The following is a 72,089-nucleotide window of genomic DNA, read 5'->3' as shown; positions in this document are numbered from 1 at the left end:
ACCTTAACTGAAATATTAGGTTAGAGTAAAAGTCTATTCTATAACGTAAGGTTAAAATTAATATTTGTAACCAGTTTACAGGAGTTCGCTAAACTGAATAGTTTAATTATACGACACACCAGAAATCTTGTGTCTGAAGGTTAATAATTACGTGGAGTGAATAATTTCTGTTTACTTCTTTCCAGAAAATCGCCGCCCCAAAACCGCGATCGCGAATAGATGTCACCATTTGTAAGTTCCCTATTACCTTGCTTTCCTTTCAAGAAAGAAGAAAGAGGGAACGAGCCCAGCAGCCACCTGCCCAGCAGTCACCTGCCCAGCAGTCACTGACAGCACAGAAGAACGAAGAAACCTGCACTTTCCCCCGTTCAGCCCTTCGGGGCCTCGGGAATTTCAAGGTTAATGGTATGTAACTTCGGTTACTACCAATTCTTGGAAAGTGCAGGCCAAAGAAGAACGAAGAGGTCTTCGGAAGAAGAAGAGGGAGAAGAAGAAGGAAGACCAACCACTCGCCTCAACATCACGGACTGGAGTCCGGAACAGAGCCCAGCAGAGATGCGTCCTGAAGGGCAGCCATACCAGAAGCGGATGAAGAGCTTCTACACAACCTCTCCTATTTCAAAACTTACAGTAAGATAAAATAACCCAGCAATTGCGACTCCTCCGGAAAAGGGGACGCATTGCTCCCTCCTTACAGGTATCCCGTTGTGGCGTATTCCTGCTAGCCTATTAAAGAGTTAGCACCGAAAGGACTTCAGTCGACGGTCTGAAGGGGAATTACGTTGGGAGGACAGGCTTTATAAGCCTAGCCTTCCGCGGTCGGCCCATAAAATGGGTTCGATAACGCTGGTTTAGCAACGGATTGGAATGCAATTAAATCCGTCCTTAAAATACTAAATAATAATAAACAAAACTTGAGAAAATTAGAACCGAGATTTAAAATAATTCTTTTAAAAACCAAGCCCGATTAGAATGATCCAGCAGCAAGGGACTCTGTCCAGGTTCTGCGATGGAGTAGGGAGTAATAAACTCCTGCCAACTTTTCATTCCATTCCATGTAATGGAATGGAATGAAAATTACATGGAATTGCATTCCATTCCATGTAATGGAATGGAATGCAATGTTCAAAAATCACTTTAAACAACAGTGCTAAATCTAAAATTTCAACATCCTACGGCCGGCCAATCGTTTTTGAGTAATGCGAGGTACATACGTACGTAAGTTGATTGTTAAAAATATAACTTTTAGTTTTTTATTTCCTTGTACGAAGTAAAGGAAGTGGAGTGATCGTGAAAAATTTCAGTTTCCAGATTTCAACGGAAATATCCTTTTTAAGCATCCCTGAATCCATTTTGACTAGTTTCGGCGTGACGTCTGTATCTCGCATAACTCAAAAACGATTAGCCTTAGGATGTTGAAATTTTGGATTTAGGACTGTTTTAACATCTAGTTGTGCACCTCCCCCTTTGATTGCAATCGACTGAACCAAAAGTGTCCAAAAAAGCCCAAAATTCAAACATATTTGGATTTTGTACTTTTTCTTAAGTGCAATAATAAGTTCTCATTGATTGTTCAACAATATATCGTAAGTGGTACTTATTTTCATTGGAACCCAGAGTTATACCCACCGGGTTGGTCTAGAAGTGAAAATCTTCCCAAATCAGCTGATTTGGAAGTCGAGAGTTCCAGCGAACAAGTCCTAGTACAGTCAGTTATTTTTACACGGATCGTTAAATACTAAAGATATTTTAAACATAATCCTTCGAAGATTATAAATCAATATCCGATTTTATCGACACTCGTAAATCAACTTATAAATGTGACAGTTTACAATGGCAGTTTTCATTTTATAGAACGCTCAGAGAGCGTCATGTAATGTAAATCTCAGACAAGAATTGTCGTAAATACGCTGTATATGTAAGTTTAAATAACAACCAAACAAAAAATTAAATTTATAATAAAAATATTTAATGAAGATCATCTATTTTTTTTAATCGTTTAGTTAAGTTACTTACTAATTATTATATTAATATTGCATAAAGATTATTGAAATAAAATAATTAAATGAACGTTGAACGACTTTCCCTGTTCTTCTCTCTATTTAAATTGCATAAAATCATAACGCTAAATGTGTATACTACTTATATTGATAGTTTATTCGTGGTTTAAATTAAACATTTTCTTTAAATAAAAAAAATGTATTTTATTGCATTAAAATTACACAAAAAAAACGTTTCCTCTATACTAAATTCTATACTAAATCGCAGTCGGTCGATTTGGAAAAAACAATTTAAAAAGAATTTAATGACAAAAGGTCGACACGCTTACGTGTTTCAAAGGTTTGTTAGTTTCAATTTTTTTACGTTATTTTTAATTTTCTTTTTTTATAACCATTGTTTAGGATTGAATTTTTGTAATGTAATAGTTTTACACAGTCAACGATTATGATATTCAAATTTTTTCACGCGGAAATTCAAGAAAATTAGTTGCAAAACTATTTGTATACATCTGCTACAATTACTATCTACCTACTTTAAATAAGCTTTATTACCGCATTACAGAGAACTATAAGTCATGCTCGTTAGGTCAATAAAAATGTTTGTTTCATCAATAAAAATGTTTATGTTTATATTTATATTACCCTATTGATTTGTTTTTATCAAGAACCATATTTTCTAAACATATAGGTTCTTGCGACTGCCTTTTTTTATAGGGGTAGCGGTTTTTGTTTTTTGTATTAAGCCTAACCATATATTAAATAAAATTATCAATAAAAATACAATAAGTTTTTTTTTTAATAAAATAAACTTCAGGGATACCCGCAATTAAAAATTAAAAAAATATCCTTCCAATTCTTTAAATTTCGACTTTTGAAGTTGGCGCCACCAAATTAAGGATTAGTAAACTGTTACTAGTTTTTTGTTTTAATTTACCGCAATTTTTAAAGTTAATAAATTGAAAAAGGTATATTTTTTTATTTTTGGGGAGTGTTTTTTTATTCATTTTTATAGATTTACTGCAATACTTTACAGGCGTATTCCGCTAATTAAAACAATGGAAAAAGTTCCTTAGCGAATACGGCTAGCGAAAGATTTCACCTGGATCTCAGCTTTTCCAGGAAAATGAGGTCGTACTGAAATTTTTTGGACATTAATCTGGAGGTAAAATTAATGGTTTTCTATGGTTTATGATCTGAAAAATGCAATAAAACAGGTCCCACAACTGTAGTATCTTCTTTAGTTTTTAAGATATATTTATACACAGAGTGTTCCACGAAGAAACGGAGAAAATGTTCTACTGGTAGAAGTAATGAAAAAATGTTCGTGTGGGTCAAAAAAGTTCAAAGTAAAGTTCATTGATCTGGAAACGCTTTGTTTTCGAGTTACGGCTAGCGAAACATTTCGCCCGGATTTCTCTTCCAATAAAAAGAAGCCCTAAAGTAATTTTTGGGACCCAAATTAATGTGTAAATTTGGTGGTAATTTGAGCTGGGAAATAGGATAAAATAGGTCCCAGAACTGTAACTTAAGTATTTTTTTAAGATCCGACGTAAAACACTAAATTCTGTGTCGAAAAACAAGGTTTTTTTTTTAGGTTTGTATTACAATATCTTTGTTAAATGACTAATGAATGCAAAAGATTTAGTAAAAAAATTGTAAATAATTTAATTCTGAGAAAATTTTGTAAAAATCACCAATAAAAAGTAAATTAAAGCTTTAAAAATCGGTTTTTTATTGAAGCAAAACAACAGAAAATCGTATTATTTTTTCTGTACCTAACAAACATTAATTTTAAACAATGTTCGGTGTATCAGCAATTACGAACGAAAGGGTCATTTCCAACGTGTTCGTTTTCTGTTGAACACCAAGTAAATTATCGTGTTAATGATGAACATCGTATGATTCAGCATATTCAGCGTAGCCCAAACACTAGCACAAGGCGAATTTCACGTTGCTATTGATGAAGCCACTTTTACGAGAAAGGGAGTCTTCAATTCTAAAAATAGTCATTTAGACAATCCACATCCTACTGTAGAAACTAGTTTCCAACGTAGATTTTACATTAATGTTTGGTATGGCATTGTGGCATTATTTTATGACAAAATTCTGGGAGCATTTGTTTTCAATGAAAATCACATGGTTGATACGATAGTATACGGACTAAAGAAGAGTTACTCATTAAAATACGAAATGCTATTGAATTTATACGAAACGATACGGAAAGCCACTGGAAATATTTTACCTCGGGTAAAGTAGAACCTGTCCTGAAGGTTTTTCAGTTTCCTTTGACATCTTGTATATATTTTATGTTTATTAAATATTATTTTCCTTTTTATTAAATATTTTTAAATTTAATTATCTCTAATAAAAAAATATGCATTATTTTATATTAGCTATATTCAGAGTGATACACGAAAAATGTAATAAACTTTCAGGACAAGTGAAAATATATAAGAAAATTCATCAACATGGTAACTCGGAAACGCTTCGTTAGCAAGTAATTTCGCCTTGATTTCTGCCCCGAAGAGGCAGAAATCAATACATCGTCAATAAAACAGTTAAAATTTTTTTAAAGCTAATTAAAAATTAGTATCTATTTATTTCATAAGTTGTTACCAACAATTAAATTTTTTGTTTTGCATTTTAACAGCAATGGTGAAAAGCTCATAAAAACCACTAAATTTACTCCAAGAATTACATTCCGGCTTTATTTTACCGAAGGTGCAGAATTTAAGACGAAATCTTTCGCCAGCCGACACTCCCTTACGAAGCGTTTCCGATGTATGTTTAATAAAATTTCTTCTTTATTTTTACCAGTAGAATATATCCTGAAAGTTTGTTACGTTCTTCGTGAATCACTCTGAATATATGTTAATTTATTTATTAATTTCATAGCAACGATGAAAAAGTAGCACATTTATGTTTTTTGGTGATAAGAAATGTATTCCCGTAACATGTAAAAAAAGCAAAGCCTGAACTGGATTCGAACTCTGAACTCTTTTAATTAAAATTCAATACAATACTAAGTAATACGTAATGTAATAAATAAAGCTGTAGCAATATCTTGAAATGTGATGATGCATTTTTATACAAATATTCATTTACAGCTGGTTTCAACTTATAAAGGTGAACAGAAGGAGGTGGGTGATAAATACATAGATATTAAAATAAAACATAACCATAAAATTCTTTGGGATGAAAAAATATTCTTTGATTTATTTAAAAAAATCTAAAATATAAATTTTATTGCTTTAATTTTATTAAATTCTATTATAAACGGCACTGATAAAAAGGAACCTTTTTAACCAGAAATCTCAAGTTGCCTGGGAAACGAAAAAATTTCCTTAAACGCAATCTTTATTTTACAAGGAGACTCATATATATAAAACAATTCTATACAAGCAGAACTCAATTTTCAATTATTTTTACATGTAGACTATTCTGTTCGTGTTTACACTTCCTTAGTCCTTTTTTGTCTCAAGAGACATGATTTTGTATTTTTTGTGTAATAAATATGATAATAATTACAAGAATGGAATCTTTAAATAAATCTGTTTTATTCTATTATTCTGTATACTAATCCAGTAAATGCTAAAAAAAAAAAATGTAATTGTAGCCTTAGTCCTGCTCTTTAACGAACATTGATTTATTATAGATAATACCAATTCTTTGAAAAGAATGAATTCATAAATACATTTTCAACAAAATTATTAACTAATTCACGCATGAGTTCGCAATTAAAATTTTACAGTAATGTCATATATTAATACCACGTACTTTTCTTTAAAAAAAAATGGTTTAGATTTATTTATCATAAAATAAATTGTTATAAAATAGCATAATACTTACACGATGTTCAGCGTCATCCATCCCCATAATTTTAAAATTAATTTCTTCAATATTTAGATTGTCTAATATTAAAGAATTTCGACCGGCGTTACCACGCGGAGTTTTAAAATACAAGTTGAACTGGCAACACCAATTTCACGTACCTACACCGCTTTGCTGGCAGCGCTGTTGCCGCCTCACTGGAAGCTAAAAGAGAATACTGTGCCGAAAGCCTTCTTCCTACCTGCTTTTAATCCCCACTATTTATGATGTCACAGTCATCTTACACATAGACATGACACAGTAAAACACACTCACACATACATTTTCACTAATGTGGTATTATAATAATTAGCAAGAAATAGGTTTTTTTTTACGATCAATATTAAGTACGTCATTAATATTTTTAATTACCTAAGTTTGTTAACCTGATATAAATATTGAGAGATTAATTTATTATATGACGTATCTAGTGTTTTATTTTGATTCCGGTAATCATTACTACAACGAAACTACTTGCATTTATTGACTTATTAAAATTGTTTTATTAAACGCCTTTTATAGGCTATTTAAAAATTATATAATCTATATATATGAAAGAGTTAATTAAAATAAGTCTGAAATATTATAGGGAATTATTTATTCAATTATATGGTTCCGGTGTAATTATATATATATATATATATATATATATATATATATATATATATATATATATACATTATTCGTGACAAAACGAACAATAAATATATCGATTAATTTAATTACAAAAATTGTATTTTTTGGTTTTGTTTTTACATATAGGATATGGGTATATCTTTCAAAATTACTGAGTGGTTTATTTTTTTGGACTTACACTCTTCCAAAGGATGATTTTTTTACTATCCTGATCATTCTCAATTTTGTCTGTTCGAGATAGCAAATGGCAGGAAATCCATCAACAGATACAATCCTTGATCTTGAGAAGGCAATAGGTTGGTAAATGTCTCATTATAGCAAGGGAACTGCGAGAGAATAATTCCTAATGTATTTATATCCAAGTTTTGCAAGAGACTTGCACAATTTGGTAACCTAATAATACTCTTATTGGTTCTTGATTGTGCTCTGATACTACCTAATAAACTATCCTGATCAGAGGCAGCTCCTCTGTGATTTAATTATCTTCTTCCGAGAGCCTCCCCTTTCCGTATCCATTTGGCCTTCCTTACAAAAGTACCATGAAACTTGTGACCTTAATAAATAAATATTTAAAAAAATTACATATATAATCTTAGGATTCTAAACATCAGTATTTAGGAAAATTTAGGAATTGGTTCGTTTAAGTTAATTGTTTAAGGCTTAAAAGCTCACATTACCGCATCTAAGAATATTCTATCGCTGTTTGGTCCCCGCTGTTAATGGCATTATAGTATTGTTATTAGCATTACTATAACCAGAATTTCTAAAATTAACGTTAATTTTAATAACATTATTGATATAGATCAATGTACGTATTTAGTATTATTAGATCAAGATGGTTACACACCAGATTGGTCTAATGGTGAACTCATTATATTCTGAAGTCAAGAAGTTCTAAGTTCAAATCCCAGTAAAGGCAGTTACTTTTATATGGATTTGAATATTAGATTATGGATACCAGTATTCTTTGGTATTTGAGTTTCAATTAACAACAAATCTCAGGAATGGTACTAGACTTACATTCAAACATATCCTTAACCTACATTCATACATATCCTGTGACGTAGTAGCTTATGATGGCTCCATAGGCTAAACAGAAAAAAGAAAAGAAGGTTACTTGGAGTAACAGAAAAAAATACTAATAACTCTAGTAAAAACAACTGTTTCAACCTATTTCCATTAGACAAATTATATATTTTGAAGAATGAAACTGATACCCAATATTTTAGAAAATAAATTTTTTTAAATTATCTGGGTGAGCTGTGCGTTTTCAAGTTTAAATTTGTTGGGCGCATCACCTTTATTGTATGAAATAGTTTTTTGAAGGATCATTCACTTTAATTATATGAATTCTAACTCATTGTTATAAAAATCTCTTGAGCAAAATCATCTTGAATATATTTGTCTAATTTAGAACCATGACAAAGCTTATTCAACTTGTAGGAATGATAGTTTATAAATATTCATCTGTTGGATAGACAAGAAGTTCATTAATCAGTTTTTAAAACTAAACTTTCATAAGAACTTTTTTTAGTAATTAGTTTTCTGTTTGTCCAGTTATAAAAATCGGTTTATTCGTGTTTACATTTAGATTATTTGTAGAATTTTCTTGTATATTTTTATTTTTTTATATTTTATGTAACTATGTAACTTGGTCAATATATCAATATTTTTCATTGTTCTGTTGTCTCATTCCTCTTTACATTGGATAGCAGTCTTCTTCCCACCACTATGAAAGCACTGGGCAGCTGGAAAGGGTTGATGGGAGGTAGTAAAAAAAAAATCTATTACTATTTCAGAATTGCACAATTTAATGTAAATCTATTGTTTACCTGTTATGAATTATGTCCTTGCTGACCAAAATTCAATGTCACACTTTCTCTAAAAAAATTATATTTTAACAATGTATTTGAAGTTTGCTTTTAATAATAATAATAATAATTTATTTCAATCTAAGTTAAAAAATATACTTCAATCTTAAAACAAAGTAATGTGTTTAGATAATTGTAATGATATAAGAAGGATTGATTTGAGGTAATCTAAGAGGCACTTATAAATTTTAAATAGCACTTGTAATTTTAAATAAATAAGTAAATAACAATTTATATATCATATGTTCATATTAAATTTTTAATATTTAAGAAATAAAAAAAGAGAGTAGAAGAAACCGATTAATATTTCTTTATTAAGGATAAAGAAATAAGTACAACGTAAAAAAATTCCATCTGTTTGACAGATGCAAATTTTTACGAATCAAAGATCAGAGACATTACTGGCTGGTAATTTTAATTATTAGTTGTCAAATATTTAAAAGTAGTTTCTAATAAATGTTGTGTACGTAATATTTTGTAATGTTGCAACTGTTTAAGTTTATTTCTTTGTTCCTTTCTATTTATATTTAGTATGACTGGCCAAATTACATTAGTGATTATCATATATGTTGTAATTACAACAATATAAATTAAAGACAGGGGTAAGATAATAAACTCCATTCTCTCTAACCTGATAGTTTCATAACACCTGAAATGTGTTAAAGAATAGCAGCCTGTCATTATTAGAGCAGTAAATTAGGGAAAATGATTCATCAGATTGTGTTTCAATTAGCACAGATATTGACCATAAAGTAAGAATTTATGGCTAATATCTGGAAAGAATTAGAATAAATTATTTTATAATTATTTTTGAAAAGAAATATCGTAGAACTTTTTTACCAGTACCAGCAATATACGTTTTATCAGAAAGATGAGAAGAGCATCCAGCTTCTTTTAACAACTCTGGCTAAGGAAAGGAAATTTCTGACAGAAAATCTCTTATCCTCCAGACTGCGGTTGGGTATAGACTAATGCCCGACCTTATAAAAATACAGATGTTACAGAAACTCTATGTATCACTAGATGATCAAAAGGAGGTTTAGTGGATTAAATAACCAGAAACATTAAAAAATACTGGAAAACTGGATACTACTAATATAATATAGAATGTAAGGATGATGTCTGTAAAACATACTCAAAACTTGTAAAACCAACACCAATACCAAAGAGTTATAGTCATCTACATGAGATACAAATTAGTCTCAAAAATGGCATAGCTATTTTCTGAAATAACTACTAGCTCGTGCAGGGTTTACTAGAAAAAATAAGGATTAAAGTGATTTAGGTAAGCTATTCTATTGATAAAAGAAGGAAATGCTCTAACACTGATCAAACATTTTTTCATGATTTTAGAAAATCATGAAAAAACCTTGATTAGAGTAGGTGTACTACGTACAAAATGAATAATTAAAAAAATAATAACTATTTAAAGTCTGTACAAACAAATAAGTAACAGTGATGCAATAAATAATATAGGCATAAAAATAACAAAATAATTTTGAAAATAATATTACTTATGTATATATTATAATATGCAGAAAATCCTAATCAGTATTCTTTAAAGACTTATAGTGTAATATTGTTTTTGTGAAATTTAACTTAACTTAAGAATTTTTAATTTAATTAAACTTACACACTTATTTCTCATAAACCCTTTCTATTTCATAAAATAATTATATCGCCTGATTTACAAATGAATATTGTTATTGTTTTTGGTAATAAATGGCTACTCTGTCTTTTACATTTTTAGAGATCATTAATTTTTAATTCATTATCATATTTAGTTGCCAATTTATCGTGGCATACGTATAAAGACTGAGATAAACTATTGACTAAACAATATTGATAGGGCAGTTTATTAACTGAAAATGGAATACAACTGATAAAATATGATTTAATAATTAATAAAAATCTGATGTGAACACCAGATGACTACCTTTTATGCCTATTATATTACATATACACATGTTTTTAAAAATGAAAATACATTATTTTTTACCATCAATTTTACATTTTTTTTTTCTTTTTTGCGTGATGATATTGCCACATAAGCTTGAAGCTTGAGAGTGGGATATGGAATTAATATTTCATTTATAACTTCTGATATGTTTTCATATTTTTTTTATTCTCATTATCGAATAATTATTTATTATAAAACATTTTTACAATCAGAGGTTAACAATTATTAATAAATCAATATATTTAAATTAAAAAAAAAGGAGATAAAGTCTGATTCAAACCAATGTGCCATCCCCTTGTAAGATCCAAATATTTCATCAGTCGATTGCAATCAAAAGGTGAGGTGCACAACTAGATTATATAACAGTCCTAAATCCAAAATTTCAACATCCTACGGTTAATTGTTTTTGAGTTATGCAAGATACATATGTATGTTCAGACATCACTCTGAAACTACTCAAAATGGATTCAGGAATGGTCAAAATAGATATTTCCATTGAAATCTGAAATTTTTCATGATCACAATACTCGCTTTACTTCATACAAGGAAGTAAAAAGGAAGAAGTTAATAATAATTAGTAAATATTTTTTATAGCATGTAATATATAGTTTACATTGTATGTATATAATAAATGCATCATAAAATGAAAATCATTATGAAGATATCTTTAATAAGTATAGAAAACATGTGTTAATTACTTGCAGTAATGTAGAGATTAAAACAACTACTTATCATTTTTAATGATTTGTCTGTCATAGGAGGGAGGGAATAAACAAGACTCAATTACCTTTTGTTATACCCTTTCTCTGAAAAATTACTTTAATTACTTTAATAAGTCAAGTATGTTGGTGTGACATTAGATAGTGAGCTTTGTATGGAGACAATAAGTAGCCTACATTTAAGCCCATAAACTGTTCAGCCTTTTTTTATGTAGTAATTAATGTCAAATGTAACTTCATGCATATCAATAAGTGGCAAGACCCTTCTATAGTGTAATACCACTTTTTGCCTGCTGCTTTATAAATGCTTAGCTTTAGTCATCTTTCTTTCTTTTTCCTGTTTAGCCTCCGGTAACTACCGTTTAGATAATACTTCAGAGGATAAATGAGGATGATGTGTATGAGTGTGAATGAAGTCTTGTACATTCTCAGTTCGACCATATCTGAGATGTGTGGTTAATTGAAACCCAACCACCAAAGAACACCGGTATCCACGATCTAGTATTCAAATCCGTGTAAAAATAGCTGGCTTTACTAGGACTTGAATGCTGGAACTCTCGACTTCCAAATCTGCTGATTTGGAAAGACGCATTCACCACTAGACCAACCCGGTGGCTCTAGCTTTAGTAATCTGGAATATTACAATGTCACCTGGAATAGAATATTCATAGGGTGCATGTACGGGTGTTTCAAAAAGGACGCAACCCTAAGATTAAGAAGGTAGAAGTCACGCATAGGTAAATTTTATTTCTCCCTCCATGTCAGTTACTTTTATACAGATTTGAATACTAGATTGTGGATACCGGTGTTCTTTGGTAGTTGGATTTCAATTAACTATACATCTCAGAAATAGTTGACCTGAAACTGTACAAGACTACACTTCACTTACACTCGTACATATCATCCTCATTCATCCTCTGATGTAATACATGACTATTTCGCGGAGGCTTATCAGGAAAAAGTAAGAAGGTTAGCAGCTTGTAACAGTTGAAATGTTCTTCTTATGCACTCGTGCTATACCAGTATAATCCAAAGACGTGTGTTTATTATTGAGACTTAGTTTGTGTATAAATTTTACAAATGAGTGAAAGACGAGTTTCAGATAAAATTTCCCATTCTTCAGTTCCTAATAAGTCAACAATATCACGTTTGATTAATAAATTTCATGAGCCGGTGTGTACATGTTCGGAAAACACAGGTCGGCCATCACTATTAACAGTAGTAGTTCTGGAGGATGTGAAAGAACATTTGATTAGCTCACCTGGAAAATCACCCAGAAAGTTATCTTCCCAGGCTGGGATTTCACAACCTACAGCTTTTAGGGCTACTAAAAATTTACAATCGCATTGGTGTCGTTCAAGAACTGAAAGAAGTAGACACGGAAAACGTTTACAGTATTGTCAGTTTTGTTCTCTTGTTTATGATGGCGATATTGAAATTTTGGATCGTGTTTCTTTCAGCGACAAGGCATGGTTTCACTTGGATTGCTACATTAACAGCCTAGACTGATGAATATGGAGCGTTGAAAATCCTCATCCATTTCATGAACGATCATTATATGCACATAAAATTGGTGTTTGGTGTGCGATCTCCGTCGTGTAATAGGACTTTCTTTTTTTCAAATCTGTTGATGGTGTGAGTTATCGCAACTTAATATTGCCATGTTAGATTTACACAAACAAGAATATGGGTTTCAGCAGGATAATGCAACGTGTCGTAGGTGCTAATCAAACGCTGGCTATGTTAACAGGAATTTTTTGGCCATCGTTTGATATCAAAAGGGTTGTGGTGTCCAAGATCCCCGGATCTTACACCAGCAGAGTTTTTCCTTTGGGGGTAAATAAAAAAATTGTAGTTTTTAAAAACAAACCTCATACACTTGACGAATTGAAGGTTAACATTGAAAGTGAGATTACAAACATTACTGAGCAAACATTATGAAACGTGGCTGCAAATGTTATGAAACGTGCACGAACCTGCATTGAGGTCACAGGAAATTATTTTGAACATCTACTATAAATTTATTAAAGGTAATTTGAATATTGTTGTATAAGTATTTTATTAATATTTTTGTAATAGATTCAAGTTGTCAAACAGAGCGGTTGCATCCTTTTTGAAACACCCATTATTATGCAGTTAATAAGGACTTCAGTGCTTTTTTAAGTTATAAATTTGAGGCCTCACAACTCTAAATACTGAGGAAATCCATTATCAGCTTGTGTTACCTCAATTCTCAATGTGTAGTTTATACTTCAGTTTAATGCCATTCATGGATCATAGTAAAGCTCCTAACATTAAATGTGCCAAGTTTGCGATGGATTATTAGAATGCTTTTAATTTCCTTCTTTGTGATGAAATTGATAAGTTTAAATCAAATTTGAAGAAAATATTATTTTATTTAAATACTTTGCTTGTCAGTATGACAGTGTTGCTACAAAATCCATCATAATCTAGGCAAAACTTTAATCCTAATTTCCTTTTCTTTTTCCTGCTGCTTATTACATTCTACTCTTCAGAAGAAAATACAGATTGTCTATGGAGTAGGAGGAAGAGAATTCAATTAAGATTGTTATTATTTTTAACCACCTTCCTCTACATTTATCAACTGGAAGTATCCAAAATATAAAAACTACAAAATTTGCTTATTCTTTAAGTTATTTTTTAAATGTTTTTTCCTTCAAGTTTTACTTAAAAAGATTATCACTGTATGTTTATTTTATGTATGTTATGAAAATTACCAAATTATTGTATAATAAATATATTTTTGTTTAAATATATGGTAATTATAAAAACTGATAATTAGCAGGAAAAAACCAATCAGATTAAAGCCATATGTATGTTAATATTTGCTCAGAAATAGATTGATATTTAGCAATACCCATTATATTTATCACTATGTAAGTGAATATAAAAATATATGTCTTCCAATTACTTACATATGCACAGTTCTGTCCTTCAGAGAACTATATTAATATTGTATTTATATATAACACAGATTCATGAAATGAATAATGTTGTCTTTCATATATTTATTGATTTGTTTGTTTTGCATTTTATTCTCATGAAAATATAACCATAGAAACAACTGTACATCTTCTAATTACTATTATCTGTTCTGTTTTTACATAGGCATTGAATTCTTTGGCCATTCAATATGTATTTCATAATCAAAAGAAAATTGCATATTTTTTCATTTAAGTGATCTGAACAAATTTATTAATTATGGCTTTTAATCTTTACTGCTAGGTACTACTTCTGAAGTTCTTTTAAATATCATTATAGTTTATAACATTGAAAAGCCGCTGTTTACTGTGTTTTCCAGTAAATATTGGCCAATATTTATAATTAAATTAGTGTTTCTAGTAGAAGGAATACAATACAATAATCTTAAACCAAATATCTTATTTAAATAAAAAGTCAACATAAGTAGAATTAAGTGCTCAATATAAAATAATGAAATATCCTTCTGGATGCTTTTAATACAATTACTACTACAATTACTATTAATTCTATTTTTAACAGGCAGGTAAAGGCAAGCGAAGTGAGCCCTTCCTGTTTAGCCAGGAAGCTCCATCTCTCTGAAACCCTGCTGTGTTCATTATCCTCGTGGTTTTGAGAATAATACGGATAAATAACAAGCTTGAAAAACTCTCCTCCAATTTTTCCCTCATTCTTGATGTAGAAACCCTAATACAATCTGCTGTAGGCAATGCTCCTGTTGTTCAAGTGTTTGCAATGCACAGATGGTTTTTTTTTTGGCTGCAGGAGTTATTTGACGAATACTCTTTCTTTTCTTTAGTGGTATTTCAATAGATTTGAAGGCTGCAGAGTCAAAAGTTCCCATGCAAAATTTTCAAAATTACTAATCTTCCAACACCCTTTTTTGAACATAATTATTTTAAAATTTATTATTTTATCATTTTTATTCTACTATTTAAAAATATTTTTTTTATAACCATCCGATCTTCATAGCAACAACTTTATTTTTTTTTTGTTTATTTTTCTAAACCTAATCACAAAATGTGAGGATAGTTAGAAACTATGCTAAGCAAGTAAAAAAGGGGTGCAGGAGGCATTTTGTTTCATTTTCTATTTCTGAGCAGGACTGCATGAAGACATTTCTGTTATGGTGACAATATGTCCATAATCGGCTTACTTAAGCTGTACGTTACAGCTAAAGGCACTTCTATCCTTATGTGACCATGGTAACTCTTCAATGATATTAGTATGAATACATGAGGAATTTAACTGCAATTCGCGTTACAAATTTATTGCAGCTTGAGTCTGGGTGTAGTGCTCTTGGTCAGCAGCTAACCAAAAATTATGCACTGCTTCAGTGGAACAAGATAGTCTCTTTTTTTAGCAGACTTTGAATGATAAGAAAGATTACTTCAGTTTCTTTGAAGGCATATTTTTTAACTTTTGACAATCAATATCAATAGCCAAAATAAACAAAAAGTCATTAAATGTGTTAATTTAAGCTATTTACAATAATAATAGTAATTTTTTTTAGATGGCCTCCTCTCACTCCTTATAGCCATTCCAACCTCCTTGTAGATAATAATGTAATCTGGGAAGTGGGGAAATCCTATCAAAACAGAAGTGCAGCAGAACAGTATACAAAAACTTTTATATGCTGCATGAACCTATAAAGACACATTTAAAAAAAGGGGTCCTAGCATACTAATAACTCTACTATACCTTAAAAATTAAAGTAGCAGTCATTCCTTAGCAGTATGTACACAAAGTACCTAATTAAATAAATTAAATCTATATAGTAGATATTCTATGTCTATTCTAAATCTAATGTTAAGTGTGATATATAACATTCAAATAAAATGCAATCCAGTATGGTCTAGAAAGGTGATCACACACTTCCAATACATTTCATTAGTAAAAAGTCTCCAACCCTTTTCTTAATAAGAATAAAGATTCTCATTGAACATATCTACTGCACTTTCATTAATTAAATTAAGGTTATTTATTCCTCTAACTACAGGACACAGTATACTTTATTGACAATTTCAATATCAGAGTTTTTTTTCAATCAGAGTTTTTCAATTTCAGTCAGAGTTTTTTTCAAACTAGTAATCTCTCTGTTGTAAACCCAGACACAAAAGAGTACTATAAAACTGATCTGACAAGTGTTTGGTAGAAAATTTTATAATGTTAATTTGCTTTAAGTGCCTAGACACTCAAAAAAGCAGTCCAAGATTCCTTTGTTTTTTGATGTGATGATTTCTACATGTTGCGTAACATGTAACTTACCATCAAAGGTAATGCCTAAATCACAAATTGTCTGTACACGATGTATTTCTTGGTACCCTACTTTATATCCATATCTCACCATTAATGTATTTCTAGTGTAGGTCATAATAACTATCTTATAAAGATTAAGAGACATTTCATTTTCTATTGAATATTTGTGTATCTTATAGACATCCTCTTGAAGGTTTGAATAATCTTTAAAAGAGCCACATATTTTGACATTGTCTGCAAATTTTATTAACTTTGAATTTATATCTTTCCTAATGTTTAATAAACATAGTAAATAAAAGTAGACCTAAGTTTGACTCCTGCAGAATGCCAGAAGTTGTTACATATTCACTGGAGATTTCACCATACACTTTAACTTGAAATATTCCATTATACAAATATGAATCGGTCCACCTAAAAATAGCACCCTTAACACCATATATTTCTGACTTGGCAATAGACTGTCATGAGGAATGGTATCAAAAGCCTTCCTGAAGTCAAAGTAGATCACATCAACTTTTCTACTGTTTTCCACCTACAGTGCAACAAAAGATAACATGTTGTTTACACTTGTAGCAGTAGATCTCTTGGCCACAAATGCATATACTGTCATTGATTTAAAACTTTATTCAAATTTTCATAGAAATGGCTGTGTACCACTCTTTCAAAAACTTTAGCTGCTACTTTTAAAACAGTCAGGTCTCTAATTTGAGAAAAGATGTAAATCCCTCTCTTAGGGATAGGTGAGACTATTGCTTTTTTCCAAACGCTAAGAAATTCACCAGACTAAGATTGACTAAGACGAAGATTGAACAGCCAACATAAAACAGGTGAAATTAGCTCTGCAATACCTTTTATTTAAAAGTCATGATGCCATCACTACCAGCTGCACATCATCCTTTGAGCCTTGCAATACAATCCAAGACTTTATTTTCAATAACACCTGGAATGGCAACAGTTTGTGTAATGCAATGGTCCTCTTCATTATTAAAAGTTCTTAAATTCTCATTAACAGACTGATAGATTGATTGGAAATACTTTCCAAATTCTTTACTTAGTTCTTTCGCATCCATTATAATCTGTCTTGGATCTTAATTGGATGTACTCTACAAGAATCCGTCATAAAGATTTAACATATTTAAAAAGGTTTGCAGGCTTTATTTTCATTTCATTCTCTACCTTCCTACCTCTTTCAAAGGCATCTCTCCTCCCTCCTTTAAAGATCTTTCTTTTTTTTTATAATATAGGAAACTCATCGTAGAAAATAATTAATCCAGTTTTTTTTTATAATTTTTGAGCTACTTGCTTAATTAATGAGCTCCCTGGAACTCCAGAAAGGAAACTTACTTGATCTTATAGTCCTCACAGGTACATATTCACTCATTTTTTTGGATAGAATAATTGAAAAGGCACTGTCAGCATCACTAATATTTGAGGAAATGTAGACAAATCCCAGTCTGTCTCCTTAATAGCATTTTGCAGGCCAAGGTAGTCTCTTCTAGAATATTCATAAGCTTCCCCATTAGAGTTAGTAAGTGTAGCCTTTTCTACGTAAACACATACTGTAAGGGAATCAGGAAAAACAAGATGTCTTCCTTGCCCACATTTACATCCACATTAAACAATAAGGGTCCAAAATCAAAGGATGATTCCCTGGTAAATGAAAATTGGTGTAGTCTACTATCATCCATAAACACAAAAAGAACCGGAGCTTTTTTCTTCACATAATAATGCATACCGGGTTTAAGGAAGCAATTATTCCAATCTATTCCTGGCATGTTGAAACCACTTAGCATCACAGTTCTGTATTGCTTAAATCAAGTTCATTGGACAACTGATTGAAATATGTGGTTAGCACTTAAGAACTGGTGTCTGGGCTGAAATAATGATTTCCAACTAAAAGATTATAATTATTCTTCATGTGTATTTCAACCCAAACACAGTCAGTAATAAATTCCAAGTCCTTTCTTCTAAAACTTTGAATCTTGTTTGCTAATTGCTGTCAACGAACCTCCTTCACAAGTTTTGTAACTTTCAGAATAGTTCCTATCATCTGTATAGACTATCCACGTATTTGAGAAATAATTGCTGACAAAGTAGTATCCCTAAAATTAACGTTAGTTGCAGCTACAATATCATGTTCAACCTTAGAAGCAGATGCAAAAGACTTATCAGATTTAGTCCACAAGCTTCTGACATTTTGATATAAAATATCATGTCATAAAAATCCATTGATTACTCTCAGAACCCTCCTCCAGGGGTTCCTTTTGATTAACAGTTGCTTTGTATCGCTTTTGTCTCTTAATGATCCATGAAATGGCTAAACCAAAATACCTTTACACCTTACTTCAGGGGTAAACATTTCTCATAGTCTTCAGCAGATACAGCAATATGAAAAGAACCATATCCATTTCTCTTAGTGCTGAGCCTGGTACAAGTAATTCCATTAATCTGAGTAGCTTCTTTAGCTAATGTAAGTATATCAGAATCCTAAGGAGTATCTTCAAACCAGGTCACAAACACTGCTTCCTTTCTAGGTTTGTCCAGGTGTAAATTTACATTACCAACCTAAAATAGTATTAAATTATCATTAGCTTGTTACTTTGTCACTTCAGTTTTCTTCATAATCTTTTGGAATGTAACTGTTTTCATCTTCTACAACTTTGGGCTGCTTTCCCAATTTGGTCGACTCTTGATCTTCTGATTAATGATCTGTTCCATTAAATTGGCCAAGGCTGGCACCAGTTCAGCTATCACGTCCTTTGGTTTAAAGGTGGCTGCAGGGTCAGAAGCAACCTATGTTTAGGACATGATCTTTGGCGGTCGATTTTTCTGGTCTTGAAGTAAGTGACCTTTCAAATGGATTTTACTTCCTGTATTTCCACTTCTTCCTTGTATTTTGGACAATTTCTTGAGCTCCATTACAGTTGACATAAACTGGTGGATCACTACAAGGTCATCCAGGTGTAATGTGTCTCCCCAAATACAGACTTCTTTCCTCGTGCATCGTGTTGCTGTATGTCTGAATCTCTGACATCCAAAACACTGCAGTGGTGTCGGACAAAAGAACGAACATCCAGCTGTAATTTTTTCCAGTACTTAGGACTATTAAACGTTAGGACATGTGGTGTGAAGGGTAAAACTTCTCCGTTGCGTCGTGTATTCAATTGTTGACATGCAGTAACTTCTTGTGCATGAAGCTTCTCAATGATTTCTTCTTCAGTGCAGTTTAGCAAGTCCCTGCACACAACACCTTGGAAATGTGTCACATGGAACAGCCTCAATATCAAATACTTCAATCCCCTTGGCTTTCAAAAGCCATGATGACTGTAGGTTGTTGACAGTTTCTACAAACAGTCCTATAGCAGTTTTTCTAGTTTCTTTAACAGGTCCTTTTGGACCTTCCGTGATCCCCAAGCAATCAAAAAAGGACTGGCCTTAGAAAAATCTCCTTCTTTCTTCTTAATGAACAAATAGTTTGAAATTGATCCACTACTCTTAGGTTCAAACTTAGTTAGATCCTTCTCTTCAATACAAAACTCAATGCTTTTCCTCCTCTTCTCCTGCGAAGACAGAGGCTCTCCAGGACCCTATGCCACAGACATAGTATATGTTGAAGTATCCATAGCCTGCATTTTCAGTCAGTATGTTACAAGGTGCAAGCAGAGAGACGGTTGGGCGTGCCCTGGATCATTGATTCTACCTGAGATCCCCTAGTCAGCCGCCTCCCACAGATTTAACCCGGGCCAGGGAGTCAGATACTATCTGACCTGCGATACCGACATTTCAGGGTTCACACACAGCAGTAAGGGCACCGATATCCTTACCCACAGGAAAATCCCTGCTAAAGACCGAAGTGAATGACTCACACTGGTGGCGCAAGAATTCGGCAGAGCAAGCTTACAGCAGCCCACCCTCAACCCAGCTTCACAACCGGGATAAAGGATGGGCACTTCCCATTCGCACTCCACCCAGCATCGGAAAACAGATTACGATCATACCTCCTGCCATCGCTGTAACAGTGAAACCAGCTTGGGACAGCCAATCCCGTACTCCACAGGGGAGCCCATCCCGGTGTGTGTGTGTGTGTAGATGTTATTGCACTGATGGGGGTTGGATTTGTCAGGGCATTATTTTTTGTTTGATGTTTTAGGGACATTGACTGCTGTGGTCATTAGCCCCTTTCCACTTCAAAAAGAAAAAACCGATAGATTTCTCTCCCCTCCATGTTAAAAAAATACAAGCGACATAATCAGTAGACTAGTCTTGTCACAACAGATCATCCAGAAATACACTTGTCAAGGGGTGTTAAAAAACCCCAGTTGAAACATTAAGTGACAAGAGTATAAACGGTCCTTGCCAATTAAAAAAAATGTTAAACTAACACACTAAAAACATTTCAAAAACACATTAAAACAATTAAAAAAGCTCAAACAATTTCTAACGAATTGTTGTTAATACTATGAAAATAAATACACTGTCAAACTAAAGAAATTAACTGGATTAGAATCTAAACTCGATACACTCTCCCCTAAAGTGTGGGGGGCGGCCGAAATACTCGCCCTCTTACCTAAAGGCCTCCGTGCTTTCGGAGGCTTCATTGTTGGTTTTTCAAAATCTTCCTTTTCCAAAATCTTTACTTCTGGTTTCACAGGTTCCTGAGTGAAGATTTTTTTAATCTGTACTTTAGCTTCAATTTTCTTCATTTTGTTTTCGATTTCTTTCGCCTTTTCGTTAGTCGAAAGTTCATTCCTGGTTTGTGTAATTTTTTTTTTTTTGTAGAGACATCCGCTTTTTTCTTCATCGGTTTTGGATTAAGCCAATAGATAGTTGACTCTTCAATTTGTGATCGATGATACGTTCGACCATGCATGCCAATGCTGGTGCCAGTTCAGAAACTACGTCCTTTGGCTTAAAAGAAATTGCAGGGGCCACAGCAACCTGAGAACAAGACGTAAGCTTCGGTGATCTGCTGAGCACAATTTTTCTGGCTTCGAAGTAGCTGACCTTTTGAATGGTCTTTATCTCTTGTATTGCTACTTCCTCCCTATACATCGGACAGTTTCGCGATCTAACAGAATGATGTCCGTGACAGTTAACACAAACCGGCTGATCTTTTCAGAGGTCATCCGGATGTAATGGATCACTACAGGGACAGATCTGTTTTCAAGGGCATCTCGCCGCGGTATGTCCGAATTTCTGTCATTAAAAATACCGCAGTGGAGTTGGGATGAAAGGACAGATGTCCAGTCCATGATAGCCAGCCTTAATTGTCTTAGGACACTTAGGTTTGTTAAATGTTAAAACATGCGATGCGGAGAGTACAACTTCGTTACGTCGGATGTTCAAATGTCGACATGCAACAATTCCTTGTTCCTGAAATTCCTGGACGATCTCTTCTTCTGTGTAATTTAGAAGGTCCCTGCTCACTATAACTCACTTGGAGGTATTTAGTGTACCATGCAGTACCGCCTCAACGTCGATGAGTCCTATCTTCGTAGCTTTCAATAGCCGTGATGACTGTAGATTATTGTGTTGTGTCTCCACAAACAATCCCATAGCTGTCTTCCTGGTCTCTTACAAGTTCTCCTGCAGCTTCCGTGATTCCACGAGCAATCACGAAAGGACTGACTTAAGAAAAATCCCCTTCTTTCTTCTTTATCACCAGATACTTCGGATTCGGTCCAAAGCTTTTAGGTCGAAACTTAGTTCAGATGTTCTTTTCTCGACGCTCTTCCTTTTCTTCGCTTCCCAAGACAAAGGTCTCCTGGACGAGGGTTTTACGTTGATTCTCTACTACGGAAGACGTGGATATAGAATTTTCCATAACCTATATAGTATCGTCAGTCAATATATCATAAGGAGCGGGCGAAGAGACGGTTGGGCATGCCCCGGATCATAGATCCCGCCAAAGTTCCCCCAATCAGCCGCTTCCTACAAATTTAACCTGAGCCGGAGAGTCAGGTATTCCCTGACTCACGATACCGGTATCCCAGGGCTCATACGTAGCAGTAAGGTATACGATACCCTTACTCATAGAGCAATCCCTGGCAAGAGTTGTCATAGGACTTACGCTGAGTGGCGTAAGATTTCGGCAGAGCAATGCTCACAACAGCCCACCCAACCCGACTCTACAACCGAGATGAGGGATGAGCACTCCTCGTCCAGCCTCGGCAAAACAGATCACGGTCATGCCTCCCGCCACTGCAGCAAACAGCGACGCCGAGAAACATATCTGCAACTAGCTCGGGATCACCAATCCCGTACTCCACAGGGAGCAAAAACCATTACCCCGTTGGCCGACGTAAGCGAAAGTACCAAAGTACCATGTTGTTGCCCGTCTCAGACGTGTGCGTAGATGTTATTGCACGGACGTGAGGTTGGGTTTGTCCGGGTCATTGGTATTATTATTGTTCTCGACATCAACGCTGCTGATGTTGTTCTTCCTACTCCGCCTTCTTGTCATCGTTGTTGTTAGTTCTCAATTAATTTTTCGTTAGAACTCAATAAAAGACAGTCTGTGCCTGGAGCCAGAAGCCGAGAAGCGATATTTTTCTTTATTTGCGATGCATTTTATTTTCTGATGAACAACACTTCTTCTTGTTCATGGAGTATTGAATCGCCATAATTGTCGGTCACAGAAAATCCACACAAATTGGTAAAATCCTCTGCAGCTATCCAAAAGTGTATCTGGTTTAATCAAATTTTTGAGTCTTATTTTGGGCATATTAATTATATAGACACTGTATATAACTTCTTTCTCTCTCTCTCTCTCTCTCTCTCTCTATATATATATATATATATATATATATATATATATATATATATATATATTAATGTATGTGTGGGTTTATGAATATATAAGATGCCAATGGAACTACATCCTTTCTTATGTTAAATTTATTTCTTGATATGAAAAAAAATTATTTTGTATAAACACAGTGAACTTAAGAAATATGCAACTATGTTTGTAATTACTAATGTAAATATGTAGTATAAAGTAATTACTATTAATAGCTCTGAACATTGTTGTGTATTCATATTTAATATACAAAGATTAGGAATACAGAGGGAAAGCATTTTTCTCTCTTATAAAGCTAATAAAGCTTAATATCCTCAATGGTAACAGTATATTTGACTGTTACTTCTGCTCGTTTGAAGCTGTCTATATTTAAGCCTTTGTTTCACTACAGAAAATGGTAATATATATATATATATATAACATGATCACAATGGTATTCTCTGAAAACCTTAAATGGCACTTGTAATGAATGGGTGAAGGTTTCGTTTGTAGGACTGAATGTCACCTGCATTTCAGTTGTCTTGATATCCCAATACACAGCCATACATTTGGCTCAGTGAAGAGGATTGTATGAAACCAGTTCAATTCTTAGTAAGCCTGGCACGGGAAGTTTGTTTTTCTTAATTATTCCTATCACTTTTTTTTAGTGATTTATGATGCTTTATTTTAGAACTGTTATGTTATTTTTTAAGGAATAATTTGTAATCCATATTGGATTAATGACAATGTTCCACTTAGCAAACAAATAAAGAATTAAGCTCATAAATTTTACAAAAACCTTGTATTTTAAAATATTATTGCCTACTTGTTTATAATAGATACAGATTAAGAGAAAATGTTGCAGATTTTTTTTTTTAAATGCCTATAAAGATTATTACAGTTATTAATATTAATAGAACGATAATTACATGAATTAACTTAGTTATCTACGTAGTAATTAAATTTTACTTTTAAATATGAAATAGTTCAAGATGATAATTTTAGTAATAATATGATTTTAATTGATAGGGTCATTAATGATAACATACAAGTCGCTTCTATTTAAAGAATGAAATCTTTTTACTCGATTCCAATTGCTCAATATATGTACCGTCGCTTACATCGAGCAATTTTGTTGTAGTTTTCTGATATTTTATTTTGCTCTTAAAAGATTTTATAATCTTAGTTTAGAGCTAATTTAATACATTATATGTTTACTTTAATACAGATATGGTTGAATAATTATATTAATTCTAATTTTATTTTTTATTTATGTATTGTTTTTTTTTTTTTTAATAAATATTGCACAAACTCAAAAAGAGTTTATTGACAATAAAAATGATAAATAACTATGTTTTTTTACAAATTCTACTGTGTAACTGATTTTAATCCTAATTATTTTCTACATCTGTGACTAGTTGTACATAGTTTTTTTTTTAGTTTTTGGTTTATCTGATAGTTTTATTGTGTTTGTTTTAACTTAATTTATTATGGATTACCATTAATGCTTTGGTAAGTAGATAGAAATATCTGTTTGCGATAAATAAATAAACAATTTTAATTTTACTGGGTCAGTCATTTGTTTAGTAATAAATGAAAATTGTTTAATTACTAGTATACCTTTACAAATTTAGTAATTATTTTATTGCTTTTTATTTGAACTTGGAGGCCTTTAGTATAATCGATTATTCATTATTATACGATTTAGCCGTAAAAATTAATATAATTTCAATTTTCTTTTTTTAAGATACTCTTTTAATTATATTAATAGATATTTTACTAAATTGCTAGCAACAGAATATAATTTTTATTTTTTTTTACTTAACTAGTCTTGAGTTATTATCCTTGTTTAATACTTTTGCTAAGATATCTACTTCATCAGAATATTGTTTTATAAAACTTAATTTAAATTATTCTCCTGTATCAGTAACTGAGACTGTATCTCTAAACTTGTATTTTCAATTATGTTCTTTAATTTAGTTCTATAAAACATTGATCTGATGAAACAGAAATCTCTGAAGAATTATTAAACAAGAACAGTAAGTGAAAGCAGTAAGTGAAAAAAACAATTAATTCATTATTATGAGAAAGTGTGCCAGTAACAGAGCTAACTCTAAAATTTTTAAAAACATAATTTTATTTTATCTTTAAATATCCTCGGCGTATGTGGTACGACTACATGTTATGTAATGAAAAATTTTATTGCATTATATAAAGTACCTCAACCCATGAGCTGAAGATGAATACAAAGTCCCTCAAAAATTCATATCACTTTAACAGTAAGTTCAAATTAAATAATTTAATTGCAGGGATTTAAAATGTAAACTACATGTTACCTCATGAGATTATTTTTTTTCTAATGAAAAACAGAGCTAAATGTACATTAATTGAAAAAGCTTTTCTTAAAAAATACACCATTAATAAATAATTTATTTTGGATTCTGGGAAAGTTTTCTGTATAATAATCTGATAGTATGATACACATTAAATATCTCAGGATGACAGGGTTTTGTAGTATAAAAAATGATAATGAGAGAATGTAATGTTAAGGGTTAAAACTTGATTAACTAAATAATTGCTTAATTAACCATTATACCTTTAACTAACTACCCTTAGACTGACAAAATTAATTGAATGGTGCTTGTAGTATTTCAAATTTGAATAGGTATGCAACCAAGTATTCATGTTTTTTGTTAATGATCTTACCGCTGATTTCTCTATAATTATTTTTGTAAAAATTAAATAACTTATAAATGTTTAATAACCAGCTGTATTATTTTATGATATTAAATATTTTACCATAAAAATTGGTTTAGATAATTATTATTTTTAAAAGAAATATCAGCATTTTTCAAATGGAACAAATGTAAATTTTTGTTTTGCTAATTTTAAGAAGCTTTAAATATATTTTTTAAAGTAATACATTTTTTTACGTAGTAACTAAAACTTCAACTTCATAACAAAGTGGTTAGTATTTATGTCATTCAACCAGAATGTTCCAATTAATATTAAATGAAAAATATATCTTATAAATTTGCTAAAATTTTATACTAATAATGGTACATAAATATATTTTGGTGTATCCGACATAATAACTGGCATATTTTAAAATACATATTAAAAATTAAAAATATTTAAAAAAATTCTCTTTATCAGATAAATTTAAAGTTATAATTCTACTCATATTTTTAAATATTTATTTTGAAATTATGCCTCAATGGTAATAGATCCACTGAAAATACAAATTAAGTGACCATTAATTCAAAATTTTAGAAATTTTATGGTTTTAATATTATTTTAATTATTTTTAATGAAACTTAATATAGCAATAAAAACTTTTATTTATTAAAGAAGATAAGTTTGACACCAGCTTGAAGCTTTGAAATCTTCATTTAGTTATCTTCATATTTCATACCTATGAAAAAGCAAGGAATCTTGACCAGTGAATTAATCATCTACAAAAAAAGTAGTTATTAAAAAAAATATTGTACGCACACACACACACACACACACAAACCAATCATACTTTACAAATGATTTATATCTATTTATATATTATAATTGTTTATATTACTTATATTAGTTTAGAAATATATATTTCATATTTTTTTGAAACTTATAATCTTTAAAATTATCTTTTGGAGTAATTTTTGTAATAAGTATAGATATCTTTATAGATTTCTTATTTATCACTTATTTTCTTTGAAAATTAAAAATAATTATATCAGCTTGTAAATAACTATAAGAAAAGTTTTAAATTATACAATATGCTTTGATTTAAACAATCCTCTTTAAGACTGAGTATAAAATAATTCAGAGCGAGGTAAAAGGTACGTACTTCACTCTAATTAATGGTAAACAAGGAAGTGGCAAAATATACAAATATGATTCAATGTACATTAATAGTTTCTTGAATCCTTGGACCTATTAGCACTAGATAGGGAATCTTGGAGAGCTGCATCAAACCAGTCAAATAACTGAAGACAAAAAATATATATATATATATTTTATTTTCCCCTTCATAAAGTGATATGAGAACTATACAAAAAAAGTAATATGCTATAATTAACACAACCTATTTATTACCAACACTCATAATGTACACCCCAAAATAAAAATAAACTCTGAAAAAAAAATGGGGATCAAAGACATCTCTTTGAATTTTGGTATTAATTCTTAAAATTAATAAAACTCATGTTATTACTATACAAAAAAAATGGAAGCACAGTTCTCAAAAAAATACTGTGTTATCATTGAATCCCTACCAGATAAGATATGACTCTTAATAAAAAAAGGTCTTAAGGCCTGATATAGTTATAGCAGATGAAAGCAAACGTAATGAGCTTTCTCTTACTGATTTTATTTTTCATCACTAGATTATACCAAAATCTAGACCATTGTTTACTGATTGTCTAATTCAGTTATAGAAACATACCTTATATTCATGGTAAAGTTTACATAACGTATTTCTCTACCATCTTCAGAATAAATTATTAATAATTCCAATATAATACAAGCAAGGTGTTAATTACATTAAATATTTAATAATAACAGGGAACAGAGCAGTAAATATGCTGAGCCAACATTGGTCATCCAGTTTTTTATACTTCTAACATAAATTTATCAAGGTGTTTTTTTTATAAGTATTACATTTTAAATATTTTTTTTAATTTTATGTTAATCGTAGCAATATTAATTAATGTAAGTATTTAGCATGAAGAATTTTATACTTCATAGGTTTACTATTTCATTTCTTGTTCTTATGAAGAAAAGGATTTATGAAATATAAATTGTCATAATTTGTTTATTTGTGACTGATTTGTACACGTGAGAATATTTCTAATTTTATTATTGTTTAAAATGCAGAACTTTTTAATTTGATATGTGATTTATTATTTAACTATGAGTTATGTAATATATGGTCTTATCAATGAATATTTATTTGAACAATAAAGAGAGCTGTTTGAACAATGTGTAATGTTACATGTGAAACTTCCTGCCAATCTTTTTTTTTTAATTATAACCTAATGACAGTATTTCCTGCAAATATTTATATATGGCTAAGCAAGTTCCTCATAAATGCACCACGCAATTACCTCGCTTTTAAACTATAGACTTGAGCTTACAATTTTTGAAAACAGACCATGTTAACTGGAATTAAAATTAGTTCTACAAAAGTATTTATGGATTGTTATTTAAAAATTAAACTTTCAACATCATTTAATTTTCTTACTGGCTACATAATATATACATTACTCCACAACTGTAACATGACAACCCCCTCCCCACAGTGGGTGGTGGTGGTGACCAAAACCATCACATGGAGGGTGTTTTCTCTATGGAGTCAGGATGTGACATAAGATTCTTTCCATACCAGTCTTCTTTCAACCAATTTTAATTTTATGTAAAAGTAGCAGCAACACTACAAACTTAAAATGATAAGAAAAATGTATATTCTTTGGCTCAATCAAAAAAAACTTACACAATTAACAAGATAAATAAATATTTACTAGAATTTATGTAATGGAATTATAACTTCTCTGTGCAATTAATAAAAAATTAAAAGAAGCTCCCATTTATTAATTTTCAAATATTATTTTACAGAACAAAAAATAGTGTTTAAAACTTAAATTACAATACTATCTTTCCACAATAGAATGTATTGGATAAAAATTTACCCAAATTAATCTTTTGCTAGAAATAACTATTAAAATAAGTTGGCAATGGTGCAAGTAGTCAAGAAAGTATATGGTGTAAGAAATTGCAGTAGTGTACTTTTCTTAAGGTGATAATGATAAAAAATGGCATTACAAAAAATACCAGTACTTACCTGGTATTGAACTCAGATCCAGTTGCATGTAAAAACAAAATTAAAAGAATTAAGACAAAAGACCATCATTGTTTACATAAATGCTAATCTTTTTCACTAGAATAGAAAGTTCACTAAGTGAAATTTTTTCTAGATGTATAACATCAGAAGAAAATATTGATTGTCCCCAAACTTTGTCATTGCATACCTTGCATCTGGCAAAATGCAAAAGGTTTCTTACTTAGTAAAGTGACTGATAGTAGTTATATTACTAAAATCAGTTTTTGGACTGATAATTTACATATTTATACTTCATGTTTGTCAGCACTTTTCAACTCTATCATTATAACTTATGCATTTGAACCTCACTGATTCTACAATTGTCACAGAAAAAATGTCCCAGGATTGTAACATTTAGATCAGGTCAGTAAGTTTAGATCGGTTCATTTCTCTCAATAGAATAATTTATTAGATGATTAATTACATCAAGTAGATAATATGCTACCTGTAAATCTCCAAACTAAAACTGTAAAAATAAGTTTTGCCAGGATAGTATCACTGATTAACTATAGTTAATATGACTTATATAGTCATATATGACTTTGTGATACCAGTTCAGTATTGATTGTGACTTAGTTATTGAAAAAAGTACCAAAAAATTAAGAAGACCTTTTCAGTAAATCTGGTCACTGTTCCATTTATTTTAGATATCAGAATTAATATCCTTATGTTTTTCATGTTGTTTTGCTATATACCATTTCCACAGACACGTTTGTCATATTCAGATTTAGCTGGCATACTTAAACCATTAACTATTTGAAAACATGGCATTGAAAATATATTATTTTAATGAGAAATTTTAACCATTCACTGTTCAATATTCAAATTAGACATAATTTTAACCAGAACATGAAACACTGATCTGAGAAAACCACTCCTATTGTATAACTGATTAAACTAGAATATTGAAACAAGTTATATGTGGATTTTTACAAATCATACATTATGAAAATCTCCACCTGTCCACGAAGATAAATACAATTAGTACCACATACCTAGTCTGAATATACTAAACCTTATGCTTCACACAAACCTCTGGCACAAACAATTAAAATATAATCAAACTCATGGCTAGAATAAGTGAATTAAAATAATTTTACCCATCTTTTTGTTTGAGTTTAAATATTAAGACAGTCTGCAAATCATTAGCAGTAAAAACCTAAAATTGCTAGAATTACACAGTCTCTTCTTTAATACACAATTATAAACTGTAATTGTGACAAACTATATTATATACTGAATTATAAATGTATGATTGGTGGTAATATTAAGAGCTCTGATACAGAAAATGTATGAAATAATTTCATAATAATGGTGAATACTTTAGCAGCTTCTATTTAACTGGTCATTAATTCAATTCAGACTTAATTACGATTGACATTTAATTTAAACTAAGTTAATATTGATAGTTAATCCTTACTTCTCATCCTTTTATTTTTCTAGATTTTCTTTCTGAAAGAAAAAATAGATTTAAAATATTAGGTTTTAAACAGTTGTTTGTCTACCATCTTTCATTTATTATTGCTGTTGTTTAAATGCATTTCAAAATCTGTAATCACTAATTAGTTGTTCTGTGACATTAGCTAGCCTGTATATGAATTCAAGAAACAGCCTAATTACTTTAAACTGGATTTGGGTGAGCAAATTGTTAATTTTTTTTTATTGTTTGTTGGTGTTCAGTTATAAATGTTCTGCTTTAATCAACCTAAGACCGACCATTTAAACTAACCGGGCTGCTTTGGAAGATAATATGAATTAATTTTTCTTAAAAATAAACGTTTTTAGTTAGTTAGTTAGCTTTTATATTCAGCACTTCTTTTTCTATAAGATAGTTCATCTGTTTTCAGTGACTTCTGCAGCTAATACAAATAGTTTTCTACCATACAACTCATCTATGGCATACTGACTTGTACTTGTAGTATACTATCAGTGGTCAGGATTATAGAATTTCTTGATGGTTAAAAATAAGAGTTTAAATTTTACAAAAAAAGAGAAGCTTTATTTTTTTATTTTTATTTTTTTTTTTGTCTTCAGTCATTTGACTGGTTTGATGCAGCTCTCCAAGATTCCCTATCTAGTGCTAGTCGTTTCATTTCAGTATACCCTCTACAACCTACATCCCCAACAATTTGTTTTACATACTCCAAACGTGGCCTGCCTACACAATTTTTCCCTTCTACCTGTCCTTCCAATATTAAAGCGACTATTCCAGGATGCCTTAGTATGTGGCCTATATATATATATATATATATTTTATTATAATTCTTTTTTTTTAAAACTATACGTCAATATTATCATAAAAAAATAGGATTTTCTGTTTAATAGCCACTTATGTTGTTTTTATCTTAGAATGGTGCTTTTGAAATAAAAATATTTCTAAAATGCACCACTTATTACCAATAGTACACGTTTAAATTACAGAAACAAATAAATGGAGATTTTTTTTTAATGCAGTATGCTAAATTGAATATAACAACAAATCTGAATACTCAGTAAAAATAAATTAAAAAGTCATTATTTTCATATGCAACTGGTTACTTCACTTTGCATATTAGTCAATTTAACAAATATCTTAAAGAAAATAACTGGTTTGTATAGATCGATTCACTGAAACAACTCTTAGAGCAGTTTCTTAACTTGAAGATGGATCACTGCATATTAAGGGCAGCTTAAAACTAGCAACATACGATTACCGTTGTCCAGGCCATTTTAAATTAACTAAAAACTAAGAAATAATGTAAGATCTTAAGGAATAAAACTCCTCCTAATCATTACACCATGATAGTTATTCTACATCTCTAACAATTCCAGCTGAATTAAAGAAAAATAAATGGCTCCTTTAAAAAAGAAACTGAAATATAACAAATAACTGTTATAATATGAATATTTTTATCACACTTGAATGCAAGAAGTTTCATATTAAATACAATATGTGGTTTCTAATTCAGATGTTAAATTATTTTGCCTTCCCAGTAATAGGTAAATTAGGTAGTTCTAAGTCAAGGAATGGATTTAAGTTCAACTCCTAAACCATTCTTTATTCAGTACAACTTACCAGAGGGTGATAATTAAAATAATGTAGTTTTTTGTTTTAATAAATACAAAAATATTAAAATATAAAAGACCAGAAATATTTTAAGATTACAGGTTGTAATAATTGTTTTTTTATATGTATATGATTTAATGTGACACTAATATAAATTTATTAAAACTTCCTACCATAAAATATAATTTTTAATTAAGGTTAGTTATCAGTTGAGAACCCATTATATTTACTGTAATAGTATTCATTATTGTATCATAAATAAGAATTACAATTTTATTTTTAATTGATCAAAAGTTATCTAATTTGAAATAACTTAGGTCATTTTGAAAACTGACCTCATTTATAAATATGAATGACATGCTGTAATAAATTTTATCTCATATGACCATAGAATCTTAAAATAATTCAGTTTATGTTTTTATTAACTGACATCAATTGCTTTCAAAATTAATAATTCATTTTTATTTTTAATACCCTAAAAGTAATTGGAAATTTTATCTAAAAGTACAGTATATCATTTTGTCTGCTCACACTTAATGGAAAGTATGCAATTTAAATTATCAGACAGTAATTAGATTGAGGTATTATTTGATCTAATTCCAATATTAAATTAAAAAAAAACATCATTTTGTTTTTAAGGAAAAATCTTTAAATGTTTGACTATAATAAAAACATTTCTATTTTAATTTTTAATTTTTATTCATTGTAAAATGGAGAAATTTTTTTTATTCTTATTTGAATAAAATGTTATTCAAATAAGAAAATTTGAGATCAAAATAAATTTTATTTTGTAAATATATAGTAGAATTTTCTTTAAACCTAGAAAATGTAAATGTTACTGATGAGAAAAGATTGATGAAATTAAATTTTTTTACAAGCTTACTCATACATAAAAATGCTTGCACTCCAAGAGTTAAAAATGAGGCTCCTGAAGTGTCTTAGACTTTTGCTTTTATTAATTTTCACTAATTAGTCTTCTTTTTTTTTTTTAAATACAGGCCTTTTATAACTATTCTCCTTCACATTAATTTCAATAGGAGAAAACAAAACTGATGACTGTGTTATGTTACCAAGTTTAGAGAGTCAAAAAGTCTCTGGAAATGTCCATCAAACTATGAATGGAGGTGTGGTGTGGCGATTGGTATCGTCGCAAGTCAGCTAGCTGTCTTCCCCTATGGGAGTCAGGATGTAGCTGTAACAGTTTATACTTCAGTTGAATACTTTCACATGTTATTTCATAAAAACAATATTTCTCAACGAGAGTTTTTAAATAGTACTCCATAGCAATCAGCAGGATCCACCACACCAACAGAACTTTTAACATAATGATGAATTTATTAATTTGGCTCTTCACCTCCTTTTCTGGATAAAAAGATGAGAGAATTTGTGGAAATAGTGAACTGCTCCCTTTCCAACCAAACTCCTCAAGAACATGCTTTTTGCTAAACATACCCAAACAATCTCAGTATTTGCAATTTTCTTCCCGTGTGATAGTCTTGACCATTCCTTAATAAAATAATTAATTTCTTATGTTGTCCTTTCTTGTTTTCCTTTATTCCGTATTTGACAACACCACCTTCTTCATTTATGTCTTTGTAATTGCCAACATCTCTGATCACATACAAAGTTTGATGAAAAAATAAGGTAATTTTTAAATTTCCTAGGCTGTGTAAGTCAGCCCACTGAGCTGGTCTATTGGTTAACTCGTTATCACAAATCAGCTAATTTCAAGTCAAGATTTCTAAGGTTCAAATCCTAGTAAAGGCAGTTAGTTACTTTTATATGGATTTGAATACTAGATCGTGGACACCAGTGTTCTTTGGTGGTGGAGTTTCAATTAACCACACTTCTCAGGAGTGGTCAACCTTAGACTGTACAAGACTACACTTCATTTACATTCATACATATCATCCTCATTAATCATCTGAAGTAATACCTTACGGTGGTTCCAGAGACCATTTATTTAATTTTACATTTTATTTATATTTATTTTACATTATTTATAATGATTAATTAAAGTTGAAGTTTTACTTATATAGATTTAGTTTTAATGTTATTCGTTTAATATTTTTAACAAGACTAAAATAAAACAATAAGTTCCCAAATAATTAACTTCAAGAGTAATAAGAAGCGCTACAAGTCTACAAAACTATTTACATAATAAAGAAGTCCATATGATATGATCGAACTGCATTTTAGGAAGGTTTATGAGGCTCAACTTTAACCAGTAGACAATTCAACATTGCTCTTATAATTACTGTGCAGCTTCCAGAAATAGACGATACATATGCAGTACCCTCAACACAGATAAAACAAAGAAGAGAGTGACTTTATAGGTCTTAGCATCCTTAGTATAGATCTAATATAAAGGATGAGAGGTGGGTAACGAAAAAAAATTATCTATCTTCAGAGGAGCTGCAGTATGAGACAAACCCTACAAAGAATAGGTAAAGGTTCTCTAAGACAGAAAGCAACATTCTCATCAAGACTCTTCAGGAGATCAGGACCTTTTACCCCAACAGGGTAAGTATCTTTCGTATCAAACAGCTTAAATAGACACTACAATAAAAAATGCCTTTTCTCCAGAAATAAATGAGCATCAAAGAATAGATACAGGGTTCTCAAAGGACCTTTACTTTCTGCCCTCCACCTTCATTGAATGATTTTTTTTTTGTAATAATTCTCTTGAAAACGTCAAAAAAGCAGCTTACCAGTATTAGTCTTTCTTACACATCACATAAAATTTTATAAATACAATTAACCCTTTCTCTCAAATTTGTATGTTTCATCACAAATAAACCTTATTTTTGATATTATTTTTACTTTTTATAAACAGATTTAATTAATCAAAAAATTAAAAAGAAACAAAATATTATATATATATATATATATATTATAATTGTATAAAAATATACAATAATAATACTCCCATGGTACATTAATTATATCACAGGAATTATATCAGCACACTGATAACAGTATGTTCGTGACACGTGAAATTTGTTTTCATGAATAAATGTAATTTTATTACCACAGAATAACAAGTTTGATCATTTTTATTTGATCTTTGAAAATCACTTTGGGTGAATAACAGCTGATAATTCCTATTTTAGAATAATGATAATGCCATAAAGAAATTACATCCTGATTGTCCCAGTCTTTAATCATGGTCAGGGTACCTGAACCAGAATACATTTTTATTTCATTCTCATCTGATATGACAACTGTGATATATATATGCTCCTGCTTATTATTTACAAACATCTAGTATTGAAAACAATTTATTTTACAAATTATTTATAATAACTTCTATGATTATATTTAATGCTGTTTAGTAGTACACATTTGCGGGACCAGACCTTTTTTGGAGATTGTTAAAAAAAAATCACATGCTTATATTATTGTGTCCTACGGACTATTTGTAAGCTTATGCAAAAAAAAATTTGCATTTTTTAATTAATTGTAGAAAAATCAATGCACTATCAACTAGAAATGTTTTTTTGTGGTCATACCTTATTCAAAAACCTTTCTAAAGTTTAAAGAACCCCAAAACAGAAAAAACCTTAAAAAATAAGTTTGAAGTCACTTAACTTAAAATCAAGAAAAAATTTTATTATAGAATCATGATTTTTAGAATTGCTGTCCTGTTTTGTGTACACCTGAAAATTTCATGATTTTTGGCAAGAAACTGATAGTTAGTTAAATTTAGGTACACAAATCACAATCAGATTGAACATCCTTAAGTTCGTGATCAATTTCACTTGGTGTTCAAAATACACTGCTCATTTTGCGTGTTATAGCAGCTCTCTAATAAATATTGCCGGAACAAAGAAAACTAAAACATGAAGATGAAATAAGCATAGTGTTACCATCCAAACGTCACATACAGCTAAAAACAATGATAAATGCACAATGTTCTTGGCTCATCTACGTACTGTGCAACACACCAATAAATACAGTATTGTAAAAAAACTAAATAAACAACTGAAACAAAACGCTTTGTTATTGGGCCAAATGAAAACAATAACAAACAACTGAAATCAACACAAAAGTTATTCTTTTGTTTGGACCAAATGAAAACAATAACAAACTAACAATATTTATGTAATGAAGAACGAACACGATTAAATATGCTCTAAAAGTAAAAACATTAACAGTTGTTAAGTTCAAAATAATAATTATTTTTGTTTACCATCCGAATATTAATTGCATTGTCATGTGCGACTTTACCAAACGAATGTAACTTCTCATAAGCAGACTACCATGTTGCCATGACAACCAAACATGTGACGAGTACCGACCTCATTTTGACATTTTACAAAATTTTTACCAATTCGACTTTCTCGCATAAAATTAGATTGACAAAAAATTGCCATAACAGCATGGAACTCGTGAAAAAGAAGGAAAGGCCAGATGGATGCAATCTGTGTGACCATACAGTCATATCATTAAAAATACTGATTATTTAGTTTGAAAATTCTTCTTTTTTTATGTATACATATTCAAATTAATTTTCAAAAGGAAAATAAAACAAATAGTGAACTCAAATTAATTTCACTAGTAGAAATGTTAACATGTAAAAAACAAAACCTCCTAAGATGTAGATTCTTGGTAGCAAAAGAAAATATAAAATTAATATACAATAAAACAATTAAAAAAATAAATTCTTCTAAGTAGTGTATGCTGCAATATAATTACAGCAACTATGCTGTTGTAATAATATTGCTGCAATTTACTGAATTAATATACAGGTGCTTTTTATATGCACGCAAAAAACCACAGTGAACATAAATAAATATAACTACAATGAAAAATAAACCAATGTGTTGTAAATTCTAGACTTAGAATCTAAAGTATTAAAATATTGAAATCTGAACTTTCTAATGATGTAGGTTAACCTGGGTGAAGCAATTAATAATTCATTTAAATCAGTAACAGATTTAAAGAAAAGATTAAAAAAAGAAACCAAAGACAGAAATATTACAAGTAAATAAGATTTATTAAAAAAAAAAAACATAACAAATAATATAAATATTAAGTTAAAAAAAAATACTATCATTAATAACAAAGAAAGATTCTTCCATTCCAATAATAAAGAAAGCTGTTTTAATATTTAAGGCACTAAATCATTAAAGCAAAGTACAAGTAAAAAACAAGAGATTCAAATAACACAATTTTAAGCACACATTAATACAATTACTTTATTTAACCATTTGTAAAGACTTATACAAATGAATATTTTAAAGTAAATTTTTATTTTAACCTCTCTCTTTGCCTCTCTCAGTCACAATTTTAAACATTTATTTCATAAAATATATTAGCAAACATCAAGGTTTTCAGCAACATACAAATCAAGATATTTTTTATTTACCTGGATTACAATAAGTACATTAATATTAATTTCTTACTTCATCACTGTCTTACATGTAGTTGGACATTCAAAAACTTTGTTTGTTAAAATAGCTTTGAAAAACTTTAAATTAATAGAGAGACGAGTATGACAAAAAAACAGTTTTAGAAAATTTTTGGAATCTGATAATTAAACGATAAACATCCATAATCAACTTAACCTATATTTTTTGTAGTTCATTTCATCAAAAAAAGTATAGAAATTTAATAAAAATAACTCCATGCTTAGAAAGCAGTAACATTACAAAAAACAGTTTTATTATTCAGTAACTAGTAAAGTTTAATTATTGTGAATTATTACATACACAGGATGAAATTCTTTTATTATTCAATAACTAGCAAAGTACAATTATTGTGAATTATGTATATAAGATGAAATTCTTTTATTTATTATTTCCCAGTTTTTATGACGGTGACCTGTAACAGTATTTAATAAATCTGTGAATTTAAATAATAATATAATCAGGAGTACCAGCTTTACGCATCTTAAGATGGTGTGCATGCTGTTCTGAAGTTAAATAATGGCTTTTCACTACTTTATCTTCTAACATACGTTTTCTCCACTTCATCTGTCAACATAAAACCAAAGTGTTAATTATACACAAAAAAAAACATGAAATTTATTTCAGAGATATCATTTTTAAATACATTTTTGTTATTATAAAATATCTTTTATAAAAATCTCATACAACTTACATTAGTAAAAAGTTTAGATATAAAAGGTTGTTTCTTTCCTAGGAAAGCAGCTAGAATTAAAAGTTAAGGTTAAACATACTGTCACAGTTAAACTTTGAACACTTGCATCTTTTTTCCTAGCCTTATCAGTAAATGTCAGTTGATTTTGTGTAACATCATAATATCATTTCACATGTGATAAGGTGTTTATGAAGTTCAGTAAATTTCATGTGTTTATGAAGTTCAGTAAAAAAAAAACAATCTTTAAAAAAATTCAGTAAAAACACATGATTTGAGCATGTGTAGGATCGTAAAGTCCATTGTTGAACCTAGCCTAAAACATTTTAAATAAACATAATTCCATGTGATTTTTTTATTGTTTTTCAAGCTAAAAATGCCACCTGAAAGATTGTAGGTTGAGAACAAAGATGATATTATGAAAAGTGAGGGACTTATTGAAAGTGGGGACGACCCTAAATCAAGATTCTCATTAAGGTTTTTAATTACAAATTACTGGGGATAAAAGAGATCATATTTTGAGAGAATTAAGAGCTAAAACAAAAGATAGAAGATATTTTAGTTTTGTACCCTAAGATCAGATATTTTTTGAACAGACCTTCTATGTTGTGACTTACAATGAAAGACTGTAAGACAGGGAAAAATCTTCTAACGCTTCTATCAAAACCACAGATTCATAGTTTATTTGAAAATCGGAAAACTTATTAATTACATTTATTTAAGAGCTGATTCTACATAAGTATATACAATTCAAGTTATGAAATTACATTCAGATTTATTAAAAAAAAATTATATATATAATATATATGTATCTATTTTAATAAATGAATCACCCAGTACAAAACATTGAGACAAGACATATACTACCACAATTCTTCATGAAAGTACTTTTGTGAGATCCCGCATCCTCAACCTCAGTCATGATTGAAGTAATTCCATTATTGCATAATAAAAATTAAAAATATTAATTTCAGTAATATATATATATATATATATACTAATTTTTTTGAATATTCAAATAATTCATTAACATATTTGACCACTTTGTTAATAAATTAAAATATTATATGAAATACAAACCACCAAAGATAAGTAAAACCTATACCATATTAATTATAATTTTTGTGACCGTATGTGGTTAGAATGTAATGTATTGTAATATTATTTGTTGCGAGTTTTTGCTAAACTGATGTTTCTATTAAATTGCTTATGTTTATTTCAATTTCAATATCTAAAAAATGTGTTTTTCTGTTATGATCCCATTGATAAGCCTACTGTTTGTGAATAGCAATCATTCTCAAACACAAAGAAAGGATGGCGAGTGAGTTTGTTTGTTGTATGTGCTTACATTTTTATTTTAGCCGCTACAGGCGCAGAACAGGCCAATGGTGGTGCGCCAGGTGGCAGCACACAGTGTACGATCAATTCTTTTGTTTGAATGATTTATACTTCTCAAACGATTCATTCATTCGATTGATTTATACTTCTTGATACAAATGACTTATCTAAAATTATATTTGTGTTTTGGGGATAAGAAAGAAAGCGTTGGGGGTTAGAGTTGTATTAAAAAATCACAACTCAAGAAACAGCTACAAATGTTCAGGATTTTGAAACTTTCATTGTAAAAGTTTTTATTGTTGTTGTTAGTATGCTAAATTCATGAACGTTATTTAGTTACAATTGGGAAAAACATTTCACAAAATCATCTGTAATGAAATAAATCATGTAACATTTTCACGGCAGGCTGTAAGTTCATCTTTTTCTAGTTTCTTATAATAGTGATTAATGCATTGGTGTACTCTGGATTTCATTTCATCTACTTTTTTTATTATTTATTGTTTTGTCAATTGGCATATTACGACATTCATTACTTACTATTTTTGTATTAAAATTACAAGAAATTAATTTATTCATGACTATGTAACAATTTTTTTTTTTACATTATGTTTATAGATAAGATTCATTTTTATTCAAAGTATTATAACTATGAAATATGAACTATGGCTGTTTTAAAATTTATTAAAGTCTTATAGGATTATTTATTTTATGTATTTCAGAAGTCCAGTGAGTTTTGAGAATGAAGGTATGTAGGAATATCAGGTGATTCAAAAAGGACTTCACAACTTTAAAAGCATATAAAATTTTATTGATAATTTACAGATTCGGTTAATGTTTCGCACAGTAAAACACATGACATTTTGACTCATGTAATTCATTAGTACCGAATTTGGCCACCAATGCTGTCACCAGTGTTAATAATCATCTTTTAATTATCTAATAATCATAAATTCAATTTCTCACATAATAATAAAAAACATCTTGTTGACTCTTAAAAAAAGTATTAATTTATCAGACAAAATCTCATTTGGTGTGCAATAAAGTACATAAAGGAGAAAAGAGCTTTACAAAACTTTCACTGACATAATTACTGAATTGATGAAACAAAATTAACAGTTGTAAGCAACCAATCAATATGATTACTTTCCTGCTTTCAATTTGACACATCTACCATCAAACAAATAGGTAAGAAGTATTGAGTACAAAAACGATTAGTATATAATGTAACTAATAACCAATGATCAAAGGCAGTAAGGTAATCATTCTCAACATATGCTGACAAAAGCCAGTCCCTCTGTGGGTTGATCAGCTTTCTTCTTTACTTATATTCATCCCTTCTTCCAACTGTAGGTACTTTAACAACCCCCAACCCTAACATAGTTCTATTTGTAATTCTCTACTGTCACCTTGAATATAAAAAAAATATCATACATCTTTATTGGAACTCAAGAGTGGGATGGCAACTGTGTTTGCTGCCATGAGATGACACAAAAACCAAGCTAAAAGTTGAGGTAAGATCCTTTCTCAAGTTACAGACTATTTCTGATTAAATCTATTGTAAACTTTTAATAAATAGATAGAAATAATTAAATTGATGAGTGATTTCACAGAAGTAATTATAATATAATTAAATTAACAATGTAAGAATGTATAAAATTCATCCAGTACCAGTTAACTGAGAACGGCACAATCTGAACTGAGTACAACATGGTTGGCAAAATATCATGACCTTACAAACTTACTCCTCTCTTTTTTCTGTTTTAACCTCCGGAACCACTATAAGGTATTAATTTCAGATGATGAATGAGGATGATATGTATGAATGTAAATGATGTGTAGTCTTGCAGACTCAGGTTGACCATTCCTGAGATATGTGGTAACTGAAACCCAACCACCAAAGAACATCGGTATCCACTATCTAGTATTCAAATCCATAAAAACATAACTGCTTTTACTATGATTGAATCTTAGAAAACCTACTCACTGCAATACTACAGGTGACTGTCTAAAGCACAATACAATCAAGAAATTAATAAGGTTATATAAATCTTCATTTCTGTTCACTGAATACACATATATTTTACTTACAATTTTTAGCTTACTTATTGTAATTAATTATACACAGCTTATGACAGTAATTAAATAAGTATACATTTAACAATATTATTGACAAACGAGCGGTCTCGCTGCCTTTCTGGGCAAGTTATTAATTGCAAATTTATCTGTACTTACCAAATTAGGGAGTTTTGCATCGGATATAGAATACTCAGGACCAGTGAGCAATGGAATTACATCCATTCTTTCAAACCAAGGCCAAATCATATAATCAACCATTCCTGGACTATTTCCTGAAATTAAAAATTTAATGTTTATTACATTATAATCAGTAACTTTCATATTATGACATCATTACTAATGAAAGAAGTACAATTATTTGTTTTTATAATTTACTTCATCACAAAAGGTATTTTATGATGATTAAACTGAATATCAGATAAAACAAAAAGTAACAGGAATAATCGAATGTGAAAGCAAAGAGATTGTTTTGCTTAAGGTAGTGAAATGTAAAGTTGACAATATTTTAATAGTTAATAGAGGTGATTTTATATTTATCTATAATAAGACAGTTTAGGAAGTCAAAATAAGAATTAATAAGCTTTTTATAATTAGTTGTTCCATTTTCCATATATGTTTTTCATTTCCCTTTTTTTCTTTGTTGATTAACTGTGTTTTATGATGAGATGTTTTTTATGATCAACAAAGAAAAAAGGGTGATGAAAAACATACATGGAAAATGGATCAACTAATTATAAAAAGCTTATTAATTCTTATTTTGACTTCCTCAACTGGCTCATATTATTATAAATATAAAATCATCTATATTAACTATTAAAATATTTTCAACTTTACATTTCACTACCTTACGCAAAACAATGTCTTTGCTTTCACATTCGATTATTCCTGTTACTTTTTGTTTTATCTAATATTAAGTTTAAATTACTCAAAGTTATTTACTCTTTTATTTACTTACTTCTTTGAGGTAAAATCCTGCGTAGTAATACATATTTTCTTGTAGGTTAAATTTGGTCATTTCTTTAACAGATTTGAAAAATTTTATCTCTGGTATCTTGAATAACAGCATAATATCATACTTAACAAAATCTTGTTATTGGATGAACTTATTGATACTTCTATTCCAAAAAGAAATATAATTTCAAAAGCAACAATTCGTTTAATAATAATTTATTTAAAGAGAAACTAATCTATTATCTATTAGAAAGGAATGAAATGCAGATGGAAAAATGCCTGCATAAAAGAAGACAAAGGTAGAAAATACAGAAAGCTAAATGATGAGCTAAGAAGAGAGATTTGTAAAGGTAAAGAAAAATTAATCAGGAGAAAATGCAATGAAATGGATAAATGTAGGTAGATTTCATGTTCAAGGAGAGGAAAGGTTTAAAATATAAACTAAAAGTGGGAGAACAATGAACAAATCAATAGAGATTATAAAGCGACAGAAAGAGTACATGGAAGTATTCCAAGATAGGGAGAATAGGCCAAGGGAAGACAAACTGGAGCTAGAGGAAGAGAATAGTATAATGCATGATGATAAGGGGTATTATTGTTTGTAAATGAAATAGAAACTTTTCTATTTCATTTCTTTTATAGTAGAAGATGAAAAACAGAAAGCAATATGATGTGATGAGAAAAGTAAGAAAACATCTGCTGAAGACTGTGATTGAGGGAATGATGGGTGGAGAGAAGAAAAGAGGAAGAAGAAGGCATGAGATGACAGATTTAATTAAGACTGAAGAAAGATATGATGATATCACTACAAACTGGCACAGAATTATGAACAATGAAGGGCTGTAAAACGTCAAAGAAGCAGAACACAATGACTATTTATGATCATGAAATAAAATTGAAAAAATATCACCGTATACTGGGAACAAACCCAAGACCATACAACATATAATTCAACTGGTAGTTTGACTGATCAAGCTTAATACAAATAAAACAAATGCTTTCAAAAAACAAATTTATTTATCTGTACTTAAAGTAATGACTCCCATTTACATTTAATTATACCCGTTTTGTTTTAAGCATTAACTAAAAATTAAAACAATTTAATAATTTATTTTAATACTTATAGTAAATGAAAACACAACTAATAAAATTTATTTCTATGATACCTGAAAAATAATCAGTACTGCGCGATAACAACTCAGCTTCAAATGGCTCCAATGCAGTTAATAAATCATTAAATAATTCCTGGTCCATTTCTGGAGCAAAATAAATCTTGTACATAACTGATGAAACCTGCAGATAAAGAGAAATCCAAATTTCAAATTAAAAATTATTGTGTGATAATTAAATATATGATTTTTTAGTTTTAGATGATCATGAATCTGATAAAAAAGGTGTACGTGACCATAGTGTTATTTTAATGCATCGAATAAGAAATGGTTACATCTGAAAATAAATTTAAATAACCAGTACATGTTGACTGTGCCCAACATAGGTTACTGACATCCACACGGGTAACAGGCGAAAATTAAATATTTTATCTTATATATTAACCTACAATAATCAATCTTGAATTTGGACCTGAACACTTTCATGTTAAATTTATTACTTTTAATAAAATATAAGTTTTTAAACTACTTATTAAAAAAATGTCCATTATATCTTCATATATATATTTCAATATCTTAATATATATATTATATCTTTTAAAATAAAATGTTCCTAAAAAGTATTCAAATTTTATAACTTGTTAAGTTTTCTTGATTCATAAAATTTTTAAGTGAATTAACATTTTGTTTGCTATTCCTGTGGTTTTGCAGAAAATGCTTTACATCCTTCCTGATAAATTCATTTTCCTCAATTTTATTATTCATGTTATAGTAATCTCATAATTAAAACCCACAAAAATTATACCACTGTTAAAACTTGCATTTCCTGCTATCTATTATTAAATAATATGCTACAACTTGATAAAGAATTTTAAAATCAGATTAATATGAATAAAAATGAAGACAACTGGTATATTTATAAAAAAGTTTATACTGCATACACTAATTTGAAAATTAGATTTTTTTAATTGCCATTTTTTTCTATTAAATCTCTTCACTTTAGTGAGTTTTCAACAGAATTTCTTCAAAAATTTTACGTCAAAGCACTATTGATTGTTTTTTCATTTTATTATTAACTTTCTTGTAACAGAATGACAAAAATGTTGATTGTAACAAATGACAAAGCACTATTGATTGTTTTTTCATTTTATTATTAACTTTCTTGTAACAGAATGACAAAAATGTCAACAGGTTGTTGACGAAATGCTTATAATTTTTTTTTTTTGGGTTAATGCAAGTTTTTTCCATCTTTTCCATCATCAGCTATGATAACTTATCTGGCACTGATTATATTATTATTATTATTACAAAATACATACAAGTTGTTTTTATTCAGTATAGTTCATTTACAGAATCTTTAAAGAAGCAGTAATAATAAAACACAATGTGTATTTATATAAAAAATGGTTTTCTGAGATTTGGCTTAATATTACATTATATTTAATACTCATTGAAACATCCAAAAATATTATGCATAAATACAATTATTCAAAGACACTTTATTACAGTGCATTTTTTTGTATGCATCTTATCTTAAACATGTATATTGTTTATTTATCAAAAAAAGGCGTGTCTGATATAGGAGACTGCACATATTGCAAGTATGGTTACTGGACAATAAATATAACCATAAAATTTGGTGCACTGCATCAGCTACAAGAGTCAACTGCACCAGGTAAGGGCCATCCATTTCTCAATCATAATGTTTTTTTATAAAAATAAATTATCTCTGAACTAGAAAATACAAAAACCATTTCAGTACGTGAGAATACCTAGACTAAAATTTGCATGGTATTAAAAAGGGTATATTAGAAAAAAATTTATTTTTTCACCTCTGTGCTAAGATGATAGAAATTCTTGAAAATTAGGTGGAACTATAAGTATTTTACATTTTTTTATACAATGCACACTCAAAAAAAGTGTCAAAAAATCATCTTCTAAACAATTGCAAACTGGTATTATACCTGATACTCAGAATTATTAATTTTGTGATTTCAATAGAAGCTTTATTATGGTCAACTATTGCTTAATTTTCTAATTCCTAGCCAAGAAGTAGTACAGCATTATACATATACAGGATGCCCCATATAAAACGCAACCCAACCTTATATTGGGAGGTATTGAAATAATAAAAAGGCATGTGTAAATGTAATTTTTATTATTACCATCCATTACCTTACATTTAGAGTAAATGTTGGAAGTGGCCGCTATCTTCTTGAATACAAGCTTCAATTCTTTTTACAGCGTTTCTTGCAACTTTTTTCAAAGTTTGTGGCTGGATATTTAATACAGCTTGTTCAATATTGACTTTCAATTGTTCAAGTGTTCGTGGTTTGTTGCTGTAGGCTTTTTCTTTGAGGTAACCCCATAGAAAAAAATCTGCCGCAGTCAAATCTGGAGATCTTGGTGGCCACAAGCCTCGACTGATAACACGATTACCAAAGAATTCCTCAATGAAATCAGAAGTTGAACCTGTGTAGTGTGATGTCGCACCGTCATGTTGTAGCCAGCAGTGTCTGTCTTCCTCTTCCAAGAGTGCAATGAACTGAAATAAAATATCCTGATATCGTTCTGCATTAATGGTGTACTCAAAAAAAATAGGACCGATTATTTTCTTCCGCGATATCGCGCACCACACGCCCAACTTCTGCGGGTGTAATTGTTTTTCGTGATAAACATGGGGATTTTCAGCACTCCAAATTCTACTGTTTTTTCATCCAAATTAAACTGTGCTTCATCTGTGAAAAATAACGAATCCATAACATTAATTCCCTCACGCAGAAATCGACAGAACCGTTGACAATATTGTAGCTGTTTTTCTTTGTCGGGCTCAAGAAGTCGATGAACCGTTTGAATGTGATAAGGTCGTAATTGTAATTGTTTGGTCGCCCGATGATTTAGACAAATTAATTTCAACAGACAAACGTCTGATCGATTTATTTGGAGAGGCGAGTAATCGGTCTTTGATTTTAGCGACTGTATCTGTATTCAACACTGACGCAGATATTTTGTGTTCCTTGTTATTAACAGAACCAGTCTCTCTAAATTTTGCAACTAACCTTAATACTGATGTTTTGTTAGGAGCTGGTATATCTGGGTACTTATGGCGAAACAAATCTTGCATCACAACCACTGATTTCGTACTGAAGTACGACTCAACAATGAAAACACGTTCATCTAGCGAAAACACCATCTTGTCTCTAGCAATACACTGAACGTTTTGTTGTTACTATCGGTAGTATTCTACTTCGTCGCCGCGATGTTCAGATGTTGGACGAGTCCATTTCAGTAACGAGTAAGGGAGTAAACTTGACTTTTGAAATTTCATGGATGAGTGATTGATGGGTTTTATATGGGAACCCTGTATTATACATAGTATTATACATTATCAACCGTTTCAATAAATAATTATTAAAAACTATCAGTTTTACTCAATCTACATATATGTCATAAAAATACAATTTTAACGCCAGTAGTCAATTAAAACTTTGTTATTCAAATTTTTATGAGGGCTTTTTTGAGTTAATGTTAACCACTTCATTTTCCAGCTGCAGGATGATCCGACTATTGCAAGGTCACCTTGCAATAAGGTATTTAGTGATTACAATCTGTGAGTTTCAAGTTTTTGCAAGGATTTTGAAAATGCTGTCTATATACATTAGTATGTATATATATATTTGCTCTCTGCTCAAGTTTGAGGTCCTGTTATAATCTTCATCTGTACACTACTGATAGTCTCAGAAATATTTGATCAACCTCCTAGTAGTAGTAGGCGTAAAGAATAGATAGCAGTACATATTTATGCAAAGCATCAGCAATAAATGCAGACCAATTTTATCATTAAATGAATCTTATATAACATAAGAAAAGATTATTCCTAAAATCATCTTAATTATAAAAGTAATCTTAAACAATTAAATATTAATACAAGGGGATTATTAAGTACAAGCTTTTAATTTTCACTGAAATTTCTTCAGAGTAAATTTCCACATTTGAAAACTAAAAAAAACAAAAAGTTACCTTGCTGAAATTTTCGATAAGTATTTTATCTTTAGCTTTTTTCAAAGGATCATCAGAAACAAGCTTTGAGTCGCCATACTTTTCATCCAAAAATTCAGAAATAATCAGGCTTTCATACAAATCACAATCATCCACAATAAGAGCTGGTACTTTACCGGTCGGTATCATTTTTACATACCACTCTGGTTTAGTAATGAGATTAATGTAAACAACATCATATCTGAAACACCATACAGACACACATCATAAGATTAATTTTTATAAAACTAATTTTTTAATATAACAAAACTTATTGTAATAATAAATACCTATTAAATATCATAAATATTTTAAATTGGTTATTTTATTAACACTATCATCAAAATGTTTAAAAATTATAAATAAAACGAAATAAAAATAAAAATGATATGACATCTGGAACACCACAGGGAGTATTAAACTCAATCTGAAATTTAAAAGGTGAGAAGGTAAAATACCTAAGCCTGAGGTTTTTTCAATGTACCAGTTCCTGTACGTAAATCACTAAAAAAAATAAGTAAAAATAATTTTTTCCATAAAATCTTGAAAAAATGTCAAAAAAGATTATGATGTGGTTAAATATGATAAAAACCATCTAAATTTCAAGTCAGATAATATCTCAAGCTCAGGCAGCATAATTCAAATACAAAAACCTGTTTTAACAATAAACCATTTTTTTTTTTATGAAAATTATTACTGGGAAAACGAATAACTACACCCACCAAAAAATGTATCATAAGATTTGTAATAGGAAATAAAAACATTTAATTAGAGCAAACATAAATAATATACACATACCACTACACAAATTTTAAACTTTTTATTTTGAAATTTCATGTATATACTACTAAGTAATGATCATTTTAACCAACATTCTGAGTTGTCTAAGGTAATTACAGAACAAATATACATTTATTGCAAGGATATAATCTATATCTTAACATAAAAATTAAAATTCTTTTTTATGTAAGTTACTTTAAATTTACAGAACTAACTTTTATCATTACAGTTAGTAAAATCATTACTAACAGTAGTTATTTGTTATTCCTACCTTCACATCAAAAAAAAAGAAGAAATATTACAGGAATATTTCAAGTTTAGTGCTTTTTTTTATCACGATGTCTCCACAGATGCCAATTATCTCAACAAGACTCCTTTCCAAATATAATACTGATTTTCTTTTATATTTGTATTCTACAATAGAAAAAAATCCTACAGAAACTTTTAATATAAAGACAGATGATGATGTAAAAAGCCCCTTTAATTCAAAACAGCATTAAATTAAAAAGCAAATTTTTTTTTTTTTTATTACAAAGGAAAGTAGATAGGTTTTCTCCCTAAGCTTGCTTTCTTAACTCAAATTACAAAAAAAAAAAAAATCAATTATACAAAGAAAGAAAAATAAATAAAGTAAAAAACTAAACTGATTTAATCAATTTTTAAAAAACTAAATTGACTTATTACTAATGTAAAAGGTTCAACTATTAAAAACCTAATAAACTGAAAGACCATGAACAAAGACCTCAATTGATTCACAAAAGTTACTAGTTCTATAAAAAAGTGACTTTACACATCTTGTGTAATCTTTATATATCAGGCATATTCATAAAGAGCCATTGGCTTAAAATTAAATATTAGTGGGTCTAAACGCAGTTTCATGTATGTAGGGCCATGTGTAAGCTATTTATGAAGCCACTGCAGTTGTTTTGATTTAGCAGTCGTTTGCCTGCCGGTGAATGCAAATCACAATGTCTGTGACAATTGTTTCTCCCACCAGTTGTCAAGTGCACGCTGTGATTTGATTTTTATGTGCAAAAGGATCTTCAGCTGCTGAAATTCATCGGGAGTTGGGCCTATGGTATGGACCTACAGTAATGAGTGAAGAAAAGGTTAGATAATGGTGTCGAGACTTCAACACTGGTTGTATAAATGTGCATGAGGAAGAGCGGAGTAGCAGGCCTAATATTCAGACCAACCAAATCATTCAACAAGTGAACTGAAAACCGCAATGTGATTGGTGATTGACGATTAGTGCTCTGGCTGATGAATTTCCGCATGTTGAACACATCTCTATCTACACAATTGTCCCGACCTTACACCTAGCAACTACTTCCACTTCTTGCATTTCAAGAAGTGGCTTGGTGGACAACAGTTTGAAAACGACGAGGAACCCAAGACTGCCATTGTCAACTGGTTCAATTCCCAGGTGACAAACTTCTATGCAGAGGGGATAAAGCAACTGGTGTAGCGTTACAAAAAGTGCTTAGAACTGAATAGAGATTATTTGGAAAAGTGAAGTAAATATGAAATAAACTAAAACTGTAAAACCTTTGCTCACGAGTTAATTTTTTATAATGACCAAATGGCCCTTACTTTATGAATATGCCTTGTAACATTAAGTTGTGTAAAGGTAGCACTTGAAGTTACAATTAAAAGGGTATCGATTTAAACTGAATACAAGAATCACAAAAAATATAAAGATCTCTGTAACAATCAACACTGAAAATGCACAAATTCTCAACAAGATAGAATGAAATGTAGAAATCGCATCTAAAAATATAGAAAAGGTCATTTCCTTTTGAGAAAGAATAAACAGGTTAAAAGACAATAAAAGATAGCATAAATCAATAAGATTATTAAAAACACAGTATATAATAATATTGCAGTTGCAAGGATAAAACACCTCGATGAACCTTCAAGAAGAAACCCAAAAAACTGCCTCAAATCATCAGTCAGAAAACCTACAAAGGGTAAAAATACCCAAACTTCCAAAAACAAATTAACAAAATTTGTTTGTATCTGTTTCTGTTTTTTTATTGCTATTATTATTTTTTATGAATACATAGGATCACTTTGGTCAGTCAATTATCAGTTTCTTCGATGGTACTGTTTTGGCCTTGCGGTCTTCCCAGTACTTTTTCATACATTCTGATCTTTGTACCCTTTCTCGATTTGAAAATGTTCATGTTGCAAGTTTTTTCTTGTGAGTGTGAAGTGAATGTTTTTGTTCTTGATCTTGTTTAATTTTATCTTATCTGTGGTGTCTTCTGGTGTAAGGCCAATTTTCTTCAGATCCATCTCTCTTATTTTTCTGATCCATCTGCATCCTGTCTTGGTGTTTTTCAAGTCGAGCATACTGCACTACCTGTTTCAGAAGTCTTGAATCCTCATCATATGTCCAAAGAATCCTAGTGTTCTCTTACACATGGTATCAGTGATGGGTTCTAATTCTTTGTACATGACTTTGTTGGACACAATCCACCACTGCCCATCTTTCTGGTACGTTTTATTGATGGAGGTTCTTCCAATTCTTCTTTAGATTTTCTAGAGTTTCTCTGTCTTTGATTGTTCATTCAGGTGGAAGAGTGGTTTCTGCTGCATAAGTGGTTTCTGGTTTTATAACTGTGTTGTTTCTTATTTTTGTGTTTATTGATAGGCATTTTTTTTTATTCTAAGCGTACCAGGTTAATTTTTCACCTTTAGCTAGTTTGTTTCTTCTTATTTGGATCGAGGTTTTTTTCTGTTTTATAAATACAACTCTGGAAAAAAAGGGCTCCAAACAGAAGCAGTAAGTATACAGAATGTAGACTTCAGGACAAAGAGCTGAAAAGAACAGCTACCCATCATGAAAACAGCACAATCGCAAGAAAGATCCCAAATTTTATTAGCTTTGCAAATTAAAAGTTCAACATCCTCTTTAGGTATCAAACAGCACCCCAAAAAAGTAGCCTAATATACTTGTGCAATTGTGTGAATTGAGTAACAGAAGGATATATTTTTTTGACATGAGTATTAAAACTGCATTTATTTATATTCAGCTTCAGACAGTTAGCTCAGAAGATTTGGCCATTCAAAAACCACATCACGTCACATGGAAGTGGACAGAATTCTTTAACCACTCACCATTCCTGCAAAAAAACATTAACTTCATCTACAAACATTAATCACTGATAGTACTCCAGAAAAGTAGACAAATCATTAATGTACAGAAAAACCAAAGTTGGTACTTACAACCTCTAACTTGACAGATCCATATTCTTTAAATTTCAGAGCTTTTATAAACACAAAATGCTTGCTTTCTGTGTAAAGGGTAATTAATAAAACTTTTACCAGTGGAACAGCTGAAATAATTATGAAGACTTACTTCATATATGCAATAAAATCTTCCAATTTAAACTAAAAAAAAAAAAAACTTTAAAACAGACTGTAAATAATACATTAACTCTACCTTCGACCTCTAATATCTGTGTCAATAAAATCAATGAATTAATTATGCAATGGATAAAAATAAGCATGAAATTATTGTGACTAAATTTCTGTTGATGATGTTTAAACTTAATTGCTTCAATATAAATTTCTCAACAACTGTGTCTTAAGTAAAAAATAAAACACTCAAAACTTGCACTATTAAAGTGTTTTTCTTTTAATATTTTATATGAATGTTGTATTTTTCAGTCATCATAAAATATTTAATTCACTGCTAGCTTTTTTTACAAGGCTTTTTTTTACATGGTGTTGATAATTATCTGTCCAGTGAATTAACACTTAAGCTTTAAAGCCTAACACTGAACCTTTATGGAATAAATAATGGAATTTCTGCAGCATACAAAAAATGTCATGTTAGACTGGATTTGAACTTGCGACCCATGGATGAGAGGTTGAGATGCTCCACAGAGATTGACATTTGTTCCATGTCTTTGTCATGAGTATGAATAATTCTGTCATAATATGCATATTTATCAGTTGATATGGAAATGCATAATAGGTAACATTGTAAATATGAAAAAAGTTGCATGTTAGTACTCCAAAATCTATCCAGAGAAGGAATAACCAATAAGAATTACACTTTATTACATATAAAATTTATTTATTTTACTTGTACTAATTATAACAATAAACAAATATGAAAAATACAAAAAATATGCAGATATACTTACGGAATTTTTGTTGCATTTAATACCAAGTGCACCCGCTGAGCATAAGGACAAAAACGCATACTATATAATCTCAATTTATTCTCAACCAGAGATGGATTTGTTGAACCTAAAAAAATAAGTATGTATACAAATACATTAAAAAAATTCTATACTACAATAAAAATAAGATCTTTTCAATATCCAACATTTTATTATTCTTGAAAGTTATTTTTTTGTTTTTATTTGATTCAATCCTCACATTTGTTTTAATTTATAACTTTTTTACCTGAAGCCATAATAATTAATCAATTACACTGCTTTGTCACTAGTTGTAGTATACAAGTTGTACAGCTCCTTACAATGAATTTCATTTTTCAAGTAAAATGTAAACAAATCAAACAGCAAGAATCTACTGCAGAAATTAAATAACATTTGTATAAGGGATGCCAAAAATTAATCAAATTGATTTTTGGTCAAATATAAACTAGGAATCTGATAAAAGTCTATACAATAAGAGTGCCAAAATTTCTACACATTATTAATCAACAAATAACAACCCATAATCAACAATAATTTCAAAATTATAAAACTAGATCAACTTGATAAATGGTATGAAACCAGATAACTGTTTTCACACCATATAGACATGAAAACAGTAAAATCTCACTTTCCAATGATATTTATGTTTTTTCTGAGATTCTGAAGGTAATTCTTATGACTGAGAGCTGATAAAAGAGTGTCTTGTAAAATTATTTTTTTCTATGTGTTATGTTAATTTAAGTGACGGACAACAAAAATTAATAATCATGCATAATATTATAATGTAATCGAAACATTTTATTGATGAATATAATTAGAGAAAAAACAAATCAGAAGAGTAAACCTCTGTAAGTATTTTTAGACGAGTTTATATAAGATAACTCTTGCACATTATATAATGCATATAATTGATAAATACTTTATTAAAAAATAACCTAAAGCAGCAGACTAATTGAATAAATAAACAAAAAACAAACCTTTATACATAAATTTGTTCCTACTTAAATAATTTTATGCAACAACATGTCTAGTCTATCACAATTAATAATTATCAACAAAAACGATTATAAACACAATAGATTAACAAATTTACATAAGAATTTTTCAAATCCATTGATTCATCATAATGTTATTTAAATGATATCTAAAGTAGTGCATTAAATTTGTTATTAGTTAAAAGAGATAGTTATCATGATCAACTAAATTAAAATTTGTAATAAATATCAAGACAAGTACACAAATTTAAACACATCATAGTTTTATTTATTTTTATTTCAATTTTTTTTTATATTTGTTTTTTTATGTTTATGCATAATAAGATCTGCAACATTTGAAAATTTCTTTTATTAATTTATGAATGCACTCACATGTTCTAAAAATTTCTGTTCTGTTAGTTTACAAACATACATTTCCCTACAATTATTTTTTTGTATATAAATATATTACTGTTATTAAATTTATTCTGTTAAGTAATTTTAGTATAATTCAAATATTTTGCTAGTCTAAAAGATGTACTATAATTTTTCAATAATATAAACATTAATTATTTTATTTTTATTGATAAAATTATATGTAATATAACTCAAAGATTTGCTTTTTTTATTTTCAAATGAAATTAATGATTTTTTGTATTGTTTTAAACATAGTTTTTATTAATAATTTCTATAAAAATATTCTTATACCCATTTTGCTTTTCTATAAATATGATTAATTTCTTTTTCTAATTCTGTTTTATTTGTATTCATTTGTAAGCTTTGTGCATTATGGCATAGTGTGAGTTTATTTTGTGGGTAGCAAGGGATGACTTGATTCCCTCTTAATAGTTATATTATGATGCATTTGTTTTCTATAATCTACTATACCTATTTCATTGTTTTCATTAATGTGTTAACGTCTGAAAAAGGTTACTGATCTATTATCAGTTTCTATAATATATCTTTATTGAATTTAATTTATTTACAAGTAAAATGTAAATGTAGTTCATCATTTTTTACAATGAGGTTAAATACTACTAAAATGTCAACTCTATATATTAAAAGGATGTCATCCATAAAAGGTACACCATATACTGTATATTTCTTTAAATACTGCACAAAAATGTCACACAATAGCTATCTACAGTACTTTTATAATAATTTTGTTTCCTAATTTCAGTATTTATTTCTTTTTTGAATTTTTTTAATGTTTATGGTATTTTCAATACGTATATTTATATAATAATGTTTTAGTATTATTATTAATGTTTAAAGTGTTTAGTTTATCAATCAAATCATTACAATTATTTACATTGTAAGTACATAGCAAATTTACTCTAAATAACTCACATGAGTACTGTTAATTAGTATTATTAGATTTAACAAAGTAATACAGATTTAAGTATTTTCAAATATTTATAAGTGGAGTCCTTTACTTATCAGAAATTATTTTTATCAATGTAGTCCTTAATTTTATTTATGTATTTTTTCTATAATGAGTGTAGGAGTGTTTATTTATCTGATTTAATAATAATGGCATTATAATATTTTTTTCTTGCATTTTATTGAATTGGTTGCAGATACTATATCCTTAAATCATTGTGTTTTATTAATTTATGTAAGGTAACATCATCTTTTACGCCATTAATATTTTTTGAATAAAATTCTGATTTTAATGCAATAGTCATATTTTATTAATCTTTCATTCCTATTCAAAGTTCATTACTTGCAGTTCATTACTGCAGTATTTTTTTATGTTCAGTAACATTTCATGCAATAAAACAAGCACTGCTCTACTCAGTTAAAATTTCTTAATTTCTATCATACAGAATCCACAGTGAATGTATTGATTTAAATTTAAGACTGATTTTACACTAATAAAGAAAGAAGGAGACCCTTATGGTCAATCCTAGACTTCAAACAAACACAGAACGAATAAAAAAAAACCAATAAAAACCTAATTATCCAAAAATAAACTATACCAGCCAAGTTTATTTATTGAACAATATATCTGAAACCACAATAATTAAATAAGTGTTCATGAAATAAAAAATTAAGAGTAAACACCATAAGCAAGAAACAAAATGTACATTTCAATAATAAGAAATTATGCAGCTTTAGAAATGATTAGTAAACAAGTCCACCCATTTTCAAACAACATGGATAAAAAATGTTAAATAAGATTTTTTTTTTTTATATTTTATAATTCAATTATTAACTTTTTAACTGTTATAATTTTAATTCTAGTGTAAGGAATATATTAACTGTAAAATAAGTAAAGCGAATTATGAAGTTATTTCTCAAAACCAATCAATAATTGTGTTGTTTTAACAGCGATTAATTCTGGATACACGAGTACAAACATATTTCCACCTCCATGCCCGTAACCTACACGTTACGTAATTGTATAAATTATAATCTGTTCTTAAAATTTTTACCGACACAGTAAAAATAATATGAATAAAGATTTTTGAAGATAATAATACATTTAATTAGATGAAACGCAAGACAAATATTGTTCTAACATGTAAAACTGCAGGAACAAACTAATCGTCACCACTACAACTTAGTAGTTTAAAAAAATATTAACTACAACAAAGCTACTCATAACAGTTAAATTAAATAGCATATCCTGAAACATCTGTAGGTTATGTTCATATTAAATTAACACAAAGCATAATTCCTACCTGTACTCAAATGTTCAACTGACATTTTTGAATAATGCAAAAAATTTACTGTAAACGAATTTATTAACAGCAGTAAAACAGGCAGTTAATTGAAATTCATACGTTACGCGACCAGACTTTAGTGATGAAATGTTCTCATAAGCAGAAACAATATCTATATTAAATTATTAATCATACTTAGCGCTACGAACGTCAAAGTCAGATACTAAACTAAGTTACAAGAGGAACTACATAGTTGAGAAGATAATACATCATATCTTCTCAACTATGTACTACTCTAATCAACAATCTAATCATTAGTTCACAACTAATTTTAATTGTCTGTTATTATATACCCACCTCAGATTCTCTTAAAATTCTAAACATATTACGAAACTACAATCTTTTTCATGTCTAACAATTTTGAAGGTCAGAAAGAAATAACTTCAAAATTGTACTTATTTAATATGATAAGACTCGATGATCTGGTGCTAAATCCTCTTCCGTAACTTCTGTGCGGTAGCCGTTTCGAAATTGTATACTGAGAAATCCCAGTGAAGATGTTATGTATTCGAGCATTGTGGTTTGGATGTTTAATTTTGAATAAAATTCAGCGTGGTGCCCCACAAAATGATATTTTCAGTTAACCGAATCTGGGCTCTTTTGACGGAGATATCAGGTTCGAATCACGGTGTGGCATTGCATTTTTAAAAAAATGCAATTTCATTCATCCTCTGAAGCAATTCTTAACGGGAGTCCAGGAGACTAAAAAACGCTCTTTTGACCGGACTTCACCATAACTTCTCAATAGTGTGAGTGTGAGCACCAGTCTACGAAATCAAAAATGTAATTGACTATTCAGGTAAACAAAACCTTCCTTATTTAGGTAATTACATGAACGTCAACAATTCCTAATTATTGTCACACCTTGTTAATGTTAAGAAATATCTCCGTGCTTCAATTTGGTGCTCGGTTTTAAAAAAAAGTAATTTGTGTGATGCATAAATGTGGTTGTCTTTTATAACAAAATAAAACTTCGACTTGATATCATTCGAAATAAATTAATGTACTTCTAGGTATTTCAGATTTTTTTTACAAAACTCCTGAATACAGGATCGGTTTTGCTAGAGGTTACGAAATTGCTTTAGTGGATGGTAAAATAATATTTGATTTTAAATGTAATAACCCACTTAATATTTTTTAAAAATGAATCGACTTATTTTCCATCAATGCAGTATTTTTTAGATGCCGTCAGTTCTATAGCTGATTTAAGGGTAAGTCAATTATTATCCGCAATGTAGTTATAAATTTTATTGCAATACAAATAGGAAACTTACTAGTATATCATTTTTCAACATAATTCCGCTGCATTTCAACGCACTTGGTACATCGTTGCACAAGCTACCTGATGCCCTCATATAAGAAGGTTTTTAGGTTGAGCTGCGAGCCAGTAATGCACCGCTTCTTTCACTGTTTCGTCCGAGGTAAATCGACGGCCCCTTAATGCCTCTTTGAGTGGACCAAACAAGTGGTAGTCAGAAGGGGCAAGATCAGGACTATACGGAGGATGAGCCACTACTTCAAAGTTGAATTTCTGGAACGTTTCAGCAGTGTGAGCAGCAGTATGTGGACGGGTATTGTCGTGCAACACAACACCTTTCGACAGCAGTCCTCGACGTTTGCTTCGAATTGCAGGCTTCAGCTTGGCAGTAAGCATCTTACTGTAACACGCACTGTTTATTGTCGTGCCCCTTTCCTCATAATGATCCAGTGCTGGGCCTTGTGATTCCCAAAAAAAACCGTAAGCATCAGTTGCGGACGGCTGAGTCTTGAACTTTTTTTTTTCAGGGCATATTTGGATGTTTCCATTCCCTACTCTGCCGTTTACTCTCCGGCCCGTAATGACGGATCCATGTTTCGTCATCAGTGATGATTCTGTCTAAGATGTCCCGTTTGTTTCCATAGCGTTCCAAATGTTTTAAGCAGGTGTCTAAGCGTTTTATGCAACTGTATGAGTTGTTTTGGGACCCATCTGGCACAGACTTTATGAAACCCAAGTCTGTTGTGGATGATTTCGTAGGCAGAACCGTGACTAATTTGTAGACGATGTGCCTCTTCATCAATAGTTACTCGTCTGTCTAAGAAAACCATGTCATGTGCACGCTGAATGTTTTCCTCATTTGTGGCGGTAAACGGTCGTCAGGCTCCTTCGTCGTGCGTTAACACTTGTACGACCATTTTTGAATTTTTTAATCCATTCGCAGACACTCCGTTGTAGAAACACACTGTTCCCGTACGGTACCGAAAGTCTTCGATGAATTTCGGCTCCTGATACACCTTTCGACCACAAAAAATGGATCACTGAACGTTGCTCTTCTTTGGTGCAAACAGAAAGCGGAGCAGCCATGGTTAACGGCAGGGCAACGATAATGGAACTAACCTAGCGGCATCAAACCTGCACAGACAACACAACAATTAAACCACGCATGAGTCATGTACGCAACACGACAGCACTACCAACATAAACAAAAATATAACTAAATTGCGGATAATAATTTGACTTACCCTCCTACATAATTATAAGCCATTTTCATTATTGTCTATACTTTCAAAAGTATTTGAAAAATTAGACTCAAAACTTAAAAAAACAGCAACATATTATCAATAAGCATAGCTAGATAAGCATTTTCCTAGTTTTTTTTGAAAATTTTCTTTAAAAAGGGATGATTTAATACAATTTCAAATTTTAGAGTTCAATATCACTTAAAATATAATTTTATTAATTTTTGTTTATTTAAATAACATATTTTATGACTCCATATTTTATCATGGAGTTATCTTTTTATTTTTTCACATCCTTTACCATTTAAAGAAAATAATAAAACCTCTGTATCATTCCTTGAAGGGTTGGGGGGGGGGCTTGATATACCATATAGTTTTCATTGGATTTCACTTTAAAAGGTTGGTGGAGTGAATTGAAACAAAGTAGGTGTTAATATGTATGAGTGTAAATGAAGTGTAGTCTTGTACAGTCTCAGTTCGACCATTCCTGAGATGTGTGGTTAATTTAAACCCAACCACCAAAGAACACCGGTATCCACGATCTAATCTTCAAATCCGTATAAATGTAACTGCCTTTACTAGGATTTGAACATTGGTATTCTCGACTTCGAAATCAGCTGATTTGCGAAGACGCGTTCACCACTAGACCAACCCGGTGGGTTACCAAGATTATCCTTTTTTCCCCTGCTTCCCGGAGCTGGATACGCATTAATGCATCACTCAGCTCCGGGAAGTGCTTTTGACTCTAACCACGAGGGCGGGCAGACAGGCTCGCTAGGAACTACGTGTACGGCCGTACACGTAGTTCCTAAAGACTCCATTCCCTGTCAAGAACTGTGTGAGTCAGAAGGTGATCTCACCAAACCTCCTCCTGACCCAGACTTCGATGCGGGATATTAGCCGATGTGTCCACCTGCCCTTGGTGGGCACATCCCATCTTCGTTGCCAATTGCGCATTAAAACCGTCTGTGCTTCTACTCTTGATTCGCCATTATATCTTAGAGCACGTTGTTTGACTTTTTGCTGTAGAGGCGGAATTCCCGCCACAATCATTGCCGCCTCCGTTGATGCAGAGGTGTACGCCGAGATGGTCTTGAGAGCAATACGCCTCTGCACCCTCGAGTAGTCGTCTGTTGCGCACAACTTCTAAGGCACTGTCCCACACAGGAACCCCGTACAATAACAGCGAGTTCACTACATGAACATATAATCTTCTTTTGGATGCCCGGGGTCCTCCAACGTTAGCGAGTATTCTAGTAAGCTGCTTCACCAACAGTCCAGCTTTAGCCCCCGTCTCACGAACGTGGGGCGTGAATTTCCTACAGCGAGCCAACCAGACACCCAAATACTTGGCAGTGTCCCGTGGTTGGACCACCTCATCCTCTATGCATATTGTTATGGGTTCCAGCACTCGCCGCCCCGTCATACTGATTGGTTTGTCTGGTACCACCATCACCACCCATTCGGTCGCCCTAAAGCATAAAACCGAATATGTCCGTACCACAAAAGGCTGCTGTTCCTCAAAACGGTTTAGCGACCAATATCCTAATTAGCTCCTAAAGCTTACCTAACTGCGTGAGCGGAATAAGCGTAGTGCGCTACACCACTCGCTTGCGTACCCCCACCGCTCACTTGTCATATATTACTAAAATCGGTAGGCGCACCCCGTTTACATACTAAAATATATGACTTGTCAATAAATTAAAGTTTATTCTGTGAAGGACAGCAATTTGCTGCCACGTCTAGATCGCTGAATGCTAGCAAGTACCTGTCCATCATATTATAGCACTTAGAGCTATACTTCACCGATGGCCAGCCGTTTCTCGAAGGTAGCTTCTTACGGCTAGAGGTAGGAGTTTTATATCCCTTACTGATGCCGGTTGAACAAAGCAACGATATCAAGGAACTCCCACACGGTCCGAAAATGCGGCTCATTCCACATTGACTCGCCGCTTATGAGTGGCCAATTTTCTCCTTGAACTATAAGTTCCAGGGTAGCATGAGTTCTGCCTCTCCCAAGAGCTGGGCAGTCGAACATGATGTGTGTTCGTTCGACTGGACCTACCCGCAGACGCACAGCTCATCAGCTGCCAGGTGGAACCGAAACAAATATTGGTTCAAATTCGCGTGATTAGAGAGCACTTGGGCTCCCGTTGTCCTTAAAAACCAACTAGAGGCGTACCATCCCCCAAGTCCTGCATAAATGTATACAAGGACCTACCCTTACTTGTGGCGTGCCATTCTTGCTGTCATGCTTCCATCACGAGGCTGTAAAGCCTCTTCCGCAGACGGAAGATGGGCAACTGTTCGAAATTTAGAACCAGTACATTGCGATCACCGTTCCGCTCCGGTACAAGCCCAGCTCGAAACCGCATCCCAAATATCTCGGCCTCCCTACCTCTTCGCAACTACCACATGGCCACCCGAACTTTCACCACTACATTGATTGGAAGAGCCTTTCCCAATACGGTGGTAGCCTCATAGGAGGTTGTTTTAAATACACCAGTGCATACGATTAAGGCTCTGCGCTGGGCACTCCTTAAATTTTGAATAAGTGCTCGACTTCTTTCAAAACTATGCGCCCAAACGGATGCAGCATGAGAGGTCATACTTTCGAAGACATCTCGGTTATACCATGTACAAATGACGGCCCGACAGCCCGTAATCCTTCCGAGCAATCCTCCTAAGTTTGTGCACCACAGAGACGGTGTCCGCCGCTACTTGCCTAATGTGGTTGCTAAATAGCAACTTCTCATCAAATAAAACACCTAGGTACTTATCAACTTGTCCCATGCTTTTTTGTGCAGCTGCCCAATCTCCTCACACCATCAGTACACGTGCGCAGTGGCATATCGTAACTTTGCGTAGTGGGGATATCGTAACCAGTGAAGTTCATTTGAGGTGAGATTATTGCTAGTTGAAAACTTTTACCAAGGTTACCTTTCTTTTTTCCTGTATATTTTACGATACTAAGGCACTTTGTTTTTTATTGCAGTTCAAAAAACATTTTTTGGAAACTCAAATCGATCATCAAACAAATAATCATTACAGAGTAGGAAAGCGCTGGAGGATTTTATGAGGCTACACAACATTTTACTCCTCAATGTCCAGTCACATGAAAATATCCATGGTTTCTGAAGGGTTTTAAAAATTTATTTCCTTTAACCCTAGAAGTACCATTGTAATTTTGAGATATGGATGGCATTTTTACATAGCACTTATCGGTTTTGTAATTAAATCTTACATCTTAAAATATTTCTAATATATAGACTAATAATCAACTGTGGGTTCTTATTCCCCTCTTAATTCATCCTCCAGCTTTTCTTTCCCAGAGTCATTTGGATCCATATCTTCTTTGTGATTGATGGTTGGGTCATTCTCATTAAATTATGAACTCTCATCAGAAAACTCATCAGATTCTGGCTCACTGTGACCAACATTTTGTACACTTTTCCCTGGCTCGATTTGAAGCTTGTCCTTTCTAGCGGTTTTGACTTTGGTTTTTGCTTTCTAAATCTCAGCTCCCTCAGTAAGTCCAACACGATATTATCCATACTTTCTTGAACACGGACAGGATTTACATTAATTCCTTTGATGAGAAGGTGACTCAAAATTTGGTAGTAATCAACTGGATCAATCCCAGTTTTTCTAAAACCGCTTTTAATCCTACTTTCAGCTTTATCACTGATTCCCTCAAGAATTTTTTTTACTATGGGAGGAAAATGAATTTACTATGTTTGTTCAGTGTACCTGGGTTACCTTGATTTCTCTATTCTTAATAAGAGAAACCACCACTTACATTTGAGAGGTCAAAAAAAAGTCAGATGAAGTGGCTGAGCTAGGTATGTAGAATGCTTAGGCAACACTGTAAAAAGCCGGCCTCCGTGGCCCGAATAGTAGCGTCTCGGCCTTTCATCCAGAGGTACCGGGTTCGAATCTCACTCAGGCATGGCATTTTCACACATCCTAAAAATCATTAATCTCATTCTCTGAAGCAATACCTAACGGTGATCCTGGAGGTTAAACAAAAAAACAAAAAAAAAACATTGTAAAAGAAATATTGTTTTCAATACAAGATGTTACAACAGGTTCTAAAAAGTGACTTGCGAGATAATCACCAATTAAAACTCTTGGTCCTGGTTGTCTTTGAAGGTAAGTAAGGCCAATGGTGAAGAACCAATTTCAAGATTTTTTTGGCCAAACCATCCAATTTTTGTAAAAATCGTAACCAACCAAAGAGTCGTACAAGTCTTCTGCTTCATAGATAACATATATGGGCAGCAATTGGCCATCTCCACTATAGATAGACATTGTAGATTTGACATTTACTTTCTACGGATTTTTCTCCTCTTCGACAGATAAACTTTTTACTGTATGGATTATCTGTCAGGTTATAACACTGCACGGGAGCACTCTACTAAGAATAACCTCTATACTAGTGTAATAAGAGACCTGAAATAAAGAACTGCATGGGATCTTTTTATGTTTTGTGACATTCTTGTATTCAGTTGCTCTTATATCTTTTTAAAAATTACACAGTCTAATCTTCCTGGCAGGTTTTTTAAACTTTCTTACATTTTGTCATGGTCCTTCCAAGTATCCTTTAACAAGTAGAAGATCCATGTATGAAGGCTGTCCAGAAGGTTACTCATGTTTTGAAATAAAAAACCAACCAAATAAAAGAAAAAAAAAATTGTTATATACATTTCAAAGGGACAATAATAGTTGCTATTTAAATTGAGGCACTTATCATAACGATGCACAAGCTTTTCAATTCCTTCTCTGTAGAAATCTGTCGCCTTAGATTTCAACCACTGGTTTACACCAGCATGAAGTTCTACATCACTGTCAAAGCGCTGTGATGCGAGCCAGGTCTTCATCGCTGGAAAGAGATGGAAATCGCTCGGCACCAGCTCTGGACTGTAGGTGGGTAATCAAATACCTCCCATCCAAAACCATCCAAGAGTTCTCGGGCATGATTAGTCGTTTGCGGATGTGCGTTATCGTGAAAAACACTTTTGAGCTCAGTTTTCCCCGACACTGGTTTTATATTGCTCGGCTTGGTTTAGTTAATCTTTCACAATACCTTTCAGAATTAATTGTTTTGCCACGTTCAAGGAAATCAACCAGAAGCACTTCCTCAGTGTCCCAAAACACAGTTGCCATAATCTTTCTGGCTGACAACATTTGCAAACATTGTACGGGTTTTCTGGGAGAACTCATATGTTCCCATTCCATGTACTGTCTTTTTGTCTCACAATTGACATGCTTTACCCATGTCTCATCTCCCGTTACGACAGGATCGAGTAGTACGTTACCATTCTTGTCGTATGATCGAGAAAATTCAGTGATGCAGCAAGACACTTTTTTTTGTGGTCTTCCGTAAAGCTTTTTGGCACCCATCTTGCACAAAACTTGTGATAACCAAGTTCCCCAATACAACTTCATGCAGTAAACTTTGTGAAATTTGAGGGAAATGACGCGAGAGTTCCGTAATCGTAAAATGGAGATTTTTACAAATTTTATCATTGATTTTCATCATCAGTTCATCAGTCACAAGAGTAGGCCGACCACTACGGTCCTTATCATGAACATTGGTGTGACCATTTTTAAACTGAATGCACCACTGTCTCTCTCCACCCACTCATTATTCCATCTCCGTTCACCTCACAAAGTTGCTGATGAATTTCAATTGGTTTGAAGTTTTTTGCCAGTAAAAACCTAATCACTGAACACTCCTCACAACTCGAGGAATTTCCTATTGAAGCGCACGTTTCAATAATTCACAACGAACAAGGTAGGAAAATCACAGTCCACACATTATGACAGCTTGATGCGTACTTAGGGTAGAAATGTTTTGACGAGAAGATGGCTACTTTATCCCCACCGATCTCCATGCTAGGCATAAATGTAAGTTACTTTCTGGACCACCCTCATAGTTTAGTAGAAATCCTACTCGGTAAGCAAGATGGTTTTATCTGAAAAAAATTTTAAATAGGTTTTTTAATCATTAATATTAGGTAATGCTAATAGATCTTCAAAAATAACATTTATTCGTATAAAACTTTGTATGGGACTGGTACTGCACTGTTATCATATTGCGCAAGCTTTCTTTATTATAAAATAACTGTCTGTAGGCCTACCTGTTAGAACTGTTTCCTCCACATTATATAATATAGTTTGCCCTCCACATTTTTGCTGGTGAACACTCATGTATTTTCGAAATATTTTCATTTTATCAATTCGATATTTTTCAGAAGCATCTCTGTAAGTAAGCTTCACTGATTGAACATCACTAATAGCTTTTTCTGAGTCATCATTTTTCATAAGTTTCCTTGGTTTTGTTCCTGTAATCCTTCTATAAAATCATGGCATGGTGTTTGATCTGAGGACATAAATAGTATTGTATTAACTAAGAATGTTGGCATGTCTAAGTATGTTATACTGCTATGCTGGTAGGGTTCAAATTTTTTAAGAAATACATATTTTTAAACAATTTGAATTACAAAAAATATAATGTTAAGTCACTGATTCTAACTATATGACTTACCTTTTCACAAAAAATGAAGTTGCCAACACTGCAGAACTGTTTCAAACAAAGTTTCTTGTAGTTAAAACAACTTTAAAACCTCAAAAGCTGAGGTTACAAACTTCATAGCAAAATTGGCAGGAAAGTTACAGATGATAGTGATTCCAGCTGGTCAAAAAAAACACCTTTTCAAACTAAGTTTATTCAAACAGTTTGTGGAAAAACCTCAAAAAACAAAAACATACAATTTTTATCACTTCACCACAGGGTATCAAATCACTCTGTTTTACAGTATTTAATAATGTAGATTAGCGATTCTCAACTTGCGATCTGAGATGATGAGACAGTTGGTCCACAGACAGACTTAAATTACAATGAAAATTATCCAAACAAAGGGCCCTGGGAGTTTACTCAAGGGAAATTTCAGCTCTGGCAAAGTGGAGTGATGATGCTTGGTATAATAATACTGAATTCTCATAGCCTCTCACTCCAACTCCAATATTAACCTCTATAGTCATTTAAGTGCAACCTGAATGGGTAAAGAACATTGGACAATCTCAGAAAATAGTTAAATTAAAGCATTTGCTAGGTTTGCTGAAGCAACTTTTTACATGTATGCCTGGACATATAATGACAATAACTGGATGTATTGGGCCAGTTCCCTAAGAATCTGAACATAGAATACTAAAAGTGGAAGAATAAAAAAGTCAGACTGGAATAAAAAGATTATTAATTGAATGTGAGAAACTAAGATTTGTGGAATGTGAAATGTCAGTGGTATGGAGAGGAAAGAGGTTGAATTAATAAGCGAATTAACAATGATAAAGAACCTAAGAAAAAATAGAGATTAAGAAAAAGGGACAAGGCTGCATTGATTTTCAGGATGATTATCTGTTAAAGTACACTGGATGCCACACTAGAGAGACCTAGGAATGGAGTGGGGTTGGTAGTGAATGGGGATGAGAGAGAGAACATTATGGGTTGGAACTTTGTGAATGATAGAATTATGATTATCCATATAACACGGGGGTAAAATTTATTGACTTTTGTGGTAGCATATGTGCCTTGCAATGATGAATCTGTTGAAGTCAAGGATGAATTTTATGAGCAATTGCAACTTGCTGTTGATGAGGCTGTAAGAGAGTTAATTCTGATGGGAGATCTTAATGCTAGAGTGGGGAGTGATCCAGTCTCAGGAATGCAGGTTTTGGCTAAATACAGAGAAGAAATTTAAATAATAGTGGGGAAAGATTGCTAAATTTGTATATGAGCAACAACTTTGTACCAAAATTTTTATTCCAAGTGATGTAATATTATGCTAGATAGCATCCTAAATGATTGCATGCACAGAGAAAGGAAATTCGTATGGGACACTGGAGAATGGAAGCAGGATATACATTAAGTTAGCATATGTGGATGATCTGGTGTTAATTACAAAATCTGAGGAAAATTTAGTGTTTAACCTAATGGTCTGGAGTGAGGAACTGGAAAAAATAAATATGAAGATAAGTATTGAAACAACTAAAGTCTTGTTGATCTTTAAAAATATTAGAGCTATAAATACTGACCTAAATGGATGTCAATTGGAGCAGGGTGAATCCATATATTTGGGTTTTGCTAGTAATGATAGAATGGAGGAGGAAATATGTTCTAGAGTGTCTGCAGGAGGGAAAGTTGTATTTTGCACTAACCAGATGATTACTGAACATAAAAGAAGTAAGTGTAAACACAAGATGGCTGCATTTAAGTCTACTTATGTTCCTATACTTATATATGCTAGCAAAACATGAATGCTGAATTAGAGCCTACATAGCTTAGTGGTCCATAGAACTTTTGAGACATTTTACTGGTCCTTGGGCTTAAAAAGGTCAATAAATGCAGGTTTAGATAAAAACCTCCTTTTCTGATTTTTTTCCAATCGAAGTAAAGTATTCTGTTAAGTTCTATAGTTCTTAGTGATGTAAAATTCTGAGTTATTGTGGTATCATAGGAACTGCAGTTGATTAAAGCACAGCTCACTTCCTGTAAACAGTTAGTGGAAAATTTCACCTTTAGATGAGAAACCATACAAAATAGTGTCCATAAAAATTTTACAATTTTAAGTTTTACCTATTAAAATATAGAACCACATGTTATGAGTGGTTTTTATTTAAGGGTAATATTCAAAACGTTTCACAGATAGCATTCCTGGTCATGTAGAGATGACTTGTGGTGCCACCTGATTGCCTAAGCAGAAGTCACTCAGTAGTAACCACGAATGTTCAAAAGAAATTGTCGCACGTTGAGTGTTTCATAGAAATGAATGCAGATACATTTGTTTAACATAAGTTTAGATCACTGTGTAAAAGTTTATGGCCTACCATTTGTGAATAGTATGAAAGGTTGAACACAAGAAAAGTTACGGGCAACTGGTATATCTGGCAAAAATGTCAAACGAGCATTTTATTCAGTCATTATTAATGTTATTTATTCACAATTTGCACAAAACTATATGACAAACTGTTGTGTTGTCATTATGTCATATTGAGTTAAGGAAAACAAAAATTCATCTTTACAAACTTCAATTACTTCAGTCAATCCAACAAAATGATAGGTTTGTTCATAAGAATTTAACTATTACGTGATTGCTTGGAAGATGACAATTATCTTAATAAAATTACTCTTTCCGATAAGGCTATTTTTCATTTATCAAGTTAAATAAATACAACGGAATCTGAGGAAAACCTGCATTTTAATGTTGAGCATATTAGAAACAACCTGAAAGGTAATGTGTTATGTGTAATGTGTGTGGCACATTTTTCTTTCATGAACTAAAATTGTGACTAGCAAAATTTGCCTTGATATGTTGGGAAATTTGTCTATCCTCAACTACCAACATTTATAACCTAACATATTATACAGTAATGGTGCTCTGTCATATTAGACTATATGGAAATTTCCTAGATTGAAAATGATTTATTGTGGATTGGTCACAAAAGACTGGTCACTGAGGTCACTGGACTTATGTCTAGTATTTTCTCTATATGGGGTTTCATCAAGGATATAACTGTGTTATAGAAACAGTAACTGTTATTTATAACTTTCATATTGTTGATATGGAAGTCAGTTTAATATAAAATATACTATTTAATGGAATATCAGTTTAATATAGATGATAGTTACAACAAAAAATACATATGATGCTATTTAATTAAAACTAGTTTAGTATCCTAATCAATATTATTACTTTAAAGTACTTTAAAACTTTTTTTTTATTCACTTTATTGCTGTAGCTCGCAAATTCCGAAGTCGCTGTCGTCGGTATTTTCTAAAAAGCTCGTGTCCGATTCTGAATTCACATTTATCACAAAATTGTTGATGTTCACATCATATAATCCATGTTCAATGTATTGTTTTCAGCATTGAAAACATGCTCGCAGATATTACTCCACTCATCTTCAGACATGTTATGAAATTCCTCTTCGGCTAACTTTAGAACGTCCGACATGTTAAAAGTTGTAATTCTTTTACCTACTTGCTCTTTCACTTGACTCCAAATCATTTCAATGGCATTTAAATCAAGGTGATAAGGCGGCAACCGTAGAACTGTGTGACCATAATTTTCGAAAATGTCATCTATTAGAAATTTCTTTTGATTTTCCTTGTGTAACTTTATATCATATAATTCAGTTTTTGTCATAGTTTGGAGAACAGTTAATTCGTTTTCGGCTAACCATTTTATCAGATCGCTTTTTAAAGAGTTAGAATTTGGCTGCTTTTGTAGTAGAACGTTGTGATACGATGCATTGTACAATGACCGAGCGAGGTGACAAGTTTAGAATACAGAAACCATTTCGTGTACTTTTCGGGATTCATCGATTTGTGGGTAATATCCTTTCTTATTTGATTCATACATAAGTAAAGTATTATTAATGAATCTTTATTACAGCCGACAGGAACAATTATTAATAATGAACCCTTGGATACTGGTGTTTTCAGTCCCTCATGAAGGTTTTGTTGTGTCTACCCACAATTTTGGTGTCGCATAACTAGTGTGAATGTAGGTTTCATCTGCGTGTAGAATCAGTCTTCCTTCTTCGCGAAACAGGGAAATTTGTCGTAGAAATTTCAATCTTTGCACTTTAATGTCATGCCGTTCTATTAGGGTTTTCCGGTTGTCACCTGTTTTTTTCCGTTTAAATTCCATTTTACGTAATATTCTCCTGAAAGATCTTTTACTCCCTTTGAAATTAATTTCACTTTCGCGGACTTTTTGCATAATTCTCTACACAGCAGGAACGCATTTTTCGGTTACATAAAATTTATTTATTAAACGCCTCAAAGCAAACGTTTCAAGCAAATCTAAATTGCACACAGTACGGGGGCGATTTACGCGTTTTCTCGGCGAAACGAACACGGATGGCTTATCAGTTTCATTTGATTTCCCTTCTACTATAATTCTTTAGATCGTTCGTTTTGATACTTTTGTCGCTTGAACAACCGTATTCAGCACTTCAGTTTTCTTCACTATTCCGGTTCCGTCATTGTTTTGTAAAAAGAAATCATAAACATTGAATACAATTTCCCTCATACACAGATGAGTTATATCGTGTTGGAAGCCAAGCTCGTTTTGGATGATTTGATGGACAAAATCATGACTGATGCTCAAAGAAGACGCTACCTCAGCGATGCTAACTCGCCTATTCACCAGAAATATCTCTCGAGCTTGCTGAATCTTGTCGTCCGTGGTGGAAGTTGACGGGCGTCCTGCTCCTTCATGCCTCTCACTCATCCGGCGACTTTTAAACTTTATTTACGATCCACAAAAACACATTTCCTTGATATAGTACTGTCCCTGTATTGTGATAGTCTACAATGAATTTCAACCCCTTTCACACCTTCAATTAGAGGAATCGGTTCACCGCTTGTTGTTCCTCCTTGGTGCAAACAGCTAGCGGAGTGGATATGTTTACGCTGTAATAGCCAGAAGGCAGACGATGCAATCAGGATCAAATGTCGCACACGTCATGACAGTTGAACTAACTCTAAGCATGCGTGCACAGAAGGCTGTATGACAGCATTGAAGATATATCATACTTTATGGCAAAAGTGTAGATAATTTTTAACTAGCCCTCCCACCAGACTCACCAGTCATAATATTCGCCATATATATATCTATGATAGAATGAGTTCTTCTGCGATTGTATGGCATCTTACATTTTGTGATTCTATGAATCCACATAAATGGTATTTCAACTTACTTGGCAGAATGCACTGTGATGCTACAACTTTTATATATGCACACATTGTTGTAACACAATAAAATTGGGAATAACAACACAGTTGTGTAGAACACACTGTGGCCTTTCTTCACCAATGACTTTTGTTGATGTAAAACCAGACTAAATAACTGTCATCATATTTCAAACTTTCCGTTTTCAAAATGGCTTCAAGAGGCTGCAAAAATTCTGCAGATTCTTTTTGTTACATTTGTGGTGAGTTAATGATGGAAAGACAAAAAAATATATAACAAGTTTCGTTCGACAAGTGTTTCTCACATATTTCAGAGTGAAAATAGTAGATCAAAACAAAACTTGGGCAACTCACTACGTTTGCTACACATGTCTTGAAGGACTTAGACGGTGGTCAAAGGGTGAGCAAGAAGTGTTCAGATTTGGAGTTTCAGTAGTGTGGCGAGATCCACGAAATCAGACCGATGATTGTTACTTTTCTTCGACTTGTGTTCACGGTTTCTATTTGAAGAATAAAAACAATGGTCTATCCAAATATGCCATCCGCTTTACGCCCGGTTCCTCATGGTCCAGACGTACCAGTGTCAATTCTACCAGAAAATTTACCTGAAGTTACGGTTTCACAAGTGATTTAAAAAAAAATAACATCGAGGAGTACGAACACGAAGATAGCTGTGTACCAGAGCTTTACTCACAGTCTGAACTAAACGATTTGTTTCAAGACTTACATCTGACCAAAGAAAATTCAGAATTGCTTGGTTCGAGGCTTAATGACAAGAATCTGCTAGCTGCTGGCATCTTATTTTCCTGGTTCGGGTACAAAGAAAAGGATTTTCTTCCATATTTTTCGGAAGAAGAAAAATTAGTCTTCTGAGCTTGTGTACGTGGACATTTGACGCGATTTAGCATTCCGTACGAAAGTACCGATTGGAGACTGTTCATAGATCGTCCAAAAGAAGCCTCAAAGTTGTCTTTCTTTACAGGCAATATATATCCGTCAAACCCCGTTGGACATGCTGTCCATTTAAAAGAGGGTTACCATAATTTGGAATTCGTTCTCGATAAAATTAAATATGACAATCATAAGTGGATTAGTGCGGCGATCTCAAAATAATATCGATGCTCCTGGCATACAGCAAAGATGATACACAAAGATTCCTTGTTTTTTGTGTAAATGAGATAGGAGAGACAGAGAAAATCATTGGATAAGGAAAGATTGGCCAAAACGAGCTTCATTAGAACCTTAAGCCAAAGATGTGCTCCGAAAAGCTCTCACAGATCCGAATAAAGTTCTCCTTCCACCTTTGCATATCAAGTTAGGCTTGATGAAGCAATTTGTCAAAGCCTTACCAGAAGAAAGAAAATGTATTAAATACATCTGTGACAAATTTCCAGTCTTATCAACCACCAAACTAGTATCGTGTCTGGGTTAATTAATCAGCTGGAAATTAAAGATTTCTTTCAATTTTTCAAGTTTCAAACATAATGTAACCAATCTCATTAATGGAAATAGTAAACTGAAATGCCAAAAGTAAGAAAAAAATAATTTA

General features: G+C 31.3%; 2 protein-coding genes and 1 pseudogene across 4 annotated transcripts in view; 1 reads left to right on the top strand and 2 right to left on the bottom strand.

Moving 5' to 3' along the window:
• Positions 1 to 6,046, bottom strand: part of LOC142328763 (peptide transporter family 1) — a 111,524-nt gene extending 105,478 nt beyond the window's left edge. Inside the window, exon 1 of the mRNA XM_075372785.1 lies at positions 5,850 to 6,046. Within this exon, the coding sequence (XP_075228900.1) occupies positions 5,850 to 5,876 (27 nt within the window). The 5' untranslated portion in view covers positions 5,877 to 6,046. The remainder of the gene's footprint in view (positions 1 to 5,849) is intronic.
• A 30,940-nt stretch (positions 6,047 to 36,986) lies between these two features.
• LOC142328745 (pyrimidodiazepine synthase-like) lies at positions 36,987 to 56,428 on the bottom strand. Of its 3 annotated transcripts, none has more exons than XM_075372732.1 (6): positions 56,239 to 56,428; positions 52,560 to 52,665; positions 47,605 to 47,824; positions 43,642 to 43,768; positions 41,681 to 41,796; positions 36,987 to 37,986 (listed from the first exon to the last, which is right to left on the bottom strand). In XM_075372732.1, exons 1-6 carry the CDS (start codon positions 56,261 to 56,263, stop codon positions 37,864 to 37,866), a joined length of 717 nt encoding a protein of 238 aa, XP_075228847.1. In that variant the 5' UTR covers positions 56,264 to 56,428; the 3' UTR covers positions 36,987 to 37,863. The 3 variants fall into 3 exon arrangements, with proteins under 3 accessions (XP_075228847.1, XP_075228848.1, XP_075228850.1); XM_075372733.1 differs by lacking the exon at positions 56,239 to 56,428 and adding an exon at positions 56,038 to 56,162; XM_075372735.1 differs by lacking the exon at positions 56,239 to 56,428 and adding an exon at positions 55,817 to 55,943.
• A 5,207-nt stretch (positions 56,429 to 61,635) lies between these two features.
• LOC142329615 (U4 spliceosomal RNA) lies at positions 61,636 to 61,807 on the top strand (annotated as a pseudogene).
• The last annotated feature ends 10,282 nt before the right edge of the window (positions 61,808 to 72,089 follow it).

The sequence above is a fragment of the Lycorma delicatula genome, chromosome 8 (genome assembly GCF_047948215.1).
Source record: "Lycorma delicatula isolate Av1 chromosome 8, ASM4794821v1, whole genome shotgun sequence".
Taxonomy (NCBI): domain Eukaryota; kingdom Metazoa; phylum Arthropoda; class Insecta; order Hemiptera; family Fulgoridae; genus Lycorma; species Lycorma delicatula.
This window is presented reverse-complemented; position numbering and strand designations above follow the sequence as displayed.

Bases quoted from the DNA above. Each gene is read 5' to 3' on its own strand.
- LOC142328745 (XM_075372732.1), bottom strand. From the start codon at position 56,263: ATGTCAGTTGAACATTTGAGTACAG. The intron at 47,825-52,559 runs GTAAGTATATCT...ATGGTGTTTCAG, and splicing joins TTAAATGCAACAAAAATTCC to ATATGATGTTGTTTACATTA. The intron at 41,797-43,641 runs GTATCATAGAAA...TTTTAATTTCAG, and splicing joins CAGTACTGATTATTTTTCAG to GAAATAGTCCAGGAATGGTT.